Genomic DNA, 72,089 nt, shown 5'->3' on the forward strand with positions numbered 1-72,089 from the left:
TTGGTCATATTTTGCAGGCGAAACCATGTAATAGCCACTATGCAAGAAAACTGACCATTCTCAACTGCTGGCTTACCCTGTGGACTCCATCGCTATGTGGTGTTTTCCCGCATACGCAGACAGTAGTTTTAGCAGATATTTTACCGCTGCGTATAACTTTTCTGATTCCAATACCAGACGTTTTGTGCTCTGTTGCCCTAGTGGTAGATTTTTCCATGTGTTTATTTTTTTCCTACGACAACACTCGTCGTGGTGCAATTTTACATGTTAACTAAAATGATGCTAGGTATGTTAACAGGTAAGTTTTCAAACCTCAGGCATTTATAGTAAAAGAAGTCTAAATCATCCTCAACTGACCTTGAAATTAAATATTCCTGGCTGGGGGAGACTCTCCTCCAAGGACACCATAAGGGACAGGATGTCTTTCCATCGTGCGGTCTGCCGTCTTCAACAAGTAGCTCCCGAGGCGGTCACGTTAGTCTTCATCGACAAGTCTGCAAAGTGGGGGAGAAAGGCAAAGTGCTTCCTGGAGGCAGCAGAAACCATTTCCATTTCCATTCCGTTCGTGAGAAGTGCTCTCCACAGTCTCGTAGGCCCATGGGTGGCATAGACGCATCGTTCTTCCATGCGTCGTCTCTTCTCAGAAGCAGCTTCTTCCTGCAGAGGGCATAGCAATCCTGGTGGGCAGTCACCTCTGCCAGCGGGCATTTGGGAAGGCTCTCTGAATGAAAGGATTGTACAGACAAAACTGCGGAATGTTTCCTTGGTTGATTTGCTTGGTGAGTCCCAGTAGAGTAAGGTTTTGGGGTTGGTGGAGGACAGATCCTAAGCAGTAAGTTAACGCTTTAGATGCCAAGATGTGGCACGTAGGAAGGTATAGATCATAAGCTCAAGTCCATGATGCAGTCTGAAATTAAATTTTATTTTTGAGTACGTGCATTTTTTTTTCTGGAAGATGGCCCATAGCTTTCTTTGGAATCTAAAAGGCTTCGTTATTGAGCCTGTTAGGTATTTAGAATGGACACAGGCGATGAAGGGTGGGCGCCGTGGCTACCCTGAGAGAATTCCCATCTCAACTGCTTCTGTCCAGTTTTGTGTGACGGTGAACAAGTTACTGTTTCTCTCTGAGCAGCTTTTTCTTATTTGCAGAGTAAATAATGGCATCACCTCCACCTGGATGCTGGAGAATTAAGTGAATCGACGTGTACAAGCACTCTTTGCAGTGCCCACACATAGTACGTGCTCAGCGAAAGTTAGCTGTTTCTCTGCTCAAAATTCTGCAGATGTTTGTGCTATGAATGAAGAAAGAAACGGAAGGTAAGAGGCTACTGCCATAGAGAGGATAGACAAAAGGGGCAGGTGCAGAGGCGGCATTAAACTGGTCTGCAATTGTGTAGAAGCCCTTAGCTGAAATATATTCGCTGTGGAGCTAGTCTTTTTATATCACTCATTTTCCAGCAATTTGCATGACATTAACTATAATTATCACTGCTATTACAATTACTATTATTGTTTGGCTCTCTTCCTAAAGCTAAATGAGTATCTGTTAGGGGCGGAGGCTGGCCGTTCCTCTCGCGGAGTTAACAGTGGGACCATAGTTTGGAGTTCCAGCATCCGTGACACAGAGTTCTAAGTGATTTTTTTTTTATCCAGTTTTGCCTGCAGCCAATAGGCACACTCTGCATTAAGCCCAGTTCTTTGCTATATCGAAGACTTAAAATGCACAGTGTTACAGACACCATGGTGATAACGCGTTGTCCAACAGAACTTCCTTCCAGACTGGAAAAGTCCCGCACCTGCTCTATCTAATAAGGTCACCCAATTCCTACCATAGCCATGTTGAATATGGCTCAAATAGGACAATTCAACAGTCAAAATGTCCTTCCTGTAACCAAAGGCCCAAATTTTAATTTTATTTCATTTCCATTAATTTAGATTCACATGGCCACATGTACCTTGTGGACACAGTATATGACAATGCAGCTAAGCTGTATGAAATCTAATGTAGCAAACCGACCAAAGAACCATTTCGACCAGGTGCCAAAGTGAACCCGGATGAGGAGCAGCGAGGTTGAGTCTTAGTGCGAGAACACTTACATGGTGAACGGTAGGTGAGAAAAATCAAACGTGGTCGCGGGGAGTCCGGGTACCCGTCTTCCTGGGAAGACGCAGCGGGAACATGGCCTTTTTCCTGTCAGTGACATGTCTGAGCATCAGGCTCCTGTTCCTATTGATGGAGTGGATGTCACATGTTCCAGTTACTAAAAATGAGACACGGTTATCGACATTTTGATAGAATTCAATTATATATTGTTTAAAGGCCTGAGTGTTTAATTGTGTTTGAGGGACTTAAAACTCCTGAGTAGTCCAAGGTAGTAATCAGTTCACTCTCTTCCACAGGCTGTTCTCCCAATGTCATCAATTCCCATGCTCCATGAGGCGTAGCTTCTCTGTCTGTTGTATCAGACCGTCTTTCACGTGTCTGAGGACGTCACTGCCCTGATTGAAACCCTTCATGTCCTGTCCTTGCACCGAAGACAAAACCCCAGCCTTGGAAATTCCCAGACCTTGGGTGACTCGGGCCCTCCGTGTTCCCACTCTCACAGCCCTGCACGTCTGTCCTTACGTCTCCTGACACCATGAATACCACAGCCAGGCAGTCCCGTCCACCTGAACTGAAGGCACCTTGACCCTGCACACCTTGCCTTCTGCTCCATTTTTGTTTCTTACTACTGCAGAGAAATTATTTGTGTTTTTGCTTGATCCACATGTTTGAAACCTTTCCTATTAAACAAGCCCCTTTAAAAACACAGCAAGGACTATCTGGTTTATTTTTATTACCACTGGTTAGCACAGGTCAGGAGCATTGTGTTAGGTTGTTGGCGAACCAGAAATTCAAGGACTATGACTCAGTGATTGTCCTTTACCCGGATTTTACCGAAATCCAAGATTTGTGAGAAGTCTTATAAACAAATCTAAAAGATCCTGGTTAGATTTTTTTTTTTTTTGAAAAGAAGAGACCAGGTATCAAATGGGGGACAAAGAGGACTTTTTCTCTCGAGGTAACAATGGCAGGTGAGCCCACAGGAGTCCTGTCGGGGTCATGGGGCTGTGCCAGACTGCCTCAATCAGAGCCAGACAGCAGAATGCTGAACACTGATATGTTAAACAGGGATATATTTATGTGTATAAAAGTGGTCAAAAGCAAATCAGGTAATGCTTTTATTGAAGTTGACAGAAAAATAAAAACTTGAAGCATATTTTCATTATACTGCTTTGAAGATTTAGCTATCTGCTCAATAGAATTATTTTTCGAGGGGTGCCTGGGGGGCTCAGTCGGTTGAGTACCAGACTCTTGATCTGGGCTCAGGTCATGATCACAGGATCATGAGAGTGAGCCCCACCTCAGGCTCCCAGCCGATGGTAGAGCCTGCTTGGGATTTTCTATTTCTCTCTGCCCCTCCCTCACACACTCTGTCTCTCTCTTTTCTCTCTCTCTACTCCTCCCCTGTTCATGTGCCCACTCCCTCTTTCTCTCAAAAATAAATAAATAACATTAAAAAAGTACACTACCAATACAAAATGCAGAATGGAACAAAATATCTGGAAATCATGTATCTGATAAGGCTCTGGTATCTAAAATATATAGAGAGTTCTTATAACTCAGCAATAGAAAGACAAAAAGTCCAATCAAAAATGGGCAAAGGATAAGAATAGACATTTCCCTAAAGATATACAGATGACTGGTGAACACTTGACAAGATGTTCAACATCATGAGACATTAGGGAAATGCAAATTAAAACCATAGTGAGATCCCACTGCACATTCACTAGGGTATCTATAATCAGAAATAACAATGATAGGGGCCCCTGGGTGGCTCAATCCATTGAGTGTCCAACTCTTGATTTCGGCTCGGGTCATGATCCCAGGTCATGGGATAGAGCCCTGCATTGGCCTCTGAGCTGACAGCGTGGAGCCTGCTTGGGGTTCTCTCTCTCTCTCTCTCTCTCTCTCTCTCTCTCAAAAAAAAAAAAAATTCTTTACCAAGAGGAGACACATATGACAGTTGTCTCTATGTGTAGAATTGTGAAAAAGGATCCAAATTTCCAAACAAAATTGTGAGAATGTATTTTTGATGTAAAGGTATTCTCTCTTCTCAGGTTCATGGATTTGAGTTGAATCAATGCAGAAACATTTAACGGGAATTAATGCCTTTCTTTTATTTCCCTTCATTTGATTCTAACTACAGGCTGTCATTATACATGGACATTGGCATAAAGTTGTTTTGAATTCAATGAAAGAACATGCTTTGAAATAGGTATAGAGGGTTTTATGCCATGACTGCTAACTAGTCTGTCTTTGCCATTAACAGGCTTTTAAGAGAAACATATGATATGGAAGAGTCAAAATGTCATCCACTCTAACTCATGTGGACTTAGAATGTGTACAGTCACCTACACTGTCCCCATGGTCTCCCCATGGGAGACCGTCATCGAGGGGATGTGACTGCTATTCCATGAGCCAGCCTTGGACAGTCGGAGGCTCCTCACCCTCTCCTGTCCTTGGGGTACAGCTCGGCCCACCGTTCCCATGGTGGGAGCTGTTCTCAAGGGGGTAGCCTTGACAGGGTGAGGTGGTGTTGAGACCATCTAGACTGAGTATGTGACTGAGCCCGGGTAAGGCCTCTCTCCGGACTTTCAGGATTCTGGTGTGATGTAGACAGGAATGGAGATGTACTCATTTTGTAACCATGCAAGACCACCTTATATGTAAGTTCCCTTGCTTATTTAAGTGCCGCCTATAAGTGCCACTTATTTAACTTATTGAACAACTCTCCTTGTCCTCCAGGTATGGGGGCCAGTTTGTGAACCAACAGTTGTTCTCACCTGTCATCATGAATCACTTTACTTAGTGATAATGTTTATGCTGACAACATTTTTGGGATCTTATATTTGCAATACTATAAAATGATGTTTGACAGTTTACCCATATATTGGTTGGTTTGAAAGAAGCAGGGGGTGGTTCAGTTGGTTGAGTGTCTGACTCTTGATTTTGGTTCAGGTCATGATCCCCGGGTTGTGGGATCAAGCCCCGAGTCAGGCTCCACCCTGAGTGTGGAGTCTGCTTGGGATTCTCTCTCCCCCTCTCTCTCTCTGCCCCTCTCCCCTGCTCATGCTTGCTCCTTCTCTCTAAAATAAAATTTTAAGAAGGAAAGAAGCAGGGATTATGAGGTGAAACTATCAAAGAGAATCAGAAATTTGGCAATACTTTATACATTAAGAATAGAATTTATAATTATGAAAAATGCAAGACAAAAGCATACCGTCTTAGAATGCTAATCACTGGAAATCATAACAAAAAGTATTCACAGAGCATTTACAGTAATTTGAATATTATTTCAGAGCCATGGATAAACTGTATAGCTGATTTGAAAGGGTGTATCTAATAGGAATCAAATTCATAGCCAATATCAAGACAAATGATGTAGGACATTCTGTGCTACCTAAGTCTTCATAGGGACATCAGTGCAATTTCTATTAAGATGATGAAAAGGGGGGTTGAGAAAGAAGGGAAATGACTATAGGAAGACAATCTGCTTACAGGATCTGCTACTAAGGAGATTGATGTCTGAAGGCCTGAGTTCAATTTCAACTAAGTCATGTCTGAGACCTGAGGCACTGAGGGAGCATTCAGAGAAAGGTAGAGAGGCAGATAGCAGGGCAGATTTAACCTCGGGGAAACGAGCCCCCCCCCAAATCCATAATTCCTCAGTCTCCCAACTGGAACAGACATGTCGGAATTTTAGACAGTTGTGTTGACTCTGGCCTTTTTTACCAGCTTGCAGGCTCGTGGACTTCCCTTCAATGCCAAGAAGAGTGAGAGGATAGACGTGTTTTTAGCAAACTCAAAGACACACACAATTAGGATGTAATTCTGTGGAGGGGCGCCCACATGGGAATTGAGTCCACGTGGGAATGTGGGTAGAGGAGGGTGAAGACCAAGGGTCAGTGAAAGTGGGGGTGGCGGTGGAGACAAGTTAGGCATTCCTTGGAACTTAACTTAGGATTCTGACACATATTCTAAGAGCATCGGGGAGCGCATAGCATGTCTCTGGCGTGGGGGCAGCATATCAGGGCTTCATCTGGGGCCCCGGAATTGGATTTACAGCTGAGCCTATCCACCCTATCCAACTGGCCCCACGGTTGGGCGCTGAACGTGTGAAGTTGGGAAGGGAGAAGGTCCCTGCTCCTTGCTGGTGGCGTGCCAGGCAAGGATGCTTGAGGAACTGGGAGAGTATTGCTGAAATGTGGGTGGCCAGTGCTGAGCTGGGTGAGGAAGGAAGGAAGGCAGGAAAATCTGAGCTTCTGAGCAGGACTCGAATACAGGAGCAAACCATGTTAATAAACTATTTCATGTGTGCACCTCTTGAAACCCTATTTTACTCCTTTGGAACTCATGTCCCCATGCACGGGGAGAAGAAACTGGGCATTTTATTATAATTTCTATTTTTATTTTTACTTGTTGCCTGAGAACAGAATCCTGTCAAATGTAGAAATCCATGATAAACGTTAGGCGCAAGGCAGGACTGGCCTTCTCCAGTGGAAAAATCCAGACTTGCTCTTCCAAGATCCTCCTGCTCAAAGTTCTTCGGCTTTCTTTGCCTTTCTCACGCCCTTGAGATAATCTGTAATGGCGTGCGGCGCCCCCTTATTCCTTCAGGAAATTGATTATTCTTTGATTTCACACTCTCTTAGCTTCCTCTCCAGTTAGTGTGAGATTGGTTGAATTTTCCCTGCCTTCCTGGCTTTTTTGCTTCATAATCCCCCATTTGCTCAGACTTATAACAGTGAGGCAGTGTCGGTAATATTTGGAAGGCTTCTGCAACGAGCTCCTTTGACAAGATCAATGCCATGAAAATGAAGGCCGAAATGCCCTTTTTTTCAGGCACGTATTTATACTTATTTTATTTGGGACGAGAAGTTGATGCCAGAATGTGAACAATAAAATTACATGGAAAATTGTTATTATGAATCATTGAATATTTAATGAGTTATAGAAATGAGATTGTCAAACGCTAGAGGCTGGGATGGAAAAGCTATGAGGGAAAATTATAAAACTGGAAACCCGGAGCATTGCAGTTCTGAACCGACAGAAGCATCCTCAGCACCGAGGCAGGGATGGGGGAGGGGAGGGCTGTCCTTATAAGGTAAGGCTGCAGTGCAGGGTGCTTTGGTGCCTTTGCCTAAAAGAACCTCGTAGCACAGGGGGATGCCATGGCCCTTAAGGTTTGTCTTGGTCCTTCTCCTGAATTGGGGTTAAGGTTCAAGCCGAACAGCAGGGAATTCATTTTTCCAGCCATGTGCCCACTTTCCTGGTCACATATTGCAGGAAGTACACATCAGATCTTCACTTCTGATAAGCCAGTGCACTGTCCTCGGTTTAAATCTCTAGTGGGTGTTTTGGTGACCTCCAGCTATCTCAGAATTTCTGCTACGTCACTAAAGTTACCCTCACAGACATAGCTAAGAACTGGGCTTGGAGAGCCCCACCGTGCGTCTCTCTAGCCTGTATCACGAGACAGCCCAGGCTTCAGGGGTAAGTGGACGTCACACGCCGCTCCAGCCACCAGCACAGGACACCGCAGATCGGGGGGGCTTAACCAATGATCTATTTTTCACACTTCTGGAGGTCGAACATCCGAGGTCAGGAAACAGTATGTGTTTATGTTATGAAAGATCAGGATTAGGGGTGTGGTCATTTGATTCAGAGCACAGTTTACTTTTTCTTCATGCAAACAGGACTGAATCCATGGAAGAATGCTTATAAGAGACCACTGAGCTCATCATTTTTCAAGTCTGTTTTCATCAATGGAACTACTTCAAAGGAAATCTTCCCCCAGAGGAAAGCAGAATTCTGGGTTAGAAAGGGCTTCTTGATAACCACGGATGCATGTGTGCATTTTCCTTCCTCCCGCGTGGTTCTTCTACCTCCGAGGCCCTGGGATCCCACCACTCCAGCAGGGCTGCAGAGTTCGGTCTGAAAATCACTGGACGCCGTATTTGTAGAGAGATTTTAGGTTGACGGGAAAATTAAGCAAATATAAGCTGCCCCTGTCTCTACACGTGCACGGCTGCCCCCACTGTCCACGTGCCTGCCAGGCAGTACGTTTGTCACGCTTGGTGACCCACACGGGCACGTCATCTGCACCCCGAGTCCACGGTTTACCTGCGGACTCACTCTTGGTGCAATGAACAGATGTACGATGATGCGTATCCATCGTGGTAACACCACAGAGTGCTTTTGTAGTCCTGAAAATCCTCTGTGCGCTGCCTGGTCCACCCTCCCACCTGATTTTATAATGGAGAAAGCTGATGCCAAGAAATATTAAGTATTTTGCCCAAGGCCAAACAGATAATTAGTAGCTGATCCTGAACTATTGATTTCCAGCCCAGGGATCTTTTTTCCTAATCAAATATTAATAATGAACAGAGGAACTGCTCTTTACTCTCATAGTCTTATTGTACTTAAGCAATTTTTTTTTTCCTTCTGCCCTCCAATATAGTGAAATAACTAATGATTTCTTTCCAGACATTAAGTCTTGGGGAAAATTCTCAAAATCTTTATAGCAGCTTCTTGAAATTCACCAACAATCTTTCAGGCAGATATTGATGTTTTCTGGCTTAATTGGCTCCTTTGCCGTCTGCCGCTGTGAGGTCACGGCGATGGAGACTGAATGATTTAGCGTTTTTTCAGACAGAGTCGCAGATTTCTTTCCCCTTACCTTTACGGTACGTTCTGCTGCTTTAACCACACCAGTGCCTCTACTGATGCACCCTTAGTTGTCTTAGCCAAGCAGCTGAATCTCTCAGTCTTGGTTCTCGTACTTACCTTGTTCGTTTTCATCATGCGACATTCGTGATTGTAGGGCTCATCTGCTGTACATGGTGCCTGGTGCTTTGTGTGTTCATGGGCTAACTCTCGGTGGGCTTAGTCATATGAGCCATTACATGCTGTAGACCATCACTCTTTCACCTTTCCGGGGCCCAATTTACGGTTTTGTTCTCCATCGAAAAGAACGCTGCTTTTCTGATAACTTCGTGACATTTACAACAAGCAGTTGTTATTGATCTTCCTCAAAATAAGTTTTCTGTACAGATTTTTTTAACTTTGTGCTACTTGAGATGTAATTACTCAATTGACCATCCATGAATTGATTTTGCCAGTGGTGCTGGAGTTTCTAAAGAACGCCCTTGGAACTTTAGGCAATTATAGTTTGGAACCTAGACAGCCAGGCTCTTTCCTGATCTTCCGCCCTACACCTTCTTTTCTGAGTCTTTTGGCTCTCAGATTTGGGGCAGAATTGAATCCTGAATACGTGAATTTCCTCAGGCCCATTCGAGTGGTTTAGTCAGGGTGAAGTTGGGATTCAGGGTGATGCTACTGTCTGATGAAAACAGCCAGCATTGCCTGGGAGAGTGGCTACAAGTCACTTCTAACTCCAGTGGTATTGTGGAGAAGGCTGTGACGGTGGTGGTGAGGGCGGTCAGAAAAGATACATTTCTTATCTGATGTGGAGGCTGCACACGCACCACTAAGCATCTGCCAGGGATGCGGGGGCAGACTGAGGGGCCCCAAGACCTGTGGTCACCCGCCTCCCCACCCCCACTTCTGCCCTGTTCTGTGGCACTTCTGGAGGCAATAGAGAACCCAAGGGGGCCCTGAAAATCACGATTCAGAAGGACATTCTTTTGGACTACACATTTGCTACTGTGATACTTTGCCAAAATCAGAGTCACTAAAACCACGCTTTAAATAAGAACTGAAGGGCGAAATCCCACTCTGTCTTCGCTAGGGCGGGCTACACAGCTCTGGTCTGAAGTACGATCTTAACAACCGTGTATTTAGCACCTACTTTGTATCAAACATTGGGTCATGCTTGCAAACAAGACACAGCCCCGTCCTCATAGGCTCTGTATCCCATTGGACAATAAGCATGATAGAAGGCATATCAATTTAAAAAAAAAAAAAAAGCTGTAGTTTTAAATGAATGTTATGAAGGAGATAAATACGAGACAATAGAATACGATCCAAGAGCAGTGGTGAGGAAAAGCATCTGTAAGGAAGGGAAGGAGCTGGCCGTGGGCAGAGAGGAGAGAAGGGAACACCTCGGGGGAGTCTTTGGAGCCTCGAGGCGTGCTGAAGAAGCCAGGAAGGAGGCAGTGCCCCATGATGCTTTGATTTCACGTCCCTGGTGATTAGGGACATTGAGCAGTGTTTCATATAGTTTTGACCATCTGTTTATCTTCTTTGTAGAAATGTCTATTCAAGTCACGTTCCTCCCCGGTGCATCAGATTCTTTTTCCTGTTGAGCTGTAAGTTTTTCCTTATATGTTCTGCATATTAACCTTTTGTCTGATATGTGGCTTGCAAATATCTTCTCCCATTTCTCAAGTTACCTGTTCATTCCATTGATTGTTTCCTTTGTGGTGCAGAAGCTTTTTCATGTGATGTGGTCCCATGGCCTATTTTGTTGTTGTTGTTGTTGTTGTTTGTGCTTTTGGTGTCATACCCAAAAATTTATCATCGGGATGAATGTGATGAAACTTTCTCCCTAGATTTTCTTCCAGGAGTGATGGCTGTTGTCAAAAAAAAAAAAAAAAAAAAATTTGTTTATCTATCTATCTATCTATCTACTTATCCATATCTATATAAAAGTTTTGGCAAGGATAAAAAGAAACTAGAACCCTTGTAATTGTTGCTGGGAATGTAAAATGGTACAGCCATTATGGAAAACATTATTGAGGTTAAAAAAAAAATAAAACAGACAATTTAAAAATAGAATAACTATATAATCCAGCAATCCCACTTCTGAGTATTTTTCTTTCATTATCACGAAGAAGTGAAGATCCACTGTACAACATAGTGGCTGTTGTTAACAATAGTGTATTGTGCACTTAAAATTCTGCTAAGAGGATAAATCTCATGCTAAGTGTTCTTATCGCAATAAGAAGAAGGGGGAGGAGGAGCAGGGGGAGGAGGGGGAGCTGGAGGAGAGGGAGGAGAAGGAGAAGAAAGAGAAGAGGATGAGGAAGGGAAGGTGGGGGAGGAGCGGGAGGGGGAAGAAGGAAGAAGCTGGGACAAATCCAACATGGGTGGATCTTCCTGAAAAAAAAAAAAAAAAGTGAGAAATAAACATGGAGAGACAGACAGGGGTGGAGTCTCAGGGAGGACCTTACAGGAATCTGATTGTATTCTAAGTGCAATGAGACAGTATGGAATGGTTTCAAGCACAGGAATGTTGGTATTTAATATATTTTTAAAATACATGTCCCAGTGCAACACAGTAAATAGACAGGATGGTGGGTGATGGGCAAACAGGGTAGAGAAGCCAGAAAGACATTGCTTAATTGAGCTCAGCAATAGTCATGGTCAATGGCCTGTTTTAGAGAGAGATTCTGTTGGGGCACCTGGGTGGCTCAGTTGGTCAAGCGTCCGACTCTTGATTTCAGCTTGGGTTATGATCTCATGGTTTGTGGGATTGAATCCTGCATTGCGCTTTGTGCTGAGTGTGGAGCCTGCTTGGGATTCTCTCTCTCTCTCTCTCTCTCTCTCTCTCTCTCCCTCTACTTCACTCATGTTCTCTCTCTCTCAAAAAAGTTGTCATTTTAGTTATTCCTAAGAAAGTGTCTGCAATTTTCACTTCTATAGAATTCCATCTCATATCAAGTGTAATATGGAGTCAGCTAAAAAATAATATTAATCACAAGTTCAACTGATACTAATGTTAGAGCATCTACATTTTTAATCCTGTCTAACTGAAGAAAATTCCTGAAAACGATAAGAAAAATCACTTCTCTGTTTTGTCATAAGATTTTCACGTACTGAATCAGATATGTATATACCTCTTTGTTTCAGCAAGTAGGAAAGTCAGAATCAATCTGAAATCTGACTTCAATAGTCATGAAGGATTTTGAGATACGTCTCTCTTTCTGGGACTGAGAAACACGATTTTTTTTTTTTCTTTAGCTGGCTGATATGGCGGATTGTACTGGTTGATTTTTAAATTCTAAACCTGTCTCACACGGCTGGGATAAATCCTCTCCTGTTAAGGCGTGTAATTATTTTTATATAGTGTTGGGTTATATTGCTAATGTACTTTTGTGGATTTTGGTTCCTGAGTAATACTGGTTTTTGTTTTTCTTTACTTGCAATGTCTTTATCTGGTTTTGATATCAGGGTCATCCTGGCCTCTTAGAATGAGTTAGGAAGTGTTGTCTCTGCTTTTAATCTCTGGAAGAAATTGTGGAGAGCTGGTATCATTTCTACCTTAACTGTTTGATAGAAGTCACCAATGAAACCATCTGGGCCTGGTGATTTCTTTTTCGGAAAGTAGTTCTCAGTTTACTTTGGTTAATAGATAGAAGCCTCTTGAAAGAGCCTCTTTTCTTCTTGGGCGAGTTGGACGTTTGTGTCTATTGAAGTTATCGAAACCATAATTCACCCTTCTTCTTCTTGTAATGTTTATGGGATCAGTCATTTCTTTTACAATATTAGAAATTTCTATCTTCTCTCCCTTATTTTTTGGTGAGTCTGTGCAGAGCTTTTTCGGTTTTACCGATGCTTTCAAACACCAGCTTTTGTTGCCTTATGCTTTTCTTATTTTCAATGGTATTGATTGCCGCTCTGATTTTTATTACTTTCTGTTCTGATTGCCTTAGGGTCTAAACTTCTCTTCTTCCCCTACTTTACTGAGGAGGAAGCTTAGGGTATTGATTTTCGATCTTTACTCTTTTTTTTTTTTTAATGTTTATTTTTGAGAGGGAGAGGGAGAGGGAGAGTGAGCGAGGGAGGGGCAGAGAACGGGAGACGGGGCGTCTGAAGCGGGCTCCGTGCTCTCTCTCAAACTGAGAGATCATGACCTGAGCTGGTCTGACAGTTAACTGACTGAGCCACGCAGGCACCCTACTCTCTTCTTTTTTTTTTTTATTTTTTTTAATTTTTTTTTTCAACATTTATTTATTTTTCGGACAGAGAGAGACAGAGCATGAACGGGGGAGGGGCAGAGAGAGAGGGAGACACAGAATCGGAAACAGGCTCCAGGCTCCGAGCCGTCAGCCCAGAGCCCGACGCGGGGCTCGAACTCACGGACCGCGAGATCGTGACCTGGCTGAAGTCGGACGCTCAACCGACTGCGCCACCCAGGCGCCCCTCCCTACTCTCTTCTCATAGATGCATTCAATGCTATAGATTTCCCTCCAAGTATTGCTTTTAACTATATGCCACAGATTTAAACAACTTTTATTTTTGTTATAATTTAGATAAAAGTATATATTTTTTCATTTCTCTTGAGATTTCTGAGTTGACCTATAGGTTATTGAAAAGTCTTCGTTTTTTTCTTTTTTAAATGTCCAAGTACTTCAGACTTTTCCAACTGTCTCTGTTGCTGCTTCCTGGATTTTCTTTATTTCCTTGTGGTCTTACGGCATACTTTGTATTCCTACTTTTGTTTATCTTATCTTTTATTTTATGTTGAAGTTTATGTCCCAGAATATGGTCTATCCTGATAAATGTTCCACGTGACCTTGAGAAAAATGTGTGTCCTGCTGCTGTTGGATGAAGTGTCACTTTAGAGGTCACTTTAGATCCAAAGAGACATTTGGGACTTCATTTTTTTTTTATCCACTTGGACAATTCATATCTTTTTTTTTTTAATGTTTGTTTATTTTTGAGAGAGACAGAGACAGAATGCGGGTGGGTTAGGGGCAGAGAGAGAGGGAGACACAGAATCTGAAGCAGGCTCCAGGCTCTGAGCTGTCAGCAGAGAGCCCGGCATGGGGCTTGAACTCATGAGCTGTGAGATCATGACCTGAGCCGAAGTCAGACGCTCAAATGAGCCACCCAGGCGCCCCATATATTTTAATAGGAATCCGATTTCTAAGCCAAAAAGTATTCCTTTTGGCTCCTGTGTCCCTTTGACATTCCCCTTTCATTGTATTTGTTACTATGGTTTTGGTCTTTATTTATTTTTTTTGAGGAGGCCTCGATTTTCTGACACTACCGTGCTAGATAATCCTGTATGTTTCCTGCCCTCTCTTTGGACCTCCCACTTCCCCGAGGAGCACTTGGCTTAGAACTCGTGCCAGCGGTGTCCCTTCTTCCTGGAGGGTCGTGGTTTCCAGGTGCCCTCAGCTGACACAGCAAAGCGCTGTAGGTGCACGTGCAGCTCCCGTCGACACATGCCCACGTGCATGTCCATGTGTAACTCTATCCACATGCCGCCCATGACCACGCCAGTCACGGCAGCCTCCCATTCCAGTTGTGAATGCACGTGAAATCGTTAACTTGTGTGATGAGTCCCGGAGATTCCACAACTTCTGTTCCGTGGCTCATACGTGCAGATGGACTCCATCCTTAGCTGAACAGGACACACGGACGAAAGTGAGCTGTTCTTATTTCTCCTCCTGTCATGGGCTCGATATGTGAACGCCGTCTCTGTCTCCAACTCACTGGGGAGCGGTGGGCAATTCCAAGGAAGAACAGGTATGGTTTTCCCTATCCTTGTCTTTCGTCCCACATCAGCATTTTTGGCACAGATGTTTGATTAATTCAGGGAAGTGACACAGGACAGGAGGGTTGTGCTAGAGCCCCTGCGTAGTCGTGTTTCTGAGACTGTGAATGGCTCGTGTGCGGGTTCTACCCGGTACTCATCTGAATGGAGAAGGTGGCCAGTCAGGGTGGCTAGTGGCCCCACTGGCCTCATTACGGATGTTCCACACTTACCTTGGACTCACTTCGAGTCCCTGTGAATTCCCACACATCGTGGGCCCACCAGAGTGCGTACTCTGGAGTGTCACAGATGCTGGGTGAGCGAGGGGCGACACTGAAGGCTGGGCACGTTCTCTGCTCACACACGTGCCCCTTGTCTCATCAGATGTGAATTACAAGGAGTTTCAAAGATAAAATCGCTAAGAATTTAGTGTTCAGCTAAGTACAGGGTTTTTGTGGGCATAGGTTACACAGCCCCAGAGCACAACATGAAACCCAGTGTGTGTCTTTCTTCAGGGAGGAACACAATTTCCTGCATCACGTAAGGAAGTCTTTGTTCCACCAGCGGGAGTACCAGGTACCGCTCACTGATTAAAACCCATTCATATCTCAGGGGCAGACACAGTAAACCATTCACAGATATTTCCTTTCCAAAAAGGCAGATAACAAACTATCTTTGCAGAAGAGCTCCTGAATAGGAAAAATAAATAAATTAGTTTCTTCAAAAAGGGCTAACCTGTGTGCAAAACTACAAATCCAATGCTTACTGTGTGCCCTCAACCAACTTACTTAATCTTTTTAAATAAATAAAATAGGAAAGATAATTTCATCTTAAAGATAGTTGTATGGAAGAGAGGTTATAAATAGAAATTATTTTAGCACTTATCCCAGCAAATATTACGTACCTGATCAATGGTCATTATTACTGGTGATGCTAGCGGTATTACTGATAAAATACTTCAGATCAATAGACTTAAAAGGCTATTGAATAATGATTTAAGAACACGGAAGATAGTTGATAGATGTTATAGACCACCTCAGAGATCTTCAGTTTTGTTATTGTAGCTGTTTTGATAATATCTAAAAATCGACCTGAAAATATTGACCATGGTTTTAAAATGATTTGATTTTCATATCAAACTGTTGTCCACTCTTCATGATGTATGCCCAAAACTCATGGGTCACTGACAATACTAAAAGATTTATATTAACACATAAGATACTAAAAATATTGATACCACAATATAGAAATACAAAAAAAAATCTGCATTTTTTTTTCTTTAGCAAACTCTCCTATGCCTGAAGTTCTATCTCTCCTTTATATTTGTTTTTTCTTAAAATATTATGTCTTTTCACTGTATAAAATCATTGAAAATCAATCTTCTCATTTCTGGAGCATACTTCCCCAGCTTTATACGTTGAGTTTCCCTGGGATCTCCCTCTGCTTCCTTTTTCCTCCGTGCATCCCCATATCCAGCACCCCCATGACACAAGCATCTCAGAACAAACATTGTAGTCTGGCTCAAGACCTGCTTCTCCAAGTTAGATTTGTTAATGCTATAGGTATAGATGGTGGATAGATAGATAGTTAGACAGATGGATAGAGATAGATGGATAGATACATAGATAGATAGATAGAGTGGATGGATGAATAGATGATAGATGGATAGATAGGTAGGTAGATAGATAGATAGATAAGAGGGATGGATGGATGGATAGATGATAGATAGATAGATAGATAGATAGATAGATAAGGAGGATGGATGGATGGATGGGTAGATGACAGATAGATAGAGAGATAGATAGGGTGGATGGATGGATAGATGATGGATAGATAGGTAGGTAGGTAGATAGAGAGAGATAAGGTGGATGGATGGATGGATGATAGATTATAGATAGATAGTTGGATGGGTGGATAGATGATAGAAAGATTGATTGATAGATAAGGTGGATGGATGGATGATAGATAGATAGATAGATAAACTGGCTGTCCACTGGCTCTCAGAATTACTGGAGCATCTCCATCAGCATGAGCTTTCAGGAGTCTCCTCATGGATTAACTCAGTTCATCGAATATTACAGGGCAGCATCTTCCCTCTCGTAGCCCTTCTTGGGCAATATGAAATAGTCACTCTGCTGACAAAACAACAAACCTCTGCATCATTACAAAGTTTACTTATAGGACACTCTGATTGGGACATTAAGCTGGCAGGTGTAAACAAGCTTGAGTTCACGTGACTCTCCACCTCATCCCTCACGGTCGACCCTGTGACTGTGCTTCGCCCCATTAGGAGAGGGAAACAGGGGATTTGGGGCTGATCTGTTTTGGCGTGCCAGCTTGTTTGGGGCCGTGGAATGGCACTGCTTCTGCCAGGCCTCCGGCGTCTCCAAGACCCAGGTAAGTACGGTTTTACCCCGGTATCTCCAGCGGGAGCCTTACCCTCGAGTGCCCGAGAACCCGGGCTGGGCGTGCAGGCCGCCCTGCCCCAGACCCTGCCTGCGCCCTTAGCCCCCGGCCGCTTTTCCGCAGCTGGTAGATCTTGGGGCCTCAGAGACGGCTCCACTATCAGAAGCGGCTGCCTGGCTCTTCTGCCTTCTGGAACCAACATCATTCTCCAGAAGAACAGGTGCTTGACTTGCGGACCGCTGGCCCACCCCTGCCTCTGCTCACAGGTCCTGTCCCCTAAGACAGCCCCTGACTCCGGTTCCGGCCCACCGCATGTGGCACCCGTGCAGAGCTTCTCACACAACCTCCCTCGTTTCTAGACCTAGTGTTCCGTCCTCATGTATTCTCTTTCCAGAAAAATCTAACATTCCCATCTGATTACATCTGTGTGCAGATAAGGTCTATGGGGGTGGTGATTAAATTTCAAAGAGGTCCTGAAGGCAAGACCCAATCCTACAGGTCTGTTGTCCTTTTAAGAGAGGAAGAGACCTTGTGGCCTCCCTCCCAAGTGTGTGCACAGAGGAGAGAGGACATCTGCCACCAAGGAGGGGCCTCCCCCGAGCTTGACTGTGCGCCCCTCCCACACCAGATTGGATGGACGAAACCCCAAACGGATGCATCACAATACAGGCCCCCTTGTTTCTGGAGCGAGGTCTTTGGGGCAGGAGCTCAGGCCGTAATGGACCAAGCAGTTAGGTTACCCCAGGAGGAGAGAGACAGAACGCAGGTGGAAGGGATCGTCCGGAATTGATGGCAGAGGAACAAGATGGATGGTGACCGTCCCTTGAGGTCCCGAACTGAATCCAGCTGCCACACTGGGGCCTTCCTTGCTGACGGTATCCTCTCTTTTCTAAATATTAAAGAAAATTTTCTTGTGTTCATTTATTTTTGAGAGAGAGAGACTGTGTGAGCAGGGGAGGGGCAGAGAGAGGGAGACACAGAATCCGAAGCAGGTTCCAGGCTCCGAGCTGTCAGCACAGAGCCCGACACAGGGCTCGAACCCACGAACTGTGAGATCATGATCTGAGCCGAAGTCGGACGCTCAACGGACTGAGCACCCAGGTGCCCCTCCCTTTTATTAAATGTTTTGAAGAAACTGTGACTTGCGATCCCTACAAACATTAATGCAACCACAGGGTGAACTCCCCCTGCATCCTGGTGTTTCTGAGCAGAGAGATTCCACAGTGAGCGCTCTCGGTGCCACGGGAGCTGACCTTGCAGTGAGGATGCTGGTCCCCCGCCTGTGAATCTGCCCCCGAGGAGCGATTGTGTTGCCCGTGAATGTGGGGATGTGCTGGGGAGAAGCCAAGGCCCGCGTGCCGTGGGCTCCCCTCACCCCTGCGCAGGGCGCCAGCAAGCCCGATGGAAAGGGAGGGGACCTCAGTCCAGGCGAGGCCACCGCTGATGCAGAGTCTCCTGGACAATCTTCCTGGGAGGCAGCACTGCCACCTGCTTCCTGCATCCATGTGGGACGTGCCACCAGGAAGAAGAGTGGACTTTCCTTAGCACCTTAGCACCCAGGGGCGGCCGTCAGAGAGCGCTCCGCCGTCTCCCGTGTCACTGACCCTGTGAGAGCCACTCAGCAAACCCCTTCCACTGAGATGTTCGGTTTTCTAGACAGGCTCCGGGGAGACAGGACGCGGGGCAGAGTCACGGGCGTGTTGCCGCTGAAAACCAGCCGGGCTCTTGCAACACAGTGTAGGTGGGGCACAAACTACCTGCGAGCTTCTCATTTGCATGTCACCTTCAGCTCTGACAGGAAGGCATTAAAGGTTTATCTTGCCGTTGATAACAGCATAAAAGAGAAGATCGGGCCTAATCCGCCAAAAATTAAGAAATGCAAAAAAAAAAAAAAAGAAAAAAAACAGAGATTAAGCTTGGAGGACATAGATGTTAACAGCTTTTCGGAAAAAAAAAAAAAATCCTTTCCAGTGCACTGTAGGAAAATTTCCAGCTGTATGTATTTCAAGTCTGTGTCGCGATCGGTGTGTACAGGATAGACTTTTACTGCCCCAGAGCCGTAGAGCCAATGTCGTCGGTAGTCACACGTGCTTGTTGTGCAATGAGACGGTCGGTCGGAGAAACCATTCTTTTTTAAGCCTGAGTGGTTAGAAATCACTCTAAAATAGTCGAGTTACATTTCCATCGCAACTAAGTACAGACTAATAACCATAATTGAATCTTTTTAATGACTGAAGTTCTCGAGGTCTGTCAGGGTAATTATGAAGAGACTCCGTTTCATTATATAGAGGAAGCGTAGGTGTTTGATTGGGTTCTCAAGCACAGGATATTAGCATTTTTTTTTTTTTTTTTTTGGTCTGAATTCCTGATCCAGCTTCCTTATGATTTTTGTGACTCGCCTGTTCTGCCAGGGAGAATTCTGATTGATTATGTGGTTTCTGGTTAATTAGGCTTTTATGGCTTTCAAGGGCCAGGTCCGGAGGCAGAGAGAACCCCGGGGCAGACTGAATATTCAGCACCTGGCTAGGAAGGAAAGATCCCTTTACTAACGACCTGGGTGGAGCCATGATGACAAAGAGGCAGTTTCCACGGACGCCTACAAATAGAAAAATCACTTCTCCGCCCTCCTGCCAGTTCATTTTTTGGTTCTTTGTTCAGCATAAAATGAAAGGCCCGACCGCCGGGGACTGTAGGACACTCAGAATATCCTTCAATATACTAGAGGGAAAATACAGAGGGCTTTCAGGGCTGAGTTATCTGGGATCTCTACTCCTTATTTCTCCTCCAGATATTAAATAAAATTAGAGTAATGGACATAATTAACTCCGAGTCTCATCTCAGAAGGATAATTTATTACCAGGTTAAAACCCTTTGAACCAGAACTCTAAGTGATTTGTAGTGATTATTATACAACACTTTCACATTTTTGCTGACCTAGTTTTCTTTTGCAGAAAGACGGGAAGAAACTAAATAATGGAGTAAAAATGAGTCTTACCCATTTCACCGATTGCATGATTTTGTCAGGCTATTTAAAAAAAAAAAAGAAGCTTCAAATATTAGGTTCTCGACTCACTGGCTGTGTCCGGTAACTAAGATTCTGGTTAGCTTCTTCTTTCAAGAGCAGCGTTGAGAACACAGCTACGAACTGGGGCCGGTGGCTCGGGCAGGCCATTCATTCAGTCGCCCGCCCTGTGATCTCCGCTCTCAAAGGGTTTGCAGGCAGGGGGAGGGGAGAAGCCAGGAAACATATAGAAATTCAGAAAGTAGCATCCACGTTGAAATATAACTAACTCAAAATTATTTTAGACCTATTTCTTTCAAGGTGTGGTAGTGCTGAATGCCAGAGCAGGGCTAATAGGATGTCCTGTTTGCGCTGTGACAAGGTGGGGAGACCAGGTTCAATTCTGAAAACAGAAGTCACAGCAGATATTTAAATGGCAATATGAAACAAATAATAATAGTGATAAAAAACAGAGGTGGAGGGGCGTCTGGGTGGCTCAGTCAGTTAGGCGTCTGGCTTCGGCTCAGGTCATGATCTCACGGTTTGTGGGTTTGAGCCCCGCGTCGGGCTCTGTGCTGACAGCTCGGAGCCTGGAGCCTGCTTCGGATTCTGTGTCTCCCTCTCTCTCTGCCCCTCCCCTGCTCTCTCTCTCTCTCTCTCTCTCTCTCTCTCAAAAGTAGGTAAACATTAATTTTTTTTTTTTAATTAAGAAGAAAACAGAGATGGAGAAACTGAGAAGAGTGTGACTATGGGTGCGGAGGGAGCTCACAAGGAATGTGCAAGATGAGGGTGACATTGGACAGCGTTACGTGAAAGTGTTCTCCACAATTCACTTCTGCTTTCAGGCTGGCCTGGAAATGTGTCACAGAAAGGTGGCCCTTGGTGTACGATTTTGAGTATAGATGTGCCTCAACTTACAGTTGAGGACAGGCGTTTATGGTCTCCGATACACTGTTCTTGCCAACTTCTGCTGGTGTCAGGGTCAGGTGAGGATAGTTACTCTCATTCCCATGATTGGGCTTGTTTGTACATGGTGTCAATTATTATTTGGAAAAGCCTAGAATTACAAGCTGCAAAATGAGGTCCTCTTCCTCCTTTAACATAATCAACTTTAATTATATAACTAATATGAATTTTATTGCAAAACTTTTCAGTGTAACTCTTCAGAAGGGAACTATTACTGGCTAAGAAAAGGGGGAGAAGAAGAGGAAGAAGAAGAAGAAGGAGAAGGAGGAGGAGGAGGAGGAAGAGGAGGAAGCAGAAGAATTCATGAATTCATCAGGGCATGTTTGGCCAGGTTGTTTCTGTTTTTAAGCTTTAGCGGGTTTTGCCCTTCTGTGAAGAAAAAGACCAGAATTCAACTCATGTGGTTTCTGCGTACTGCTCTCTGCAGAACGATGGCTCCAGCAGCAACTGAAGGAAACAACACAGCAACTGTGCCAAACGCGATCACGTCCCCATTTCTTGTCCGCTTTGCCCGCTCTCAGAGGTGCAGACAGCCGGGCCCTTAACGCTCTTTCCACGAAGACCAGTAGTGAACGGAGAAGCAGACACCAGAGAGGCAGCAAAATACTAATGACCCCTGGCAACGCGAACTCCCCAGTTTCGTGACCTGCTGGAATGAACGATGCTAAGAATCTGACATTTCCTGGCATGTGGGATCTTTGAAACCAAAGTGAGAGATTTGCTTGGAGCCGCTGAGGGAACACACAGCTCATGGAACATACCGGTAAACCATCTACTGTGACTTCCTGCGTTCAAGTCTTTGACGCGTTGGCATGGCTCTTCCGTGGGCTCCCCAAGCCGAGTGTAACAGGACCGTGTCCCTTGACAGTGTGCGTCTTAACCTGTGACCCCGGTAGAAGTTCTGTCAATAGGTCTCCAGAGAGTCGTGCCTGTATTTTGTCATCTTGATTCTGAAGACAAACCAGAGCCCGTTTTATTTCTCTGCGGCGACATTTCATGTTTTTTCCTACATTCCTTAACAGTGAGCCCCTGAACGGCCCTTCACCAGAAGGATTTTTTTGGTGTCCAATATCACAATGTCCTTCTCCAAACCTTGTCACATTGCCTTCAACTGAAATATGTCTTTTGCCAAAACTAAAGTATTGCTTTGTTCTTATTTCATAATCTGCCTTTTTCCTTAGAGATACTTTTTTTTTCCTATGTAGTAACCCAATGCATTCTTATCCCTGACGAATTCATGAAAAACTTGACATGTATTTATTTTTAGATTGTTTATACAACTATTTGGGGAAAATATATATCTTAGCTTGTTTTGATGTGTGTGTGTGTGTGTGTGTGTGTGTGTTCAATGTCCAGTTTACTCTACTGCAGCGGGATCTCTGGGTAAGGATCACATCTGAAATTCATCCCACATGCCCTTTACTGTCTTATTTATTTATTTTTTTGACATTAATGGCAAGCCAAAGTTGCAATCACTTAAAGTATTTTTTAAATGACCGTTCTGAGGCAGGCTCATGGTTTTCCATTCAACATGCACACTGTGGTGCAGCAGAGACCCCGTTAAAACTCCATGGTGACCCTTGGATCGTGTCCAACCAGGGCAAGTGGCTTCTGACCTCTGATTCTTAGACTTCTTGTTTGTAAAATACATACCCTATTTTCTCTCTCTCAGAATAATTGGCCAGTTGACAACGATGTAATAAGCTGTCAACCACATAGAAGGTGCTCGGTCATGGGTCCCTCTTCTTTCATTATCATTTCATTTATGGATGACCGTCTGCGTGTGGGGAATTGTCTCTCCTGGGAATTAACAGAGGTAACATGAACATGGTGATCGTTGCTTCACAGAAGATGAGGTCATCTGCACAACTAACATATTAAGAGAAGGGAGCTGGGCTTTGGTGAATGAACCTTATTATGTAGGAGGTGATATAATCCAACCCGTGTCACATAAAAAACAAAAATATAATATTATAGATAAAATAACATTAAAAGTTTTTAGGGAGATCTGACTTGAAGGGACAAATCTCTGGCTGTGAAAACTAGCAAGGATATGATTGTAAGGAAGAAAATTGTTCTCCATTTGTGACCTGTTCTTCATCTTCAGGGACTTCTCAGAATTATTTCTGATGATCGGGACGCTTTCACAGGGCTACATGACGAGTGGGGCTTAGCACCTTGATTGCATTTCCTCTATTTCCGGACGAAGACAGTGATTTTCATTATTTGAAATAAGTAGATATTTTATTTCCTTGAAATGAACATAATCTCCCCAGAGCTCTGAACTTGGAGCTCAGAATTCTGATCATGCCCTAGAGTCTCACATGTTTGGTCAAATAATGTAGATGCAGCCATTTGTGTGTGGGGATGGGTGTGCGTGTGTGTGTGTGCAGTGTGTATATGAGGTGTTTTGGGGGGCCATTCTCTGACTCTGCACCCCATTCGCTTATACTGTTACAAGAAAAAGAAACATATACATTCATTACTCTCCTTATTTATTTGATTCACCCATGTATAGCGCCCCCTCTGGTCGTTGTCTGCCTGGTTGTTGAACGACTTGGCTACCGTTAGATTCCCCGACAGCAAGAAGTGAGCTCAGGAGAAATGCAGCCTCTTCCAGGCCGGTGCGCTCCCTCATCTCCGGTCCCTCCCTGGGCGCTCAACACGTAAGCCTCAAGTGAGCAAGTAATACGTGTAGCACATTCCTGTTTCGAGAATTTTTACAAACTTGACATCATGAAGGCCAAGAGAATATGTAACATCGCAGAGGCGTTCTGACAAAGTATTGTTATTTATACGTTATTTTAGGGAAGGCAAGGATATTGAAAACAGCCATGTTAGACCTGTTTTGGTGTGGCTCGTTTTGCAGAAGAAATTTGAATTTCCTGGCATCTCTGTTTTAACACATCCCGAGAAAAGACCCATGATCACCAGAATCCAAATGGAACACAACATGACACGTGTACGTCAGGATCCACAAATTCACAGTACTCATCAGAGGCATTTACCATGAGTGTACATTTCTTTTCTGCCTGGATTCAATGCCACAAAATAAAGAATCCCATCAACTCAAAACAGGCTGTCTTAAAGTAAAAATTAAGAAAAGCAATTACTGAAAGCAAAGCCCCCATGTAGCATAAATAAATGCAATGATGTAGTTGATTAAATTGTGAGTTTTATCTCTCAAGGGTAATCTGGGCTTATGATTTTAGAGAGTCCGTCCTTGACCCTTTGTGATGTCGTAGGACGAATGGGGATCACGTGGGGGTGTGCATGGCCACCGTGTCCTCCTGAGGGTGTGAACTCCAGGAAACCTGGGCTTGAGTCTCAGCTCTAAGATGAGTAGCTTCATAAACTTGGTTGCTTAACGCTCTACTCCTTGGGTTATTCATGTGGGAAGGGAGTGTAGCAGTTAGGTCTTCGAATCTGAGACATGCAGAGGGGCTTCCTGAACTCAGCACACCCAGTGATGACCCCGTCTCTACTCCACGCTGATCTTTACGTGGAGTGGATGGTAGCCCAGCCGGGGGGGCTATCTATCCTTCCTGAAACTCCTGGTTGTTTCACTAAAAAATAGGAGTAGAATTTAGGATGTGGAAGAATGTGAGTTGAATGGTCATATACATAATATCACAGGCTTACGGGATAGCAACAAGCACTTCAGCTTCATTTATTCCAAGCCCTGTGTTTACATAGGGGTGTATTGCCTGTATCTTTAAAAAAATTTTTTTTAACATTTATGTATTTTTGAGAGAGAGAGAGACAGACTACAAATGGGGGAGGGGCAGAGAGAGAGGGAGACACAGAATCGGAAGCAGGTTCCAGGCTCTGAGCTGTCAGCACAGAGCCCGACATGGGGCTCGAACTCACAGACCGCAAGATCATGACCTGAGCCGAAGTCGGACGTTTAACGGACTGAGCCACCCAGGCACCCTGACTCTATCTTTAATTAACAGCTATTAGATGACATGGACTTAAAACAAATGAAAACTTTCAAACATTTTAGGAACCAGTTGCCTGTCTGTTGCAGTGTTTTCAGTCCCTTCTGACTCAGCAGAAATGGGGCCGCACACAATGGTCCCTGGATGTTTAGATTCTTACTGAAATTAAACAGAAAAAAAAAAAAACAAAAAAAGCACCAGGTTATGGTCCAATCAGTATTTTGTGTCCTGTTTAATTATAACGTCCAAGGGCATTTAACGTGCTGTCCTCTCTTACTTATAAAGCAAATATGTACAGATTAGATTCTTTATATATCTTTTTTCAGTTAATGGAAATGTCAGAAGGACCCCAACCATGAATGAAATTTCTCCCACTTCCCGTAGAGAATTTCACTCACGGTTCTGAAATGGATTCTTCTCAGAAGACCTCCTTTTTATTCCTTTGACCTTTCAGATCACCCACTACTGTCCTTTTAATTTATAATTCTCCAAGCTACTATTATCCTTCTTCTTTCTTTCCCTTACCAGCCTCTGGCATTCCTGCTCTGCAAAGTGCATCTGTAAGATGAATGTCTCGTGGTGGCCCGTAGAAGAAACATTTTGAGTCGGACCGCCATCGTTCTGTTTTTGATGACCTCCCCTCCTTAGGTGATAAGAAATGACACGTTTGCACGTCACCGGGCGATTCGCACATTTAACACTGGATTTTAAACGTCCCGATGGCACGTTGGCTGCAGCCATCATGCATCTGTGCTTAATGAGAATAATTAATCTCTGTGTTGAAGTGAACTTTTACAGGAGGTCAGGGGAAGTGCGCAGGGAGCAGGTCAGTGTGGAATAGCCGAGCGAGGAGCCTTGTCCCCGCCTGTCGCCGTGTGAAGTCTGGAGGCACGTGCTCGGCGAACTAGCCCTTGAGCCCCGTCTCCCCTTCCCGCGTCTCCCGGTGCCTGGTGGACAGAGGAAGACGTTCCAGGACAAAAGTCCTTCCGCCGAGGACGATCTCAGCACAACGACTCACCATGGTGTCCTGCCTTATCACTTCCGAACAGACCTCGGAGCTTGAAAGGGTTTAGAAATTTGCTTCACTTGCCATTTCCCGACATAATGAGGAAATCAATGTGTCTTGCGTTTCGAAATGCTTGTGAGTCCGGAATAACTCCGCAAGAGTGTGTGCGGTGATAAGCAGAGGCGAAGCAGCAGGGACACGCTCATCACCCCCGCATCAGAGATCGTTGACAGATAACACCGGGCCCGTGGCCCGGCGGGGACCCTCCAGATTTTGTGTCTATGGAAACAGACCAGGTTTTTGGTGCAGGTTCATTTAGCAATTGTGAGGGGTGTCCTAGGAAGCACGGAGGCTGTGCCCCAAGACACACATGGACACGGGAAGGGAAACCGACTTGCTTCGTCCAAACGTGAGCCCTTTGTATAATCACAGTCAGCCTGTACTTGTCCAAACGGCGCCTGTCAGGAGGCAGTTATCCACACGTGGGGACAGAAAAGTCCCTGCCAGCAACTCGGGGGTGAGCAGACGTGTCAGGGAGTACAGTGAGCTTCGGGCCCATGGGAGTGTGGCCAGCTCCCGCCTCCCTGGGCTGAGGGCGCCCCGAGTGTCCTGTCCCCGCATCCGATTGCCGGCCAGGTCGGTGAGCGTGTGGCTTCAGCCCGTGGAGACAACGCTGACACATTCCCGCACATCTCGATAAAAATGTGACCATGCTCCCGACAGCCTCTTTGCTCAGTTACACGGGGGGAAGCGCACGGAGAAAGCAGCCTTCTCAAAATCTTGTTTCCATGCAAATGCTTGAGGCCGAGTGGACACAGGAAAGGAAGCCACCTCGACCCTCGCTTTGAAAAAGCTGCAGGTGTTTTCTCGCCCGGCTCTCTCCCGCCGGCTGCTGGCCCTTCCCCGTGGCTCTGCTGACCGTCTCTAAGCCCACGACCCAGGCGTTGCCTTTTCGAATGCACTTTTCAATGTAGAAGAGTTTTAGATTTACCACGAATTTGGAAAGAATGCACAGTTTACATGGACCTCACATTCAATTACCCCCATTTCAAGCAATTCACCAGTAGGGCACATGTGTCACAATTACTGATTAGTGTTGCATCCTGTAAAGAACAGTACATTATTATTGCTTTGCTGCTAACTAAAGCCCTTACTGTTCTCAGATTTCCCTAGTTTTTACCTATTCTCTCCTTTCTGTTCTGTGTTACACTTGAGTCTACGTGTCTCCGCGGGTCCCTCTTGGCTGTGACATTTTCCTAGACTGCCCTTGGTTTGGATGACTGTGACAGTCTTGAGGGCTGGTCAGGTGTTTCGTAGAATGTCCCTCACTTGGGATTCATCTTTTGTTTTTCTCATTGTTACACTAGGGTTGGATATTCTGGGGGGGAAAAAATCACCGTGCAGAGTGTCATTTTCACTATCTCACGCCAAGGACACGTACCATCAACATGTCTTAGCTTCCTGATGCCAATCTCGATCGTCTGAAAGAGGCATGTTTGTTGGGTTTCTGCACCGAGAACTTACCAGAATTTCCCCTGCCTTTCTTTTCTGATCTCTTTGGAAGGAAGTCGCTTTGCCCCGCCCACATTAGGGACTAGGGAGGTATGGAAGCTCCTTGTCCTCTGCCTGACAGATTTATATTCTCCTCACAATTCATTTACTTGTTCCATAATTTATTTTTTTTATTTTTAATGTTTATTTTTGAGAGAGACACAGAGACAGAGACAGAGACAGAGAGTGCGCGCGAGCATGAGCAAGGGAGGGGAAGAGAGAGAGGGAGACACAGAATCCAAAGCAGACTCCAGGCTCGAGCCGTCAGCACAGAGCCCGACGCGGGGCTCGAACTCATGGACGGTGAGATCGTGACCTGAGCCGAAGTCGGACGCTTAACCGACTGAGCCCCCCCAGGCGGCCCGTTGCTCCATCATTTATTGATGTTAGTGTGGACTGACACATATTTATTTTATCCTCTGAGTGTAACCCAGTAATACTTTTTATGTTCTGGTGCCCGTATTCTTCCAAATTAGTACATTGAGAACTCCTTCAGCCGGTCTTGTGTCTCTGACTTGCCCTCTACATTGTTTCGAGAACTTCCTTACCTCCTTTTTTCTTTATCCTTTTTCTCTTCTTTCTTTCTGTTTTTTTTTTTTTTTAGGTGATTCCCAATGGGAGGGAATGAAGTAATTTATTTTATTATTTTATTTTTTAAATTTATTTATTTAAATTCAAGTTAATTAATATACCATGTAGTAACAGTTTCAGGAGTAGAACCCAGCGATTCCTCTCTTACATGTAACACCCAGTGCTCATCCCATATAAATGCTCTCCTTAGTGCCCCTCACCCATTTAGCCTATCCCTGACTCACCTCCCCTCCAGTGACCCTCAGTTTGTTTTCTGTATTTATTTTTTAAAATCTTTTTTAATGTTTATTTATTTATTTATTTATTTTGAGAGAGAGAGAGAGAGAGAGAGAGAGAGAGAGACAGAGCATGAGCAGGGGAGGAGCAGAGAGAGAGGGAGACACAGAAATCTGAAGCAGGCTCCAGGCTCTGAGCTGTCAGCACGGAGCCCGACATGGGGCTCGAACTCACGAACCGCAAGCTCGTGACCTGAGCTGAAGTCGGATGCTTGACTGAGCCACCCAGCTCCCCCGTTCTCTGTATTTAAGAGTCTCTTGCGGTTTACCTCCCTCTCTGTTTTATCTTATTTTTCCTTCCCTTCCCCTATGTCCATCTGTTGTGTTTCTCAAATTTCACATATGAGTGAAATCATATGGTATCTGTCTTTCTCTGCCTGACTTATTTCACTTAGCCTAATACCCTCTAATTCCATCCACATTGTTGCAAATGGCAAGATTTCATTTTTTGTTGCTGAGTAGTATTCCATATGTGTATGTGTATGTGTGTGTGTGTGTGTGTGTGTGTGTGTGTATCACATCTTCTTCCTTACTTTCTGATACTATAACATTATCTGGGTTCCTATGGAATATTTCCTTCACTTATCCTAGAACTCACCATTTCTCCAAGGAGCCCTGGTCTCTTTTATGGGAGAATGGTATTAGAAACAAAATGTGGACACTTGTGTGTTGCCTGCTACTGGGGAATCCTTGCTTCTCGCCCAGGCTGACAAAACATAAAGACACCCATGAATACGTTAACCCTGTAAGTCTGTAACTATTTCCATATGTGACCATCTGCGTCTACGTCAAGTGAAGCACGAGTTTATGTTGATGTTTCTAACTCTAATACACTAATTACCACGTGGGTCATTCTTGGCCCCTGACTTCTTGCTACCCCCTTTCCTCAGCCGTACAGACAACAGAGGCATCTCAGTCAGCCTTCCCGTTTAAGGAAAAGCTCCAGGAAATCAGACCAGAGGCAGCAACAGATATGACCATCTGTGTCTCCTGTCCCAGCTGGAATTAGCCAGGTAGATCTGAATCAAAGAAAGTATTGGCAAGTGTGTTGGTTCAGGTTTGGTCCCGAAAAATGTTGATCGTCCTTGCTCCGTTTCTATCTATCTAGAGGTGGCACGGGCCCTCGTCTACACTCCGTCCATTTTGTTTTGAGAGGAGAAAATTATTGGTTTCTTTTACAGTGTAATGAAATCAAAGTAAAGCTTTCCTTCAAATTTCAGTTTGGAGATCTGACCGGCTCTGAATGGTGGGTGACAATTTCGGTTTGGCTCAATTTGCTTGGGTACATCCAATTCATCAACCATCGAAATGAATTCCATTTCACGTACCTGCTAAGTATGATGAGGGTTGCTTGGTTTTACAGTTTGGGAAATCTGAAGAAACCAGATGTCCTTTGCTTAAAATGCTCAGTGGAGGGGCCTTTGCAAATCTGCGGGTCTAGGTGGAGAGAACCCTCCTCGCGCTCCTACCCCCAACACGCTGTCGTGAAAGGCACCTCTTCCTGCGTGCACACCACCATCTTGTCTCAACACCCTTCCGCAGCCTGGCCAAGTTGTACTGGCTTAACGGGTTAAGTCTGCTAGAGCAGTCAAAATAGTTCAGGCGTAGAAACACCATCCCACATTCTCACATCCTTGGGGAAGGGAGTGGCCGATCGGAGTAACTTAGTGTGGTTTCATTTTTGTTGTTGTTCACGAAAGTAACATGTTAAACACTTATTTAAGGAAGGAGGGGTGTAAGTGGAGAAGGTGTGGCCAGAAGGTAAATGACTATCTGCCCTCCTGGGGGGACCGTGGGGGGCAGGGCAGTCACCAATTCCTGCTGAAGCCCTGATCTGAGTCGGCAGTGAGAAGATCGATGACTTATTTCCTGCGGTCACATGTTTGCCAAAGACTCAGAAAATTAAAGTTCCTCATCCAGCACTTTGCCGAGAAAGTAGGAATTCTACCATTTGAAGTCACTTGGTGAACGCCTTGACTCTGTGCCACTTCAGAAGGGTCTTTCTTACGTGAAAGCAAAGGAAAGCGCGTTTTGCAAAGCCCCTCCGAAAATAGGCGCGTTTTTGCTGTAAGTGTCACGGGGTCGTTCTCCCGCATTCTCGGTAAGGACACGAGTATTTTGACAAAGAAGATACCTTTGCATTTTCTTGTCCAGGTGTAACCTGAGTGGGCATCGCCAAGCTTGTAATTAGAAAGATTTGTCAAAACAGACATTGCAGGACCTAATGCTAGGTTACCTCCACGCTTAATTGTAACCTTTGAACGTCCGGCTACTTACCATAGGATGTAAAAATAGAACATATTTCCCCAAAATAATGAGCAGCAGGCATAATTGCAGACATCCTCTTGAAAGCACTAAAATGTGAGCCCAGATTATCAAGGTATAGAGACCTGAGAAAACCAATTATAATCATGTTTAGTCACTTCTTGAACTCTTCGGCGTGTGCGGGCAATATGACATAAGAGACGTATCCAGCCCAGAACTCAAGTGTCTACTGGAATGTTTCAGCGGGCTGCTTTTGCCTGGCTGGAAACGGGAGGCAGGAAGGATTTCTGATTTACGCAAAATTTTCAGTCAGCCGTCAGTTATTAAAACAGCCTCCTGTGAAAAAGGACAAAGTAACAAAAAACAGATTTTTATTTCCGTCGACGATCTTGTCACTGTGAGTAGCAGAGTCCTGATCCGCTCACTGCTCCAGTCTTCAGCTAAAGAGTAGGATTAAGAAAAGCTGCCGGTTACACCTTTGGACTTGGGGGTCTGGGAAGGCTTTCCAGAGGCACATGGGGGCACGCGACAAGGTTTTGTCCAATAAGGTAATGGAATAAGCACTCTAAGTGGACAATTAACAAGCTCCTTTCCAGACACACGGAATGGTGGTAGATGGTTGCACTAGGAGTGGGTGTGCCCTGCAGGGCTGCGTCTTTTTTCTGCCACACAGTTTTGTGCAAGAAGTGTTAGTAGTGAGAGCTAACATTAGCCATGTGTAAAAGCAACTTTTTGGTGGAGTGAGTCCATGGGCTGACTTTGGAGCTCCTGAGTCTCGCTGAGGCTTCCCTCAAATTGGTCGCTGACACACGAGTCAGACCTCATGTCTTGGTGCTCAGAGGTCCGTGGGAATTGTAGGAGGGAAGCAGGGAGCCCCCTGCCTGTAAATACCAATGGAGCCATCTAGACACCAATGCCTTACATCAGAGCCAATTACCATGAGCAAGGAGGACATTTCAGTATCTTTAACAACATGGTCGAACTTGAAGCTCATCTCTTTACTGACTCAGCTTCCAACGGATGTGTCACTGGTACCATCCCAACACTGTACAACCTGCCTTGGTGACGCATTTGTGTACGGCAAAGTTCCTACCACATGGAACCCGCTGATCTCGGAGAAAATCTGACCTTGATTCCAACACGGGGTCTACTTTGTCTCCCTTGAAAAACGTTCTGCCCATAAAAGTCTACTTGGCTCTCACCGAAAATCTAATCTTTGCACGATTCCCCTATTATCTTTCAAATCTGTCTGAGGCTTTTCCATTTGCTTCCTTGGTGCTGCAAATATGTGAATCCTAAGTCTTCTAAATACACAGAAAATAAGGTAAACCAGAATAGATTTGCCATGAATTTATTTTTATGGACTCTTTTCCAGTGATCACATTTAGAAAGGATACCTTGTTTACACATACAAAGAGAGAGGAAATTAGGTGTCCACAAACCTTATATAAAAATCAATTGCAGATAAGTAGAGACTTAAATATGAATGGTAAGCCTTTACATGTTTCAGAAAATAATATAGAGGAATACTGGTTATCTTAGGGGAAGTGTGCTATTTATTAAACAAGATGCATGACCCTTTCTGTATGGTTTTGATAAATAAAATTTTCGAATGTGAATGCTGTTCACATGCCAATCTTCTCTTTACTCATTTGTGCTTAGCGCCCTATCTTTCTGTGTGTCTGATTTTTCTGCTATGGCTTCTTCTAGTTCTTACTCGTGCTGTCTATTTTCCTGAGTGTGTGTGTATGTGTGTGTTTTATCGTGTTTACATTCAGTGGTACTTTATCTTTGGAAACACTTGGGTCATGGGTTGAAGGCATGTTTCTCTCAAGTAGTTGCTTTTGCGACTGTCCAGTGCAAACACAGGATTATTTAAAAATAAGTTCAATTATCACTTACAAGGAAGTCTGTAGCCTGAATCTCTTTATAACAAATAGGCTCTGTATTGTGAGGACTCAGAGATCTCTGGGCTCCTCTCTCTGCCGTCAAAGTCACACCTGGAGAAAACTTGGGGCATCTTGTAACAGCATCACATGCACCGAAGAATCCCCCGGGGGAAGCTCCTACCTTGTTACTTTTTTATCTCTCTGGTTTTCTACCACTTTGCTCCTTAATTTTTGACCCTTTCAGTTAAGCATTTAAAACATATCTTTTGAAATACACATCCTATTCAGAATTATAGTGGTTCTGCCACATTAGGATTGGTCAGGATGTTTTTTTCTGACCATATATCAGAAGATCTTCAAAAAGTTTTTCTCATCTTTCTTTGACAATTTTCTCTCTGCTTTTAAATTGCCATTTATTCTGTGAGTTCTCTGAGAATTCCATTATCTGAATTCTGCACTTCCTGGTATCAATAGCAATACAATTCAGAGGGTTTTTGTTTGTTTGTTTTGTTGTTGTTTGTTTTTAAGACAGAGAGAGAGAGAGAGAGAGAGCAGGGGAATGGCAAAAGGAGAGAGAGAGAATCTTAAGCAGGCTCCATGCTGAGCATGGAGTCCTATGGGGGGCTTGATCCCATGACCCTGGGATCGTGACCTGAGCCGAAATCAAAATTCAGATGCTCAACCAACTGAGCCACCGAGGAACGCCGAGAGATTTAAGAATACCATTCAACAAATATTTTCAAGGAGTCTGACAGACAACACATGTGGAAACAAGAATTTGTCTACTAAAAGCACTGTTCCTTTTAGCTTTGCAAGTGAATAACTGGGGTGTCTGGGTGGCTCAGTCGGTTGAGCATCCGACTTCGGCTCAGGTCACGATCCCGAAGTCTGTGAGTTGGAGCCCCGCGTCAGGCTCTGTGCTGACAGCTCGGAGCCTGGATCCTGCTTTGGATTCTGTGTCTCCCTCTCTGCTCCTCCCCTGCTCATGCTCTGTGTGTCTCTCTCTCTCTCCGTCAAAAATAAATAAACAGTAAAAAAAATTTTTTTAATGAATAACTGAACTACATTCCCCCCCCAATATCATATTGCCAAGGTGTGAATTCTGAAGCTGGAATACATTTCCACAAACTTTAGTCTGGCATTTTCTCTATGAAAATATGTATCCTTTTTGTTAGAAAATCTACAAGAGCCTATTTTTTGTAGACTGAGCATAACTGTTCTTTGACAGTTTTTAGGAAATGGTGGTTATAAAGGGTGGCAACGTATGAGTGCCAAGACTCAGTCTCGAATGTGGCTGTGGGCAAATTGCAGTTAAGGAGAAAATTTCCTGTGGACGATGGGGGTAGTGGGATCTGAATGCCATGCCACGGGGGGCACGTGCTTTCTTGGAAATTGGGGGACACCATGGTGAATGTTGGTTGCAAATCTCATCTCCACATTAGACACCCAGACTCTGGTGTCCTCCGGGCACATTTTAGGCAAAGAGCTTCTCTGTGACTTAGTTTGAGCCATTCAGGAGCAATATTGAAAGTCAAGCCACTGGGCTCTTGTGTAGGTTTTGGAGACAGCACATTTCTGCAGAAGAACCCAATCCTTTTCATCCTCTGGTTTAACGTAAATAAGGTGGCCCAGAAGTCTACTGTCTGGGTTGAAAAATCATTTGAGACACACAGAGAGCTGAAAGATCTTGTATTGATGCCCACGAGAAGGACGGAAAAGATAGTTTCGCAGTAGTTACAGATTCATGGTAATTTCCCCCGACCTTGTAGTTGTTTAGATATTGGTAGGTAAGTGAAGCCTGAGGTAGCTGCCACACTGAGGTTGCAGGGCCAGCCGGAATTACTTAGGTGGGGATGCCGTTCGCTACTTTCTCCTCCATTTCTGGCCACAGAGATAGCATATGTATTTTTAAATTGACAATTATCATTCTAATCTCCTTTATGGGTTTAAACCCTTTGCTTGTACTGAATCAGTGCGACTTCAAGCAAAAGTCCATTTATTAAATCTTTTATTAGGCTTTTCATTATGCATGCTTGTAAAGATCTTAATAGAGATGTTAAGTAATGAAATTTTGCAAGTTCCTAAAATCTTCATAAATCTCCATAAATTGACTCTTTATGAGAAACCTGCTTTCATTGTGTCTGATTTTTATTCATATGCAACCAAAATGTTAATATACTTTAATTACAGCTAATATGAGTTATCTCTTCACTCATTATATAAGTTAATTTTCTTCTAAAGAAGTCCTGTTTTCAAATTCTCTCCAGCAGTGTAGAATTAAAGTAATTATAGTTTGGCTCAGGAAATTAGTCGTGAAGGTTCACGAATGCTAAAATAAATTGGAGTTTTCGCAGGATAGATTAGGCCATATGCTTTCCAGAAGGAAAGAGGAGAAAGGAAATGATTTCGGATACTGCGTTTCCTGTTGGGGAAATGTTGAAGGTAAATCGCAAGAAGTCCTGACGTTGCAAAACCCAGGGCAAACAGAATGGCCATGGTTTTTATGGCTCCAAGTGATCAAGCCAGTCTGGGACGCACACATTTGGAATCGAGGCGCGATTCTACCCCCTGACCACAGACGATGCTTTATTCAACACCTGGTTTTGTCACCTTTTGGCTTCATTTGAGCGATGAGCTCAAAAAGGGTTCTAAAACATATAGAAATATTTTTGTAATCTGTGTCTGCTGTTGCAGGTAAGGAATTTTGATTCTCCTCTCTTGAGTGTTCGGTCATGCCCCCCTCTACTCGTCTTCATATTCTACCACCACGATGCCCTCGCACCTTCAAAAAGTAAATTCGCAACCATATCACTGTGCGTCTTTCTCACACACCCAGGAGGTATCACTCGTGAAATGTCTCATAGATGCTAAAAATCTGTCCATGCACAATGGGTTTCCTTGTTCTGAAGCTGGTGATTAACGCGCTTGTTTTAACAGAACAGTAACTTAACAGAAATATTCCCTGTGAATTAAAACAGAGCGGTATTTCTGGAAAATACTCCTATTCTGGAAAACATTTCTCTTCTGTGTAGGCAAAGATTGTGGGGAAACAGAAAGAGTTCACATGGAAAATAAGCCAGCAACCATGCGAGGAGGGAAAACCTGGGAAATATACCACGAAACCAGCGTCTGGCCCTCTAGTGTCACAGTATCGCAGGGAAATATCCTAGTTTGGGATTCTTGAATATGTATTCCCGGGTACAGTTTTTAATTCCTGTAAATAAAAGATGATTGAAAAGGACTTAATTATTTTTTATGCTTCCTACAAAACTCATAGCCCCTTGCAGATTCGGGGTATATCATCAATGAGCAAATTGTGCAGTGAGTTCTTCTGTGGGTCTTTCCCAGTTACCATGGAAGTGTCTCCTGTGGTAGAGAAGTAACCACCCCCCATCCCCCCGTGTACGAGGGCTGTCTGTGTTTGTGAGCGTGTGTGTGCAAGCCCTGGCGGCTGCATGATGGATGTGTCTCATATGTTGGGACTGCTCCGTGATTGATGACCGGCTAGATGCTTCCATATCCTGCTATTCATCATGTAGATTTCCTTATTAATATCTCTTAATCCACCAGTTCATGGATGAGAAGTTCTCTACAGTGCTAATCATGCTCCATTATAGACTAAGTTATTAAGTGTCTCCACAATTTACCATGTTGAGTATGTTCAGAAACACATTACCTGTTCTCATCTCAAATTTCAACACGCTTGCAATTTGGTTTTTAAAGCAGTCACACCACGAAGGTCTTATAACTGTGCTCAAGACCGTAGGCTGCCACAGTCTTCAGAATCTGTCTGAGATTTGCATTTCGGTTGCCTATTTAATGGTTTTGTAGTTCAGAGCATGTTACATTGAGGGCCGCCTGGGTGGCTCAGTCGGTTAAGCGTCCGACTTCAGCTCAGGTCATGATCTCAAGGCTCAAGAGTTTGAGCCTCACATCAGGCTCTGTGCTGACAGCTTGGACCCTGGAGCCTGATTCGGATTCTGTGTCTCCTTCTCTCTCTCTCTGCCCCTTCCCTGTTCATGCTCTCTCTCTCTCTCCTTCAAATATGAATAAATATATAAAAAAAGAGTATGTTATGTGAAATTAGCTATTTTTTCTCATGTAACAGATGGGTATAGTAACACCTATCATACAGGGTTTTTTGGGGCAGGATACACAAAATACCTAGTACAATGCCACATACATAGGAGGGTCTCAAGGTGGTAAGTTCTGCCTTTTTCACTCATTTATTAAGAATTTAGACATTGCCTAGCATGATGGTTAAACCATGAACCTCTGAGTGAGAGATCTAGGTACTAATTCAGTTTCTGACACTTAACGTCCACACAAAGTACTTAAAGCAGCTGTTTCCAGCAGAAACACAAGGCGAAGCACAAGTGCAAACTACATATTTAATTTTAAGGTTTGCAGCAGCCACCTTAAGAGGGTAAATATAAATAAAATGAGTTTTAATAATGTATTTCACACAATACGTACTGAATGTAATCACTAGAAAAATGTAATGAGGCATTTTATATGGTTTTTCTCATAGTCTTCGAAACCCAGGGCATGTTATACACTTTCAGCATATCTCAGTTTGGAGTTGGCCAAAATTAAGTGCTCAATAGCCACGCGTGGCTTGTAGCTATTGGTGAGTGGAAACCAAGAGAAATGTCTGATAGACAGCAACCTTTTATATGAGCAACACATTTAAGTTTGTGTCATCCATTAAAATTTAATGTAGTGCTTACTTACAGAGTATTGTTAGAATCAAAGAGGATATGTGCAGTAGATAACACTCTTTGCATGGAAATCTGGTTCATGGTAAGGATCCTATTAATATTATCTGTGCTATTATTACTTGTCAGGTGCTGTGTTGGGAACTGTGGCTACAGATATAACTAAGGTTCAACACCTACCCTGGAGAAGGTCGGGGGCAAATGTGGACCAATGACATTTAATTTCAATGCACTTGGAGTAAATGGATCCTACCCTGGAGAAGGTCGGGGGTAAATGTGGACCAATGACATTTAATTTCAATGCACTTGGAGTAAATGGAAGCATTCAGGACAGCTGGTGGCCGTGTCTGCTATTTTGGGTCCACTCCCCTTCCTTCTGTAACCAGGGAGGCTGAACTTTGCAGACCGTGTTGTCTGGACTTCCCGGGCAGATGGAATCATGATGGTTGAGCCAACGGGAGACCCCAGCAGAAAATTAAGGACACTGGAAAGACAGACACATTTCTTTCCTGGTTGGGCTCCAAGTCTTTGATGGAGTACAGCCACAGCTCCCCACTGCAGAGCCACTGACATGGTTTGACCTTTCACCCCTGACCTATCACCTCTGCAAGGCCCCGGGCCCTTAACCTGGCCCACCTCTCTACACAGCCTCTCCCTGTGTTCTATCCTCTGTGTACGCTGACTGACTCAGTAGTCAACTCCACAATCGGCTCCAATTCCCACGTTCTAGAATTTGCGTTTGTTCTCACTCGAGAGGTTCCATGGTTTTCCTTTGTTCGCTTCCTGTTCTTGCCTCACCCCTTGAACCCAGGGAAACTGCCCGTGGGTGCTGTAATGTGCAAATTGTGTAAATTCCCCACTTTTGACCTCCAGTTAGTGTGCTTCTTGGCCAAGCACATGGATGTTGCCAGCACAAGGGTCCCTTTGAGCAAAATGGGGAGCGTGGATTAAAGGCCACGTTCTCCTGAGATTCTGGAAGTCTGTGACGGTCCTGCTTGTCCAGGGTGGGAGGGTGACATGACGGGTAAACAGAACTGTGTGAGGAAGCCTCACTTCCCAGTGTTCTCAACCTGCTCCCCAACTCTTCCCTGGAGACGGCACCCCCTTCCCCATGCCGTCCTGCTTGAAACCACAGAGCGGCATGAACCGCACACAGCCTGATGAACTCAAGCCATGGAGCTGAGCCCGGGAAGCGGAGCGCCTTACACACTTCCCCCACCACATCCCAGAGGCCTTTCAGCAACCACTTACCTATGTGTGTCTTCACACTCCAGGTTTTCCCAATGAGTCGTAGACTAACTTGGAAACACAGTTATCGGCTGAATGTTTTGTGGGGGTTGGTAAAAGTCAGCACCACCCAAGCTGGATGCCTTTGAAAGAGGGAAATTTATTCTCTCATAGATCTGAAGGCTGGAGGTCCAGATCCAAGGTGCCAGGGGGGGCCATGCTCCCCCTGAAAGTGCAGGGGAGAGCCCCACCCTGCTGCTTCCGGCTCCTGGTGGTCGTCAGCCATCGTCGGGGTTCATTGGCTTGTAGCCGGGTCCTCATGTGGCCTTCTCTCTGTGTGTCTGCCTTAAGCCAGATCTCATCTTCTTATAAGGAAACTGGTCGTGGGATTAGGGTCCACCCAAATCTAGTACGAATGTTTCTTAAATTGATTACATCTGCAAAGACCTTATTGCCAAAAAGGTCACATTCACAGAATGAATCTGAGTGAATATTTGAGGGACACTCTTCAATCCAGTACAGTTACAAAATCATTTTTATTATAATACCCACGTTTCTTCTCAACCTTTTATTCTGAACAGTCTGATGTTTGAATGTGTCTGAGTTATTCACATATGAATTCAATTTATACAAATTTCAGTATGTATCATTTTCATTCCTGGCAATTTTATATTCATGTTTCCTCCGCATATTCAGTGTGAACTGTAGTGTTTAATAGCATTTTAAAATATCTTTATTCTTCTTAAGGCTAACACATCAAAGATAAGATTTTCCTTTTAGGCTTGTCAGTTAATATCTCCTCCTCTCCCATAGTTTATTTATAGTTACTAGCTAATGTGAGAAACAGGTCCAGTATTTTACAATGACACATGAAAACAGCTTATGAAATAAGAGATAAACCACGGAGGCAAAACGTGTTATTTTTCTACGGTTCCTCCAGTAAATTGAATCAGACAGCAATCCATTTGAAGATTCATCTCACAGTTGAAAAATAAAAATTTTAAATGAGCCGAGCGCTAGCAGGAAGAATTTAATTGAGTAGTGGGCTACTGTCCTACTGAACTTGGGGAAAAGAATGTAACAATTCTCGTGCCCGATTTGGTAATAAGTAGACAAAATAGAGAGTCGGGGAGGACCCATTGCTACCAATGAGTGCCTCCTTGGGTCCGGGAAGATTGTAAATGACACTAACAATTTTGGGTAAGGGGGCCAGAAAATATACCTTTCGCCACTGTGATAGACAAGGAGGTTAAAATGATACGTGGAGAGACGTTTGGCCATATCCAACGAGCACAATAAGATACCCTCGTTCCCAGTTTTTGACTTCCAGGTAGAGATACTCCACACAGAGGTTGTGTTTCCAATGTGTTTTCGCATCCGGGCCTCACGAGCACGTCAAAGGAGATAGAGAAACAATAAGGAACCCCTAGAAGAGGGGACAGAACAGAAAGTACTAGGCCGACAGGTGTAAAACACAGAAAACTGTTTTATGATTAAAACAAATGGATCAGATGCACTCGTTATGCGTCTATTTATTGGAAGTGTTTATGCATCTATTTATTGGAAACTACTTACCGATTGTTCACCGTGTCCCTGCCACTGCTCTAGACAGCAGAGACTTGGCAATGGGAAGGAAAACAAAACAAAACAAATCCTCTGACTTTCTGAGAGGGATAATAAACAGATTGCAGATAAATATATGTATTTATAAACATATAACTTAATTTGGATACATTGATTTGGATATAAATTATGTAGCATAGATTAGATGAATAGGCTTTACAAATACATACATAAATGAGATGTATTCCACATATCATATAATACAACATTATATGTAATTCATTGCAGTATAATATATATGTTTATATTAGCTAAGTAAGTATATTGGAGACTGTCATGTGCCATGAAAATAAAGAAATGGGGAGACGGTATAGGGATGGGCAGAAAGGCTAAGTTGGAATTTAAACACGTTGGTTACGAAAGGCGTCAGTGAGGAGGGACATCCGATCACATAGGAGGAGGAGATGGGGAAGGGGCATCCAAGGGAAGGGTTTTCCGGAAAGGGAGCATCAGGGCGGTGTAGGAAGAAGCACGGCTGATGGCTGGAGTGTCTGGTGGGTGGAGACACAATTAGACAGCCATGTTGATAGTACCAATGGGAGATGGATGGGGAGTGTAGGCAGACAGAGACGATGGGGATAATGGGAAGTGGTCCGACCCTGGATACATTTTGATGGCCAAGTCAACATTTGTCAGTATTTGATGACAAGTTTGTTGAGGGTGCAAGGGAAGAGGGTGGTCAGGGAGAATCCCAGTTGTGAGCCTAAACAGCCTAAGGAGGGTTTGACTAGGGGAAATGACCAGGAGCGGGGAGAGTGGGCCAATCCGGAGCTCAGTTTGGGAAATCACCAGGTTTGGGATGCCTATTTGTTATTCAAGTAAATGATATAACATGCTGTTTGGAGTATGCTCTAACTTGGGGATATAAATTTGGGGGTCACCACTGTATAGGTGGTCTTTAAAACACAGTGGAGACTAAGTGCCACCAATTAGCAGGAAACCCAAGGGCACATGATAAGTGGGAGCCACCGGATGGAAGGGAACAGATCGACATTGTCAAATGTTGCTCTTAGGCTAAGTAACGTGATGACCAAGAAGGAACCATCAGATGTGGACCCCTGGGCGGCTTCGCAGGGACTCTCCCAGAGGCATTTGGGTGAAGGTCCGATGGGTGTTAGTTCAAGGAAGAATGGACAAAGTTGGGGAGAATCAATAGGGTTGTTGCTGGAAGGAAGAACATATAGGAAATGTTTGGTATAAAAAATTAAACCCAGAGTTAATTTTATTTTCCTTTTTGTTTTGTTGTGTTACGATAAAATACAAAATAACATGCTTTGTGTGTTGATCCAAGGCTCCATCGGAGGGGGGATATCCAAAGCTTTGGGAGAGAGGAGTGAGCTCCTGGAGCTTCATAATGAAGGCAAAAGTGAGAGAAGCCAAGTGCCCAGGTGGAAGGCGTGGCCTTGTCCAAAGACGGGCAGGTCGTGTGCAGTGCAGGAGAGAAGCCAGGCACAGAGGCAGCCATGCAGGTGGGCAACGAGTGGTGGGAGTTCGAGGTATTTATCTCCTGATTGCCTCTCAGAATTATAAGCAAACAGGGAGCAAGGTTGACCTCTGAGTGCGAAGATTAAAATCTGGAAGACGAAATTTCGCCTTCTGCCCACAATGGACTTGTGGAGACCTACCCTCCACCACATCAGACAAAACACACGAAGCAGTCGTGTTGAGACACCGGAGCCCAGACAGAGTGCCAACGAGGAGGTGCCAGTTGGAACTGTCTTCCGTGCTGGTGGGGACGCACACTTGCAAAGTGCCTTTGGAAAAACCCTTGGAAGTCTACTATAAATGTAAACATATTGTTACCATATGACCCGGTAATTCTCTTCCTGTGTATTTACTGAAGAGCGATGAAATATGTTCACATAAAAACCCCGTTTACGAAAATTTTTAGCAGCTTTATTCATAATTGCCCAAAACTGGAAAGAACCCAGATGTCCTCCAAGTGATGAATGGATACAAAACTGTGCTGCCTATACACAGTGGGATTTTATTTGGCAACAGCAAAGAAGGAGCTATTGATATGTGCCGCAGCATGGATGAGCCCCAGATGCATTATGCTAAGTGAAAGAAGCCAGGCTCAAAGGCTGAGTGATGTATGACTCCATTTATGTGGCATTTCCAAGAGGCAGAAATACAACCACACTAATGGTGGCTAGAGGTGAAGTGTTGGGGATGGGTCTCCCTACAAAGGACCAGCATGAGGACGAATTACTTGGGATGATGGAACTTCTCCATCTATAGACTGTAGTGGTGGTTACATAAGTTTCACACATTGTAAAGACCCTTATAAACATATGCTACCAAGATTGTCTTTTCTTATATTTTAATTTTCTGAAGTTATCTTTAAAAACGTGAAATGAGGGGCGCCTGGGTGGCTCAGTCGGTTGAGTGGCCGACTTCAGCTCAGGTCACGATCTCGCGATCCGTGAGTTCGAGCCCCACGTCGGGCTCTGTGCTGACAGCTCAGAGCCTGGAGCCTGTTTCGGATTCTGTGTCTCCCTCTCTCTGACCCTCCCCCGTTCATGCTCTGTCTCTCTCTGTCTCAAAAATAAGTAAACGTTAAAAAAAAAAAAAAAAAAAAAAAAAAAAAAACGTGAAATGAAATGAGTGATTTCCAAGGGACGTATTAATTATTAACATTGACTTAAGGTATGATAGGCTTGGACAGGAAAGTAACCATAGAAGAAATTAATAAATGGGGGTCAACACACATCCAAAAGACCCAAGCAAATATGCCCAACTGATGGTTGACAGAGGTGCAAAAGAAAGTCAATGGAGAAAAGATAACTTTTTTGGCCAATGGTGCAGGAACGGTGGGACATACTCTTCACTGTTTGTACGAAAATCAACTCAGACCGGATCATGGCCTTACCTATAACACACAACTGTAACATCTGCAGAAAAAACCCAACATGGGAGAGAACATTCAGAGCCCAAGGCTGGGTGAAGGTTTTAGACTTGACACCAAAGCATGATTCCTAGAAGAGAAGATTGACAAATTGGACTACATCAAAGATAAAAACTTTTGCTCTGACAAAGATCTTGTCTTCCCCTGGATGAACAGTGAAGCTCTAGACCGGGAGAAAATATTTGTAAAAAACCCAGGCCTTGTACCCGGAATCGATGAAGAGCTCTCAAAATGTGAAAATAAAACAATTAGGAAACTACATTTGGAAAATGGGCACAAGACGTGGGCAGACATTTCACCAAAAACAGCACACAGATACCAACAAGTATAGGAAACATGGTAAATGTCAGTAGCCACGAGGGAAACAAACAAAAACCAAAACTAGATGTTACTACACGCTTATTATAATAACTAAAATAAAAAACTGGGATCACACCAAGCGCAGGACAAGACACCAATCGATGGGCTCGCTCACACATGGCTGGTGGGAGTGCAAAGTGGGGCAGCCATGTGAAAACTATTGATGGTTTTCCTACAAAACGAGACACGCACTTATCACAGGACCCGGCAGTTCTCTTGTATACTAATTCTAGCAAATTGAAATCTTAGGCTCACACAAAAGCCTGCACGTGGGTGTTCATGGAAGCTTTATCCATAATGGGAAAAAACTGGGGAAAAAACCCCCCACGAATTTCCTTCGGTGGGTGAAGGGTTAAACCAATTGTGGTACAAACAACTTGGATGCATTTCAAGGGAATTACCCGCGGAAGCCGGTCTCCAAATGTTACATGCTGCAGGAGTCCGTTTATATAACATTCTTGAAATAACCAAATTGTAGAGATGGAGAGCACATTAGTGGTTTCCAAGGGTTAGTGGTGGGTTGGAGGGGGATGTGGCCACCAGGGGATCCTCGTGGTGCATCATAATTGTGGGGTGATTACACAAGTCTACACATGTGACTAAATTGCACAAACCTAAACATCTACGACAGACCACAATTTATAAACTAACAAATCTCAGTGAGCGGCGTGGGTCACAGCAAGGCCAGTTCCTGGCTTTGATGCCGTACAACCGTTATGTAACAGGCCACCGCCGACCCCTGGGGGAAATTGACTGAAAGATACACGGGACCTCCCTGTACATTGTTTTGCAACTTCCTGTGAATCCAATAAAACGTTAAATAAAAATACATGTAAACTGCATGTGCAGATGTATGCGTGTGTGAATATCATCAAACTGTTCGTTTTACTTGGCTCAGTAATTTCGACTTTAAGAAATTTGCTTCGGGAGATCATTACGTAGTTGCCCAATGGGGTTTATTATAGCAGAGTTCACAACAGAAAAACTTTGGGGAAAAATGTGTACTACTGTCAAGAAAGAAAGCCTCAGCTATACTGTGTGAGATACAAATAATTTTTAATACAAAGGGAAAATCATAATATAATGTGTATTAGAATGTATGATGTTGTAAAGACGTATACAAAACCACTCTCATTCCGTGAAACCTGCCCCAATGACCACTCCTGAAGCCAGTCAGTCAGATGCCTCCTTTCTCCTTAAAGCTGGTCAGCCGGCAGGTGCAACCAGAGAATATGCTTTCATTGCCAAAGCGTCAGCCAGTTTCTAAACAATCCTAACCGTCCACCAATCCCTGAGGCCGCACTGTGAACATCCGTGGTCCATCAGATCAGCTCCCCGCGGTGTTCACAGCACGGCTCTCCCTGGCTTATGCAAATGAGCAACCCTGGCTGCTGTTTCAGACCCTGAGCCTGTATTTCTTTTCATCAACAGCAGCGGCGGCGGGCCAAGCAAGTGGAAGAGTACTCACCCAAAACAAGGAAGGGCTGAGAAGGGTGAGTCATGAGATCTTCAGGAGCCATATCAAAAGCTGAGGACGGTCTCTTTCCCTCTGGAAGAGGGGCCGGCACGGCCGCCATCTAGATTCGTTGGACGACAAAAGGAAGGTGGATGCAGGCTCCGGCAATACTGATTTAGAAGGGTCCCGATGCTACGCCAGTAATCACACACTTGATTTGGGAGGTCATTCGTGTCCACCCATGAGCCCCAAGAGGAGACATCCTTCCTCCTGTGGCTATTCCTTTGGTCGTGATGATTCTCCGTGCGTCTCACCTTCGTCAAGCATGCATTCCGCAGCTTAACTTTTATGTGTGTGTCGTCACTTTCGTGCCCTCCTGTGTTCTCCCCATACCAGTGAATCGGGGACAAACGCCATTTGAGATGGCCTGGCCTCTCGGCACTGAGTGCACACGTCACACTCGGTCACACACGTGCAGTATGGCAAGCCCACCAAGATGGAAACCATGCTATTGAGGGAGATCTGGTGCTAGAAGTTGATGCGTCAAAGTGGGGCCCACATACTCAGCTTCAGGCCCCTCCAATGCAACACAGGAGCAGCTAACGGTCAGCCTCCTGGAAGGTTGTGCATTTATGCCTTTTGTGTATTAGAGTGAGCATTCTCGTAGACTGGAGACCCGGTGGGGCGCCCCACCCGTCCCCCGGTCTGACTCGGACAAGCCTGTGAGGGGGGCTCCCCACCTGGGAGTAACAGACACCCGGTAAGGAATTTCGTGGCCGTCACGTATTTCCAGGTAACATTCAGTGGGCGTCCTCCCGTGACACTCAGTTTTCCAGGCGGCTGTCCCTGTGGCCACTCCCTCCCTGTGTCTCCCAGCCAGGGTGGACCCAGCCCTGGCCATGACCTCGCATCCTGGGAACCGATTTGGTACCCACCGAGGGTCCAGAACAAGGCTTTCAGCCTCCCGGTTGGGTGGTTTTGCACACTGTCCCCGGCCGACCTCCTGCGGGTCTCGTCAACATGCTTTCCATTTCGTCTCGGCTACGTGGCTCCCTTTTAACTGTGGAAAGAATGACAATAATGGTCAGGTTATTGTTAAACAAGATAAATTGTTATAAATTATAATTTTCTCTTAAAACATTTTTAACGGCACGTTAACTGATAAGGCACAATGGAGGGGAAGAGAAAAGAGAGGTTGCTAAGGAAACAGTAGGTTTAAATGAGCGTCAGAATGAATAAGAGGTAAAATGCATGGAAACTGGCTATATAATTAAGCTCTGTCACGGTTTCCCAGTTGATAGCGGTCGGGGCTGCAGAAAAGACAGGCCTCTTTTCTGATCCGCCTGGGCCCTCGCTGGTGTCATGAGTGAGGCCAGATGGAATCTATTCCCCTTGGCCAAACTCCCTGAGTGCCCAGCCCTAACTTGGGTTGTGCCCCCGTGGTGAGTTATACATTTCACACGTTAGCCTCTGTTTCCCGACTTTCCACGGAGGAGGAGGACACTGCAGAGAGGCACAGGGCCCGGTGCAGGGTCCCGTCCCCCCGGCCCCGGGCCGTGTGCGGTCCCCAAGGCCTGGCTTCTGCCCGGCTGCGTGCAGCCCTGAGAAACGTGGCGTCTTTGTCTGACAATGGAAAATATTACAAGCCATCAATAAGGCTGATTTTCAGAGAGCACGCACCAAAACGAGACATGTCCCTGAGAATTGCCTGGCCGATTTCCTGACTTGGAATGTGTTTTCCTTCTTACAGTTTTTTGTTTGTTTGTTTCTTTGTTTCTTTTATATTAAAAATAACAAAGCAAAAATTGCTTTAGGTTAGATAAATAGAAGCCATATGCCTATGGTGACTGATGGTCAATGAGAGTGGGTCATGACTGGAGAGACAAGGGACAATAGAAAAGGGTAGATTGAGAGAGAGAGAGGGATAGGCAGACACAGAGACAGAGAGAGACAAAGAGACAGGGAGATACAGAGACAGAAACAGAGATACAAGGAGAGACAGAAAGAGGCAGAGAGAGATAGAGGAATAGGAAGAGACAGAGACAGGGAGAGACAGAGACAGAGTGAAAGAGAGAGAGACAAAAAGATAGGGAGATACAGAGACAGAGAGACAGGGAGACAAAGACAGAGAGACGGGGGAAAGGGAGAGACAGAGACAGGGAGAGACAGAGACAAAAGACAGAAAGAGACAGAGAGGCAGAGACAGAGAGATAAGGAGAGATAGAGCGAGATAGAGAGACAGAGGGACAAGGAGAGACAGAGAGAGAGACAGACAGACAGAGACAGAAACAGACAGGGACAGCGAGGACAAGACAGACAGCAGGCACGGAAGATGAGAGACCGCTTGGAGGAAGGACCACAGGACAGGTGGGGAAGGAGGAAGGCGGAAGTGAGGTCTGAGCCCCCATGAATGGAGGAGCCTCCAAAGGCACAGAGAGGAGGGGCGTGGTGGGTCTGCGGTCCAGGAACCAGAGAACTCACACAGCCCAGAAACTAAGTGTCGCAGATGAACTGTCCCCCCCCGCCGTGAGTCCATTTCATCTGGGCTCCTGTTCTACTTTCCATCAGTCCGGTGTCGTGATGCAGAAGAGCCTGGCCCGGTGTCCGCAGAGATCTGTCCCTTGATGTCCCTGCTCCCCAGTGGACCCCACCACCTGCCCATCACACAGAGCGGCCACGATCACGGGTCTAGGGACCGTGACTTTGCGCCTCTGCTCATCACACTCACGGGTCCGCCTGCGGGGCTCAAGTCTCGTTCTGTGGCATCCCTAAGGATTACCTTGATATGAACAGGGAGTAGGGACCGCCACACGAGCCTTTCCCTTGTCCGACCCCCAAACTGTCCTCACACAGGGAGGAGGGCCTACTTTGTTTTTTCCGTGAAAAAGAGAGCTTTGAGAATGCGAAATTCAACGCTCATGATGCATTTCTAAATCTGTGCCCAGACCTGTAGGAACAATAGGATGGAAAGTTTGAGAATTGTCTCCGATCACTTGACTTGGCAGGAGAGGGAGAAACATAATGATACAAGACAGCAATCATCTGCCTTCCCAGAAATGCGGGTAGAATCAGAGAGAGGGTTTTATTGAGCAGAATTCGGTTCTGTGGTAATTTTAGGGCAGGACTTCCTGTGGCACGAATGTTTTAATCCTGAGGTTTTATGGGAGGGTCTGCAAGGAGCCTGTTCAGCATTAGAAAGAGATACCACCCGGGAGTGTCTGTCCTCAGAAGCCACTCTGCTGTGAATGACAGCTAATTGTCCCGCTCCTGCATTATTAGATGACAGTTACAAATGCGCTTAAAGAAATCCGAGGCCAGCTCCACCCGGCGTGAGACGTGCAAGGTGTGATCGGAGGATCTTCCTACTTACAAAATCGTCTCCTCAGTCAACTCTTAGGGCTCCCACGGCGTGCAAGGTTCTTGCAGGTAGGGACCCCTCTGCCTGGGCCTCACGGCATCCAGTCCCCAGCATCCCGTCCCCAAGCATCCCGTCCCCACTATGCAGGGGGGCACTCAGTGCTGAGGCCTTTTCCGCATTTGGTGAAGCAATGGCTTTCCGGAAGCTCCTCATTCAAATGCAAACCTGCCATCTGTGTGTGGGGATGTTATCAAATACTACAGCTTATCAACATCTCAGCTGGCCCTGAATTGAAGGCACCGGGCCTCTCGGGGAGGGTGTGGCTTAGGGACACCAGTGGGTTTGCTCCTGAGAAAGATAAACATAGAAACATGAAAAAAAATTGCTTTCCACATAATGTCGAGCTCGATGTGACCCTAATTGTCTGTCTGGCTCTATTCCAAACAGTGTTTATTTGATCAGTGCCAGCTTGCTTCCCGAATTTGTCTGGTGCAAGCACTCACAGGCCCCCCAGCATCGAGCATTGGCCTCCAAACAGGGGGCGTCCACAGCTCAGCCTCTGGTCATGTCAACCACACGGGAAAAATATCCAATCTGAACACTATCCTCTGAACAAGATTTCGAGGTGACCGTAACAGGGAGTACACACTCTTCCCCAGAGTCACTCTGATCCTTGTCATGTGGATTTTACGTCCCTTACTACCTGGGGCTTCCTTTCGGCTCAACTCCCAGAAAGAACTGTCTCTTGACAAAAGACACCGAGTGACCCTCTCACAACGTACGTATTTAGCACGCATGGGCTTAATCGCTCTGAAGAAAACAGAAAAGGTTGTGGGCCAAATTCACTCATGTTGGAGAGACAAAGGACTGTTCGGCGTCCAGTTTCTTGCCTTTTCACGGTGAGTCTGGGTGGGAGGCTGCAGGGGGGACCGGTGACCACCGCAGGCTCCAGCCTGAGACCGGTCAGTGCAGAGGCCCCCTGCCTGTGCCCAAGGCTGATCCGTGACAGGTCATGTCTGGTCTCAGAACATCTGGAAGGCTGTAGATAGGGAGGATGGAGGCTGGAGACTGGATTAAAATAGGATTCTGCTCTCCGTGAGGGCACAACCTCAGATCTGCTGTTCACCTCATCTCCACCGATGTTGTTGGGGAACAACAATATTATGTACCCTAATATGCTATATGAAGTTTGGCAAAATGGATATTGTTATGGGTATATCTATACATCTCCATCCATACATCTCTATCATCTATCTATCATCTAGTCTCTATCATATTCAATCATCTATCTACAATCTATCTATCTATCTATCTTCTACCTATTATCTATCATCTATTTCTTATCTATCATCATCAATCCATTATACATCAACCATCTACCTATCATCTGTCTATCTATCTACCTATAATCTATCTAATCTATCTATCTATCCATAATCTATTTCCCCATATTCATTGCCTAGTACCTAGATATATTCCACTATGAATGACAGCCATTAATATAAGCATCTTCCTGAAGACTTCTCTGGATTGTAATTCCATTGGAACGCCATACTTCCTGTACATAATCATGTTCTTTTAATCCAATTCTCATTCATAAAAACATTTCGTGACTCTCTCACGTGTGACTTCGGTAGGTACACACTGACCGTATTTTGGCAAGCGAAGGATAAAATCTATGTGCCTTTCCTGGGGCTCAGGCAGGGCATTGAACCAGCTCAAATAATAGCAAGGTCATTTCATCTCAGATGCCTCTGTATACGATGTGGACTGGCCTACAGCTTACTTATTCCGTTCATTTCAGCCGTGTTCATAATTGACACCGACCTCGACAGTTTCACTGAGTCTGGTCAAGTGCTGAGAGAATTAGTTTCTTCAGCTCCCACCCGACCCGAGGAACCGTCTGGGGTAGGAAGGATGGCAGGTTGGGACTAACGCAGCTGAGCGGAGACAGTTCTCCTAGCTCCTGCTGGGAGACAAAACAAACAAAAAATAAAAACACCAAGGCTATTCTCATATACACTTGCGTTTACAGAAAATAAAATAGCAGCGGGAGGGGAAAAGGGAAAAAAACAAACAAGCCATCGGAAGAAGACAAGAAGCCAGGCTGCAGTAAACACACCATCACAGCAAGTTAATAACACACGAGTGATGCTTTTTAAAAACCAGGACTTGGATGGTGGAAAACAGAACCAACACAACAATGACCAAGGGGCCATGTTCACAAGCACGGGAGGGGAAGCTAGTGCAGACACGCTGGGAGCTTGGGTGGGACCTCACAAAGTGGAGTCGCACCGCGTGTGCACCGTGTGGACATCAATCCAGTTCTTGGGGATTTCCCACCTGATTGGGAAACTTCTGTTCTAGCAAAATCCTGCACACAAATGTTACAGCATCATTATTTGTAATCACAGAAACTGGACCACACTGCATGCCCTTCTATAGGATAATGGATAAACAAACCGTGATAAGAAGAAACACTACCCGGCAATAAAACGGAATGAGAATCAGGATATGCAAAGATATGAGTAAAGCTTAAATGCAAAACGCCGGACTGAAAAGGCCGTGTGCTACATGAGCGCTTTGATAGGAGGTTCCAAAAGAGGCATGGCTGAGAGATGGAAAGAGATCGCTGGTTGCCAGGGGTTCAGTGGTAGGATGCGGGGGACAGGTGAAACACGGGTGAAGCTATCCCGTGGGCACTGCGGTGGTGGGGAGATGTCATGGTGTACTTCTCAAAATCCATACAGTCTCACAGCACGAAGAGAAGACCTCAGCATGTGCAAATTTCATACACATACACACACGTATGTCAAGACGTCCCAGGATGGATTGCAGGATGTGACAAAATAATCAAAGTCTAATAATCATGTGATCTAATAATCAAGTGATCTCACTGAGGGGCTGGGGGAAATGCTGACCTCAGTCATTTGGAGGTCTTGGAATGAAGTCTAAGACCAAATGCAAAAGAAACTGTAAACAATCGCTGTATGCCAGTTGATAAAGTTGTTTTCCAAGAGGGTCCAAATGAACAAGCCTGGAATACTAGCCGTGTAGACTGGAATCGGACGGTCATGGAAACGGGGGGTGGACGGCCGATGGCAGGAGCCAGTGTTCTCACCGGCGGTGCGGGAGGTCGAAGAAAAGTAAGGAAGGAGACTGGAGCGTTTGGTGTCATAGCGGATTAGAACTAGGCACCGTGCTATGAACTCATGTGCAGCTTCACAGAGATACAGAGAATTGCGCCTAGTCGTATTTGTATCCCCATGTGCATACCTGGTTTAATGTGCGCACACATCTCCTTATGTCAGCTGAGAGGTCTAGAAGCAATGGCTTCCCACTAGCAGCACGCACAGCATCACATCTGGGTTTGTCAATATTCCCCAAGAACATGGCTCCTTAGAGATGAGCTTGCTTCTGGAACCAGGGCAGGAAATACACAAGGCGAGCCTGGAATATCTGAAAGTGCCAGGAAATAAGAAAGTGTTACACACACACGCACACATGCATGCACACACTCAACGATGGGCTTTGTCGAAGGGACACAGAAGCCAACTACGGAGTCCCCAGTAGCCAAACCTGGAAGAACAAGAAAATAGATATGGTGGTATGGATGGGCTTATTACGCAAGGTATACAATAAGTGTCCGTACGTCCACAGTGATATAAAGAGAAGATTAAATAAACGCATGGAGAACAAGAGACGCATCCCCCAGGCAGAAGAATTCTTTGACCCCCCCCCCCCCGGCCACGAGGCATAAGTCATCATTCCTCGTGCGTGCCCTCCAGAGAGCAACTTCCTCCCCAGGAACACAGAGTTGAAAGGGGGCGCAAAAGGACGACTTTACCGCGTAAACCTGGCACACAGCATTTCTGCTGGTGTTCAAGCTTAGCACCCACAGCAATGTGGACAGTGCACGACTCTCCCGTGTGTAGTGGGAATAAAACTTCGTGCTTTTCCTCCAAAATACACACCATCCCTGACTATCCATGAGAGAAGCATCCGACAAATCCCAAGTTAGTACATTCTACAAAACACTGGTCACTACTTCCTAAAGCTGTTTCAAGGCCATCCCAACCAAGGAAAAGTCACTGTTGGAGCTGAGAGGAGCCTGCCCAACTCCATGACTAAGCGTGATGTGGTGTCCCTCACGGGATTCTGGAGCAGAAAGGGGACATTACGTAAAAGTCAAAGGAAGTATGAATAATGTACGGACTTTAGTTAATGATCATGTATCAATACTGGTTCATTAATTGTGACAAATATACCCTATTAATCTACTAAGGTGTTAGTAACAGAGGACATCGGCGGTGGGTTACGTGGATGCTTTTTATAACATCCTCACAATATTCCTGTAAATGAAAAACTGTTCTAAAATTAAAAGTTTCTTTAAAAAACTATAGGACATCACAATACTATTCAGAAAGAAAAGAATATTTAATTCCCTCTTTCAATGAGCGGGTATGAGCGGTTTAAAACCAGCAAGTACCAAGTGGGAAAATATGCCGGCCTTGCCTTTGGATTTCTTCCAGTCACGGATGATTGGGTGACTCCACAAGAGGAATGAAAGAGAATGGCCCTAGGAAGTGGGCATAGGACGTGTTTTCTGCGCGTGAGGCTGAAGGAGAGGACGTGCTATGGTGACCGTCACAGGCTCTGCCCGATGAGGTTTGATCTGAACTTTGGAGAAATTGCTCCCTGATACGGATATTCTCCCTTTGGTACATGAAAGAGGGTCTTTTTGAGGCCAGTGGAAAAGCAGAGTGAGGGAAGGGGGCTGGGGAGTGAAAAGGGTCTGCCGAGAAGACAACACCTCTCCCGGAGCCCAGGGTCACTAGGTGTGCAGGTAGCAGGTGCACCCAGGGGAGGCGCGGGCTGGGAGCTGGCTGGACGCAATTAAGAAGCAGCTTGAGTAGACGCCTTCCCGCGGTGCGGTGCGTCATTCACGGAGAAATGGAGAGATGGAAAATTAATGAGGGCAATTTTAGAATCAGGGCGCTCATTATAGTGCCATGCGTATGCTTTGAATTAGAATAGGAACAACAGAACAAAGGACTCTGAAGGGTGCTCTTTGCCTTGAAGTGGTCCCGGCTTTCACCTCGAGACACGGGAGCACCGGCAGCCTCTGCGCCCTAACACCCGGGTCACTTACAAGTCGGCTGACGCGCCGCTCAGCTCCGGGGCCGCCAAACTGGTCCTTTCAGGGCTGCAACCGCACGGCCTGCGAACCAGGAGAGTCCCGCACCGTGGTCCGGAGGGGAAAAGGTGTTCTTGCATCCTGCGTGTTTGGGGAGGACCCAGAGTTTAAGAGTATTACCTGGAAAGAATGCTGTAGGTGATGACACCGTTAGAAAACAGCAACCTAGGTTTTAAAGTAGTACGAAAGCTGGAGAGCTTTGCATCGGTCGCCGGGTCAGGCCACTGGTCACGTTGGAATCGGAACCCTGGTCTGCTATTTAATCTGATAACTCATGTCCTTAAGCGTGGGCAGCATTTTAAGATCTGTGCCATTGGTCTCGTCTTCTGATTTTTCTGGACTACCACACGTTCCTACTAAACGAGAGAAATCATTTTTGCCAGCTTCTGTGTTTGAAATGGTCGTTTCACCATTGAGTCACCATGAAAGCTTTATTATTCGGGGTTACCAATTTAGGACAATGTTGAATTTGTAAACCCCTGACCTAATGGCTCTATGGATCTTGTTTTGAAATTGTATCAGAATAAAAAGATGTGTCTGCAGCTCTTTTGCTGTACCTTTAAGTAAGAGTTTAATTAGAAATAAGTGACATTTAGAGGTAACCGATACTGAAAAAAAAGTTTTCGAATATTTTCTTTTTCCTTCAGCAGTCTCAACTTCATGGATCAGAAGATTGTTTACTATCAATTACTTTGCAATTTGTCAGAGTCACATAAATTAGGAAATTTGTTATACACTATGAAGCCTAGAACAATGCACATTTCAATAAAATGAAAATGTGGCCCATGAATAAAAATGCAAGAGTAAATGGGAGCCTTAACTCTCTCTCCCTCTCTGGACCTCTGTCTAAATAATGAATAATATGTGATCATTTTAATTCAGTTCCAAATCTTTCCCATTTTTCTTCGTGTGATCAGTAGACATTCTTGATATAATTACAAGCTGTCCTTTTGTTAAAGACTCAATTATGTTCTGCTGCATGCACGAGGGCAAGAAACAAACATATGGGAAGCATGTAGAGTCCATAAAATCATAGTGAACAGAGAGCAGCTGAGATTATGATGTGAATTAGTCTCATCCTCTATAAGAGTTAAAGATGTCTCCATATATTTTGTTTTTGCTTTCTTGTGTGGCCATAATTAGCCGTGATTTGGATCTGTTAGTACTTTCTTGTTACTTGAGTGGATTCAGAGCTAAGTCCCGGTGGATAAAAGAGCCCTGTCTAAGGACATTACCAAAACAATAGCAGTCTGTCCCCTCTGCAGCTGCCTGGGGCTATGATCTCTGTTGGGGCGACAGTCGTCTGGCTGGGAATTTAAAAGGAATTTCTGGAGAATTAGATGACCACAGGGAGTTTTGAAAGGCTGTGACATATTCTCAGACATCTAGAAAGCTACGTGCATGAGGGGATGTCTGTGCCTCTGCCCGGGGGAGGACGGAAGATGTGTGCAGGGAGGAGGGCCCCGCTGCTTAAGGAGCTAACCTTGAAGCCCTGTCCAAGCAGAAAGGGAGGGCTAAGACCATCTTGCAATTTTTCCAAAGTTTGGAGGCATGCCTTCCCACATAGACCCTCTTGGCCAGGGGTGTGAGACAAACAGGCCAAGCATTTGAGAAATATCTTCCAACCTGTCATTGGCAGAGCGCTAAGTTATACCAACCCTGGGAGAAACCAGCCAACGGAATGTGTGTCTGATGGATGCAGTAGACAAATGCTTTCAATTAACTATTATAAATATTTTCAAGGAAGTAAGGGAAATGATGTCTAACCAATTATAATAAAATATAATAAAACATGCCTCGCCATATACAGAATATCAACAGAGACATATAAATTATAAATAGAAGCAAACGAAAAAATCTGGAATTGAAAGGTAAAGTAACTGAAATGAAAACTTAATCAGAGGGGCCCGAGAACATATGTGAGCTTGTAGAACTGGAGGGTAAGTCAACAGAGATAATCCAGTCTCAGGAGCAGAAAAGACAAAAAAGCAGGGAGTTGGCACAGAGATTCCTAAGCCCGTAGGACTCCATCAGACGGACCTACGATACGCACCAGGTCCGTCCCAGAAGGAGGAGAGGAATACATAGCAACAGGAAAAATATGCCGTGAAAAATACCCATGTAGAAATCCAAGAACCTCCATGAAATCCAGGTAGGTGTAACAGATTCACACCAAGAGACAGTCTAATCACGCTGATGAACACAACAAAGATTAAGCCAAGGCGTGCAAACACTTTAGCACAATACTTAGCACGCTGCTCACAATTACTTGTTAGCCATTGTGGATAGTGTGCGTGAGTCACCGTTTATCACGAGGGATAACATTTATGGAATGTTGCATGTTGATATGAAGACATGTTAAATGCATTATTGTATTCAATTCTCATTAAAAAATGTCCCTTTCTTCTCGGCCTCCTGCTTGTTCTCCCCTGATTCACTATCCCCGCCTCATATGAACCGATCCCACAACCTTCCAGGGGGTTCCCCAGGAATTACCCTGACACGTTCTCTGCATCGTTGTCAAAATCACCTTTTGATAGAAATTGGATGCCACTTTTTTCTGCTTAAACTAATTTCCTACTTTTGTCTCTTAGGACAAAACCTGTAACTCTTGTCAAGGCTCACAAGCATGTCCCCTAAATGTCTCAGCTCTCTGTGTTCTCTGCTCGAGAAGCCAGATGTCGGACATCACTTGCTTCCAAATGGTTAACCTAGCTTCAGCCTAAAGTTCTGGGAAGGGCTTTCCTTCCATGACTTCTCTGCTCTGGCCCTCGCTTTTGCTTCCAAATATGCCATGTGAGCCCCTGCTGTGACACTCGTCTCAGTTTGTTGTAATTACTTTTTAAAGCGCGTCTGTCTTGCTAGTCCCTAAGCCTCGCACAAACACAAAAGCGTAGGGGTGGTTCCCCTTACCACCAAATATGCAACAATTAGCCCAGTCCTGGCGTTGGTCAGATGGCTGGATCCGGTATTCAAGGCCAGCTGCCTTCTTCTTCCAAAATGCCCAATTCATCCAAGCGTTAGTGTCGGCCAACTGGCATGAAAAATTTCACTCCAGAGAGAGGATGGGGCGTATTTTATTGTTTGCTCGCGGTGGTACAGTGAAGCATGGGGATGCGTCTAGAAAGCACACGCACAAATCAAAGACAGGACCTGCAATCAGTCATCATGAGAAAAGCAATGCTTCAAGAGGGTTGAGGTACGTCCAGCCCTGCATATGCTCACCTCTCTTTCCAACGGTTCACTGCTGAGGAAACCGACATTTTAACGCACCTCCTGTCCCTTTCTCAGTCCCCTGTGTGACTCTGGTCGGCTGACCGCTGACGAAAGGTGTAGCTACCTGTTAGTTCAGGTAGAAGGTTGAATTTTCCTTTTCCTTCTGTGACTGGTTCCTCCCTTCATACCTCGTGCTCGTCTGGCAGTTGGCTTCCCGTTTTGAAAGGCTTCCCCAGGGTTTTGAGTTTTGCCCGGCAGCCGCGGGCCCGTGACTCGTGACTTCATTTTACCTGCCGGTGCAGGTGCCGGGGTAGGGCGGCCGGGGGTCCCCCCTGTGCTGAGGTACGCAGAGCCCTCTGCTCTGCCACCTGCTCACACAGGAGAGGAGGTACGGGCCTCTCACCTTCCCCTGCCCGGCCCCACACCTCCTGCCCATCGCTTGTTCTCTTCCTACTTCCACACGGGTGTTTCCATGAAGAAAGACCATCACTGTAGTTCTTTTGTCTGTTTGGAGACTGAGCTAAAGCAAGGTCAGAGGGAACGGTGGGGGATGGGAAGTAGATGTCGGGCGGGAAGGGTAGAAACGTATCCAGAATTATTTTGCGGCAAAGTTCTGCTAGCGTGGCCTTGTGGAATGGAGCCATAGTGGGGTCACAGGCCAGCCCGGTGCGGGCAGAATGAACGCTGGTGGCCTGGGGCAGAGCTCCTGTGTATGCCCCACGGTTTACAGACCGGGGCGAGCTCTGGGCTGCATCTTTAAGTGGACGGGGCGCCTGGGCTCTCAGTCGCTTAAGCGTCTGACTTTGGCTCAGGTCGTGATCTCGTGGCTCGTGAGTTCGATCCCCGCGTCGGGCTCTGTGCTGACAGCTCCGAGCCTGGAGCCTGCTTCGGATTCTGTGTCTCCCTCTCCCTCTGCCCGTCCCCTGCTTGTGCTGTGTGTGTGTCCCTCTCTCTCTCAAAAATAAATAATAAAAACATTTAAAAAAATTAAAATGGATATAATAGGGGTGCCCGGGTGGCTCAGTCAGTTAAGCACCAGACTTCTCAGGTCATGATCTCGTGGTTCTTGAGTTTGAGCCCCGCATCGGGCTTTCTGCTGTCAGAGAGCCTGCTTCAGATCCTCTGTCTCCCTCTCTCTCTGCCCCTCCCCCACTTGTTCCCTCCCTTTCTCTCTCTCAAAATAAATAAACAAACTTCAATAAAATAAAATAATGTGGATATAGTACACTGTCATAGGATGTTGTGAAGGGGACGTCACATAAGCACTCAGCACAGTGTCCCATCATCAGTAAATCTTGATCAGCATTTTCTATCTTCAAACTCATACCATATATCCCGACGACTAACAGTGTTCAAGAGAAATGTGTTTTGGATGACTGTCTTCCAAAGTTGTTTTTATTTTCTTTCTGTTCTGGAATGTCTTTAGTTCTTTTTACTCTTTGCTTGTCTGCATTTCTGTCTTCTCTTCTAGGAGATTGTTGGTTTTAGGTGAAATTAAAAAAAAAAAAAAACTATGGGGAGCTTGGAAGAATGACAGCTATACTTGATCTCTGAACAGACCATAGAAAAATATTTGGGAACGAATGAACTAGTGTCACGGGTAAAAAAGTCTCCGTTGTGTCCCCAGAGAAAGCTACCCAGCGGGGGCTGTAGACGAGTAAGTTCAGTGGGAACTTAAACTTGCAAATTCATAGTTTCCTAAAAATTTAATGTCAGATGAATTATTCAATGTCTACAAGCCTCAGCTTTTCTGTCTGTATAATCGGCATGATGATATGGTTAGTGTAAAAAAGTAAGAAATGAGAATACACAGAAATTGAGCGATTCACTGATATAACATGAGACTTTCTCCTCTTCTCTGGTAATTATATACCCATTTATATATGAAGATCTTACCCACCTTATCCATATATTCTCAGTCTGTTCTAACCACCATTATCTTATCCGTCTGAGAGCCATGCAACTTCTCATCTGTAACATCCCCTTGAAATTGAACGGGTCTTGTCACTTCCTCCCTGTGAGAGCTTGGGCGAGCTAATTCACTAAGCTTTAACTTTCTTTCTCTTTTGCCCACTAAATTGGATTAAGGATAGTGGTTCTGGTGTGATAGCTCTGAGGGCTCAGTGGAACGGTACTTGTGAGGCACTGGGCACTGTGCCAGGTAGGAGCTTTGGGAATGTCACGGGTCCTATCGGTTTCACCGGTCCACCATATTACATATCCTCTTATCTGAGCTCATGATCCTGCTTTTCATGTAACTCAGTATTATTTTCCACCTGCATTGGAAAATGCAGAAGAGGTACCTGGTTTCCACTGTCAACTGAAGAATAAATCATTTCAATAATGCCTAAGAAGAGGAAGGAGACAGAGTACAGATTCTGGGCATAGACCCATAGGTGGGGGCGGCGTGCTGGAATTGGCCAAAGCCATGTTGCTACAGCCCCTGTAAGATGCTCAGGACTTCAAGCCAACTGATGTCAGGTTGGAACTTAAATGGTCCATGGAGACAGTATTTATTCCGTGAAAATAGACAAAAACTACCAACGAGGGCCCCTCCCCATATTGTAAAGCACGTCCTGTGTTCGTCAGTGTTCTCCAGAGAGGCAGAACCAGTAGGGTGCATCTATGTAGACAGGGATCATGTCAATAGCTGTCGATGTAGATGTAGATCTGTAGGTCTAGATACAGGGGACAGCCTGGAGGCAGTTGGGTCTCTTGGGGTTTGTCATCAGAAGGTCCGTGACAGCCTCTGTCACTCAGCTCACCCCATGTCATCATGTAGGCATTTTATCATCTTGCATCATCACAAGAAGTAGTGAGTATGGAGATATTTTGAAGGAGAGAGAGAGAGAGGCCACGTTCGTGTAACTTTTATCACAGTACACAGTCATGATTATTCTATTCTATTATTACGTATTGTTGTTAATCCCTTCCAGTGCCTAATTTATGAATTACACTTTATCATAGGTGTGTGTACTTAGAAAAACATAGTGCAGGCAGGGCTCAGTACTGTCTTCAGTTTCAGGCATCCACGGGAGGTTTGGAACATATCCCCCACATTAAAGGGGGGATTACAGCAGGTGCCTGGACCGAATGACCGACAGTGGATTGGAGCACGAGCTGTAGTCTACATAAGCAGAAAACAAAACTCTGCCTTTAAAAACTGTCTTGATACGCAAAGTGAATATAATACGTACATATGGATACGTACCATCACCCAATAATTGCATCTGAAAAGAGCCTCTTGTAGAGGTCTATACAAGCAAAGCAGAGACATCCAGAAACAATGGTTGTATACAAAATGGGATTCAGAATTCTGCAAAGTCTCAATTGTTTTTAACCTTTTGCTCATTCAATTTTCTCATCAAATACTCCTTTGAATGGCTTACTGGATCGACAATAAAGGAAACTCATCTCATATGGTTAATGTGACATCCTTTTCCATGGTTTCACATGGGAGATGTTATTTTTATTGTCGGGTTACAGGGAAGGAAGGTGATTCTGAGCATTTCTTTCATGTCTTTCTTTGATCATGAATCACGAAGAAAATGCACCTGAAGTGTCAGAGCTGCTGTGGCAAATGTTGGTGATTAAGTAAAACAAAGAAAACAAAATCATCCCCCCTACTCTCAAAGTGTGGGACGCGTCCTCTCAGCGTGCTGCTCCCTAGCCCTGCACCCTGTATTCTTCTAGGTAGCGCCCCACGCTACCCAGCATAAGACTTCAAAATGTTCTTCTTCAGAATATGCTTCCTTTCCGATTGTTTCGATGTTTCATTGAGCCATCGTGCCCTAGTGTTTAGTACTGCAATCAGGAGGATTGAGAGCGATAGAAAGGTCATCTCTCCTTTTTTCTATCGCTGCTCAGAACCTGGCGGAAGAACGTGCCTGCCAAGCAGGAAACAGAGAGAGCCACCATCATTCGTGAATTCGGTATGTAATGCCATCAATGGTACAGAATGCTCCACACCGGGTCCTGACGGTGCTTCTGGGAGATCTGGGAGTCAGTGCAAGCTGTGTTTAGCCAGAGGCAGCCCCCCAGATTAACTGTATTCCCACAGCCCCAGATGCCGAGAAGTCCCGCTTATCACTTTCTACATTTATACTTGCCAGAAGGAACGGATAGAATTTTCTACTGGGTGATGATTAAAATCGGTAAGTATCAAATCAGTTAGGTGTGCGTTCGAGCCCCAAGAAATAATTGACATTATACTGATAATAGCAATTGAGGGAAGAGTCTGTATTCCAGATGTGTATTTGTAAACAGGAAGCAGGCATGCAAAGAGTTAGCAAATAAGAAAATAACAATGATGAGCAGGTGCTAAATCAGAAAACCAGATCATGTTCTCCGGGGCAACAAAACCACAACCTTCAGGGTTATATTCTCTCCTGGAAAGAAATTATTTGCTTATTACCAAAAAAAAAAAAAAAAAAAAAATCAATTTAGTTTTCTGAAAATTAACAACAACAAAAAAAACTTTACGTGGTCAGGGCTTTAACCAACAATGAATAGTACATAGAACAAAGTTTTGCCCTCAAGAAAAGCCAGATTTCTTTTGGACATGTCTCTGGAACGATGTTCGAGCCTCGGGTGACATCCAAAGGACACATGGTCCTTTTTTCTCTTCCTTTATTTCCAAATTGGGCATACGTTTCCTTGACAGTTTCGACTGTGTAAGTGATATGTTTGCCTTGAGTGTATTTTCTAAATTTAAAATTCACAGAGTCCCCATGGTCTGATTAGCACAAATACTGAGGAGGCCAGTAGCCCGTAGGTCTGGAAGCCAAGGCCGTCCCTGGGAGGCAGAAACGGAACAGGCAGACCAGGGCACAGACGGGGTCATGCTTCTAATCACACAGTTGGCTTTACGCAGCTTCTCCTGGGATGTGCCTATAGAGTTGTTTCTTCTACAAGAAGATATAATCAAACCAAACGTGTGGTCTACCATATTTTTTCCCAAAGGGGATCAAGATCTATTTTGCAGAATTGCTCGACATCAAATTACACACGGCTTGGGGGAACTAGAGAACATCACACACGTGAAGTGGCCAATGTTTTCTTCATCTTCTTCCTCTCCTGGGTTCCCTAGCAGCCAAGTCTATGTAGCAGCCAAGTCTATGGAGGAGGATGCCGTGGCTTCTGTCCGCTTCACGTGTGATGGCATCAGCTGGGCTCACAGGCATTTCCGTCGCTACCTCCTAGGATGGGACGAGGGGCGGGTCGGTGGCTTGCGGTGGGCCTGGAGGGGTCCAGTCTCGGGTCCTGCCTCCCCTTGCAGACTGACTTCCTGTACAGCGGGAGCCTCGGGTGGGGAGGGGGACCTCGGCGTGGTGTTGTTCCTTTAGGGAATAAAATCAGGTCTCTTCTGAACCCGAAATATCACTCCCATTTCTTTCCAGGTGACTAAAGTCATACAAGAGGAAACAAGTCTCTTGAGGCAAATGGATCTGGGTTTAAGCCCACAGGAAGGTATCAGTGATTCTCCTACAATCCTCTGGGAACACGCGGTTTGGGAGGTACACCAGTGTGGGGACCATGGCAGCTGGAGGGTGGGGCGGGAAGGGGCCGGACCGCAGAGGGGAGGGACAGCCTGCTTCTACTGAGAACTTCCCAGGAGACTTCAGGGTGGGGCTTGTCTCTACTTTCTTAAGTAGGGATGCACTCGAGAAATCTTACTGAGGCAGAAGCAGCGGGATTTGGTAAATAAGTAAGTGTGAAGAAAAGAGGTGACAGGGGAAAGACTCTGAGTTAGAAAAACGTTTTCATTTAAAGAAGATAAAGCTCTGAAATAGATTTATTTCTGACACTTGCCCCAGCAACCTAGGCATTCTCTGCTTCAAAAAACAGTCGTGTTAGCTCTTTGATGATTTTGACGATGTTGTTACAATCCTACTTCTTTCTCTCAGCTCTGTATTGAAAATACAAAATCAACCTGCCGCCTTCTCCCTTAGTGTCTCTGTCTCTCTATGTCTCTCTATCTCTGTCTCTGTCTCTATCCTTCCCTCTCCTTCTGCTGCCCTTTCTCCCCCGCCAGGCCTCTCTGCTTTTCCAGTTTGCTGTGCATCAAACATATGCATTTTTCTCAACAACGTATTTTGATGAAAGATCTCCAAGAGATCAGAAAAATGAAAGATTTAGATTCCATCTTGATTTATTTATGGTGTTTTGAGTATATCACTTTGAGTAATTTTCTTAGTGTGCTTGGTATTTCAAGACCTCATCGGACGAACAGAGGTTACTGGTATCAGCCTTCTGCCACTTTGTGTGACGTGTAGAAACCTGACTCTCATTTAGGTCCTTTGATCTCCCCACGGTCTAAATACGCGTCCTAAGTATTCCCTCCACATCCTCGCGTGTTGAGTACCACATCGCACGGTGTCATAACCTGTGCTTCAGCCATCAAATATGGATGAAAAAGATGACCCATTATATTACTCAGTTATTTTAACTTCTGTTATATTTATACGGGTATCTTTTACCCATTCCAACATTTGGTGTTTTTCTTTCCTTTCTGAAATTCTTCGTTTTCTTCCCTCGTTCCCTTCTCCCATGGAGAAATTCTTTTATCATTTCCTTCAGGTAGGTATCTTAGAGGCTGTTTCTCCAAATTTCCTTTGTCTGAAGTGTCTTCATTCCACACCGCCCCTCCCCCCCCTTGTGTATTCATGAAGCGTATTTCACCGGATAGAGAACTCACGTTTCCCAGTCCCATCTCAGGATCTTAAGGACACGGTGGCCTCTGTGGTTTCACGTGACAAATCCATTGACAGTAATGGGCCATGGCTCTCTGGCTGGTGCCAATTTTTGTCTTTGTTTTCATTCTTAGAAGTTTAATTATGATGTGTCATGGCACGGATTTCCTTGAGTTTATCCTGTTTGGATCTTACTCCGTTTCTTGAATCTGTAGATTTATGGGGCTTTTTCCCCCTTGAATTTGGGGATTTCCAGCTATTATTAGTAAAATAGTTTTTCTGTCGTGCCTGTCCTCCTTTCCTCTCCCCCGGGACTCTGGTGACATGAATGTCAATTCTTACATTATTGCCTCCTGATCCCTAAGACACTCCTCTTTTTGTTTCCGTCTATTTTCCTCATTCACGTTGGGTAAATTCTATTAATCTGTCCTCAAATTTACTGATTCCGTCTTTTGTCACCTCCACTCTGCTATTCACTCCAGTCCCCAAGATTTCTACTCCATCCTGTAGGATTTCCATTTGATTCTCTCTCTTTTTTTTTAAATAATATCTTTGCTGAGATTTTCTATTTTTCCACTTAGTCTGTCAGAACTATATTTGCTCTGAAAGCGTTTTCACGAGGCTCCTTTAAAATCCTCTTTGGAGAATTCCAACATCTGACCCGTCCTGCCGTTGGTATCTCTTCATTGTCTTTTTCTCTTCCAAGTTTTGATATTTCTGGCCTTTGGTATGACAAGTGATGTTTTATTTTGTCTTGGACATTTTGGCCATCATGAAATGATTTAATCTCCTCATCACCCTCCGATAGTCCCCGTCCTTCCTTCTTCCGTTTGCTTTTCTCTGCAGGCTGACCCTCTACTGAAGTGCGGCGAGAGGGTGGGTGTCTATGTGCACCTGTTCTCTGGGCCCTGCCGGCGTCCCCCTAGCAAAAGTGGGTGCTGGCTCATAAGGCCTTGTGGCAGAAGATGGGGTAGAACTTTAGGTCCTCCTTGGCCCACCAGTGCCATCTTGCAGAAAGTGGGGTGATAACTTGTAGCACCTGGTTACATCTGGGTGGTCATGTAGGCACAAATCTGGGAGAGGGCTGCTCTATCACAAGCGAGGGAGAAAGCAGAGACTGACTCACACTGCTTTGTGGTTGCAAAGTGGGAGTGCAAGCTTCAGTCCCCAGTGGGCCCCTGGCGCTGGTGGGAGAAGAAGGGAATGATGGCTCCCTCTGCCCACCCCCCATTCTACTCCACTGACACAAGGAAACACTGACACATCACCAGTGAGACCAGCTTCCCTCTAACAAGTGTCGAGCAGGAGAGCCGGAGCCCTGGCTGGGTCTACCAGGTCAGGAAAGGAGATCAGACCCAGACTCTTGGATTCACCAATACCGCCTCATTGGGGCATTGAACTTCTGTCACCAGCTTTGGTGGATGATGGGGGTGCAAGATAGCTCCCTGCTGGGCCTGCTGCAACCCTGGAGGGAGGGGGTTATGGTTCAGTATTTCTGGCGGTCCTTGGCTAGATGAGGGGGGGATGGCCAAAAGGCTCCTGTTGTTAGCCTGCCCTTTCCCAGTCCTTGGGAAGAGAGAATGGGCTTTCCTCAGAGTTTGTTTGTCTGTGTGTGTCTGTGGGAGACTTGGGGTTGGACGTCTCTACAACAGCCCGGCTGGGAAATATGAGAAGCAGTAAAGAAACCTGGAGGGTCCGCAAAGAACTCACTGCCATGTTATCTCCCCTGCCCTGAGGTCCCTGGGCAGTGGGCCTTCTTTTCACCTTGTAGTGTCTTCCCGCACTTGTATATTGTGTCGTGTGCAGTTGTAGGTTGGGCGGTAGCTGTTGCGACAGGGAGGACCTGGAAGGGAAGGGGCTGATTCACGGTGGCTGGAACCATAATCTTGTGTCAGTTGGATGGATTTAGAGGTTGAGGTTTGCTCTTCTCCACAGGATATGAGCGATTCAAATGAGTTCTTGAGCAAATAAGTAGAGAACATTCATTTCATCTCTTAATGACATCTTGAAATTTGAAATTGTTGCATTCATTTTAGGATATAATTTCCTCAAGATGCAATGTAGTCATCGGCACTTTTTACCCTGTATGATATTAGCCCATCCTGTAAAAATCTGTTAACTTTACTTTGACAATAACCTAATTCTCAGAAATTCAGTTTTAATATTGGCTTACTGAGGAATATTATCTCCTTAGCAGATATGAATCTACACGGAACATAATGTGATGACAGCTCATAAGGGGGTCTGTGTGACAAAGCTGATTCTTATTTAATGGCTTTATTTTTTCCCTTGCTTTGGTTGCCTTATTTCCTCTTTCCTGAGGACGTAAAAACAACATGCCTCATAAGAAACATGTGATTCTGGATCAGTGGAAATTTCTAGTCAGTTGAAACACTTCTTAGGTCTAGAATTTCACCTTACTTGCCATTGCATTTAGAAGAAATTAAATTTATTCTTCATGCCCCTTCTTCCCTTGAAACAAATTTAAGCTTACAGATAAATGTAAAATTAGTACCAAGGACTTCCACATCCCCATGACTCATGCTCCCCGGTTCCTCTGTTGTTAGCATTTTACCATGTTTGTTCTAAGACCTCCCTGCCTTCCGTATCCTATCTTAATCTCTATCTACACAAATACACCCACACACTCACCACTCTCAGGTCTCTCACAGCATCATGTGCAGCTGCAGAGCTGAAGATAAAGAAAGTATATTCTGGATTCACTTTTCAACCCTTGTTCTAGCAACCTTTGCAAAATTCTACTTTGTATCTCACAAAATAACAGACAAACAATCATATATTATCAACATATAAGCCTCCACATCAGGAGATCAATACTGACCCAATGCTTCACACCAATTCACACTTCCACTAAATTCGCAGCAACATCCCCTTGCGTTTCCCAGGCTCGGGATCCAGAGTCCTACTGTGCCTTCAGTTGTTCTGTGATTCAACCTCCTTTGACCTCAAAGAGCTTTTTATTTCCCCCCCACACCTAAGGACTTTGATAAATTTAAGGGGACCCTGGTCAGGGCCCATCTGGGGATTTTCCACAGCCTTCAGCGCACACAGTAGTAGTAGGGACTGAGTGCCCTTCCCAGTGGGCCACATGAAGAGGCACATCATGTCACCTCCTGCCACCGGTGGGTGCGTTAGCCTTGTCACCTTGTCTACTGCGCTTCTTAAGCCTAATGTCAGCACTGTCCCCTTTGAAATTAATATACATTCTCTGAGGAGACTTTTGAGCTCATACCCTGTTTCTTCTAGAAATTTCATTTGATGGCTTTAGCACCCATTGGTGTCTCCTGCTGTGTGGGTTGTCACATGGTCATTTCCTAGTTCCATCATCCCTTCTGCATTTATTAGTTGGCATATTATCCTAAGGAAAGGCTTTCTTTCCTCGGGTATTATTTATTTACTTCACATATTCATTTGTTTACTCATGTATTTCTGTTTTATTCAACAACTTGCAATGCACTATCATTTATATAAATACTTAAATTGTCCTGCATTTGACCATGCTAAGCCCCTTCAAGTTGGCTCTTGGGTCCTTTTGACCCATTCTTCCCATTCTTTGAAGTTGCTCTTTCCTTCTGGGCATAGGGCCTAGGTCCTGAGTCCATCTTGCACTTTCCCTCCCTTAGCCCTGGAATCTGCTGGAGTCCTGGTTCCTGTCATTGGAAGATGGCTAGGAGAAACCAGTGTGTAGATATCAGGTGTGTTTATTGATTATGGGATTGAAGCTAGGGGGTACCTACATGTGCACACAAGCACATATGTGCATACCAACACATCTCTGTTTTTCCTATTTGTGTTATGCAATTTTAAAAACTGAATTCCTACATGTGTCTGCAATTCCAGCCCAACACTTCAGGGTTTTCTATAGCCTTCCTTCTTTGCTTGCTTATAATTCTCTGACCTTGAGAAAAATGGTGCCCAGTATCCTTAATATATCTCCTCCTTAGTTCGATCCGTTTATTATTTTCTCAATGTCCAATGTCCCTCTTGCATGAGTGACCTCTTTTTCCTTAAATCTCCATGACCACCATTCCCTCAGCCTCCGTATTCTCCAATTCCTTATTCCTAGGCATGCAGGTAACACGTAGGTACCTCTCTTCCCAACATTTTGGTATTGGGATGGCCAAGGAAAGTGGGAGGAAGTGTTGAGGCTAATGGAAGGGAAGCTTAGTTTTGTTTTTAAATGAGAAACATTTAAAAAAATGAGACTCCCCCTCCCCCCTCAAAAAAAGAATTAGTTCCAGTATAGTGAATGTCGCTGTTTCAGCTTACCAACAAGAATAGTACTAGTAATATGGGAAGTAATGTTCTGGACGAGGACCATCAGGTATACAATATTCAGTGATATTTAGATTCCTTGTGGTGTCCTCTGGGAGCACCACATGTAACTTATGGTAGAAGTCTGAAGCTGTCAGCTGAATTTGATGTATAAAATGCCTTTAATTTTAGATAATTAAACTTAACACATAGTATAAGACACCTGCATATTTTTCTTTCCACTTTGTGTGGAGAGGTGTCTGGCCTTGCACAGAATTCTGACTTGAGTGTCATGTGATTGTAACCAGAGAACATCTGAACCCTGTGCTTTAATAGGAAGAGACCCAGGTCTTCATTCCAGTAGCGCAAGGTCTATCACATGACTAGTTTCCCCCCATAACTAAGTACCACAAACAGGGTGGTTAAGACAACAGAAAATTGTTCTCAGGTCTGGAGGCTAGAAGTCTGAGATCAACGTGTCGGCAAGGTTGTTTCCTTCTGGAGGCTCTGAGAGGGGAACTGTCCCAGGCTCTTCTCCTGTTTCTGGTGGTGTCACCAATCTTGGCTTTCCTCAGCTTGAAGCCGCTTTGCTACAGTCTCTCTCTTTCTTGTCACCTGGTCTGCCTCCACCTGTGTCTGCCTCTGAAGCTCCCCTTTATTTGTCAGTTATATTGGATTAAGGCCCAGCCACTACCAGTGCGACCTTGTGTTCACTTGGTTGCATCTACAAAGACCACAGTTACAAATAAGATCACATTTGTAGCTGCTGTGGGTCAGCACTTGAACACATACTTTGGGGTAACAAAATTCAATGCATCGCACTTTGATAGTGAGATAATGGAACGGTTACCACGTGTCTAGATACACCTGCTTGGTTTTTTAAAAATATAATCTCTTAAGGGCATGAGCTATTCAATATTGCTTACTGCACAGTTTCCCTAAATCAGTGTTTGTTTCCCCAAGTACAAATAAAATTTTGATGGCAAAACAAGTGTGTCCCAAGGATCTATTGTGTTTTGTGCTGGAGTTAAATATACAACCCACATGCCCCAGTCACTTTCTCCCCGGGGTCTTGTCAATCCAGAGGTGCCGAGACTGGTAACAGGCTCCACTTAAGGCTTGCACGGTGGGTCTTATCAAATGCAATGTTTTCATTTTCCATTTCCCTCTACCTTCCTCAAATTACCTGTTATGTGGAAGACAATAATGTGCAAAAAGTTAGCAACTGTCAAAATAATTTTAAAACATGCTACTTACAAAGTGCTGCTGTCTAATATACTTTCCTTCTTGCTCAGCGCCAATGACTAACATTCATCAAAGTGTGGAAGGCAACTGCTAAATTGAACGTGATGCCTGCCAGATTTGACTATCCTTTCCTCAGAGGGTGGGCCGCCATGTCATCGGCCTCTGGGTAAGAACATTTCAATGACAGGATGGGCCCACTTAGGGGCACTGCAGCATGGAAACCTGGGCATTTGTTCTCTGAAACAGTAAAACATGTTTTGAAAATGATGTGAGAGGACAAATGGGGCAGCGGAAATGAACTTCAGCTACATCACATTCTGGCTGACAATCCTCACCCATGACGATTCTCTGGTTTTCTAGCCACCAACCCATGGCCCGATGAGGCCAACTTTCCTGGTGATCCCATCTACCACCATCCCTCCCTAACAGAGAAATCAGTTAAAACCCCAAAGAAAGGCTATTAACTTATTTTATCACCATTGGAAGACCCCAGGGCAGAAAAGAGACATGTGCTAGTCAAAGACATGAATATCAAAGGTGGGTAGATGAGTCTGTTGTCAAGACTCAATGACTGACTTTAAAAGTTAATACAACCATCTCCCTTATCCATGAGGAATATGTCCCAAGACCTCCAGTGGATGCTTGAAATCACAGATAATACTGAACCCTACATCTACCATGCTTTTTTCTATACACACATACCTGTGACAAGGTTTAATTTATACACTAGAAGAGAAACACTAATAATAAAATAGTGCAAGGTTAACAATAACTGTAATAAAAGTGATGTGAATGTGGTCTCTCTCAAAATATCTTCTTGTCCTATACTCATGTGCCTTCTTCTTGTGATGACGTGACATGACACAATGCCCACGTGATGAGGTGAGGCGAGGAGAGCAACGAAGACATTGTGGGGGGGGGGTTGGGCTACCACAGGCCTTCTGAGGACGGGTCAGGAGGGCCACCTGCTTCCAGTCCCGGCTGACAGCCTGTAGCCAAAACCAAATGAGGAGATGCTCCTGGAACAAGAAGTGAGCTGCACGTGTGTCTGTGGGAAAGCTCACACACAGAGTATGGGGTGGGGGGACATGGGAGCCAGCTTAATAGGCACAAAGATAGAAATGTATGTGACACAAAAAAGCTCATAGGGATGAAATTGGGAAATTGCTATGTCTACATGTCTTAATTTCTTTTTTTTTTTTTTTAATTTTTTTTCAACGTTTTTATTTATTTTTGGGACAGAGAGAGACAGAGCATGAACGGGGGAGGGGCAGAGAGAGAGGGAGACACAGAATCGGAAACAGGCTCCAGGCTCCGAGCCATCAGCCCAGAGCCTGACGCGGGGCTCGAACTCACGGACCACGAGATCGCGACCTGGCTGAAGTCGGACGCTTAACCGACTGCGCCACCCAGGCGCCCCACATGTCTTAATTTCTTAATCTAGAGGTCCTAATCTCATAGCTTTGCAGATTTAGAGGAAGTAAAGTTGGCTGAGTGATTAAAAAAAAAAAGATTTATTAGGGGGTAAAATAACCAAGACTTTCGAAAAAGATGTTTGGTTGCCTGCCATCAGATTCTGTCATTCCAGCTGAAGGTGCATACTGGAAAAGGAAGCGTTAAGTTTTAAGTTATTTTCACTATTTGAAACAGTGATTTGTGCTTTAAAGGTGAAATTCAGTATCACGCATTCAAAATCGCTGCGGTTAATTTCAAAACTTAATTTTATAAAAACATTATTTTCAACATAAGAATTCGTATGAAGAATTCCAGGAAGTCTGAATGAGTACAAGGCAATGGGAAGCTCCAGAAAAAGTGACAGGTGAAAAGGTGTTCCTTTTAATTTGCTGCAATCACTGTTTTATGCGCACATCAAGGTTATTTCTAGGCCAGGGTTGGTGAAGCCTCGGTGACATTTGGACCATACTTGGACCTCTGTTTTAATGTGGATGCTGTGGAATAAGAAAAACACTTACAAGTGGATGCAGAGATGATGCAAAGACCAGAGATGAGAATTGTCAGGAGTCTGGAACAAAAGTCCATGTAGGGAAATTGCAAAAAACTCAGAATATTTCATCTGAAGGACAACAAAGTAGAGAACAAGAATAATACTGTTTTCCAGAAGGTATTTGTCATCTGATATGGTTGCGTGTGGCAGACAAAGGGCAAGACGGGTCTCGCCAGGACAACAATGTAGACAAGAACCCCATAAAAGGGAAACTTAATGATGAGAAGCCTTTGGAAAGTGACCAACAGTCTGGAGGAGAGCCTCCTCCAGAACATTTCTGTGCTGGCAATATGGGCACACTCATTGACCTCTAACTTTTGTTTACCAGGTCTAGGATCCTAAGACATGACTCTTCTAATGTTGGACAATGGCTGTGTTCTGCACTGTTTTTTCCAAGTCAAAAGAGAGAGAGGTTTACGGTTTAGAGATACTTATAAGCAGTCAAGAGTTATTATATTCACAATTTGCAAAACTGCCTTGACATTCAGAGGTTCAAAGTCAGAAAACTTTGGAGGCTTCTGCACACAAATAAAACTCCCGACATCCCGTAGAACTGCCCAGCGGTGCACGCCTGGAAACCGTGCCTTGCTTAACAGACCACATGCGGACATTCAGATCTGTCAGATGATAATGGAAGGCACAGTGCTTGGAGCTCCACCTTCTCATGTATGACAAGGCAAATGACTCCGCTTTGAGCACAATTGTGCTGTGAATGCACTTCCCGACCAAGCGTAATAGTCACCGATGCAAGTCCTACCTCAGGGGGAAAAATCCCGAGTCTTAGTTATTCCTGTCAGTTGGAAAATTCCATTTGTTGCAAAACAACTAAAAATGTTTCTTAAAATATTCAAGTGCTATTCACTTCTAATACTCAGGGAAAACTGAAAAATCTACTTTGATTAGACTATACATAACCAAAGTGATGTGGTACGAAAACATCGTCTTTGTGCTGGGACAGTTCTGGGTTCAAATGACAGACTTGCTATGTGCTCCTGGCAAACTAAACTCTCTCTACCCACTTCCCCATCAGGAAAATGGGAACAGCTCATTGGTACACTACAGGGATTGTGACACAGCATGAACAAAGCGAACATGGAATCGAAGGGTCTTATTTGTTACCTCTCCCCACGCCCCATTCACCACCGATTTCCCTGGTATCTGAGGACCCTGAACTCCCCTTATACTGGGAAGTTAGATTTGCCACAGGGGAGCCAGAGATAGCAAGGGGTTCCTGGTGCAGGGAATGCTACAGGATAGGTGGTGTTCCCTAGCAATTCTCAAAGAGATCAACCATGTCCACATCCACAATTGTTGATAAGAGCCCCTAGCGTCTTGGGTCTGCTACTTTGGCTTTGGGTAGGTAACCCTT

The sequence above is a fragment of the Herpailurus yagouaroundi genome, unplaced genomic scaffold, assembly GCF_014898765.1.
Source record: "Herpailurus yagouaroundi ecotype Mexico unplaced genomic scaffold, PumYag 203, whole genome shotgun sequence".
NCBI lineage: Eukaryota > Metazoa > Chordata > Mammalia > Carnivora > Felidae > Herpailurus > Herpailurus yagouaroundi.